General features: G+C 39.8%; 3 protein-coding genes and 3 gene segments (V, D, J or C); 4 read left to right on the forward strand and 2 right to left on the reverse strand.

Annotated features, from left to right (window-relative positions):
* The first annotated feature begins 1,098 nt into the window (after nt 1-1,098).
* LOC137888003 (Ig kappa-b4 chain C region-like) lies at nt 1,099-2,522 on the forward strand. The segment is given in 2 exon segments: nt 1,099-1,187; nt 2,010-2,522. A coding segment is annotated over 1 exon segment (261 nt).
* A 4,896-nt stretch (nt 2,523-7,418) lies between these two features.
* LOC137887977 (Ig kappa-b4 chain C region-like) lies at nt 7,419-8,490 on the forward strand. The segment is given in 2 exon segments: nt 7,419-7,428; nt 7,884-8,490. Coding segments are annotated over 2 exon segments (354 nt in total).
* A 2,815-nt stretch (nt 8,491-11,305) lies between these two features.
* On the forward strand, nt 11,306-12,737 carry LOC137887990 (Ig kappa-b4 chain C region-like). The segment is given in 2 exon segments: nt 11,306-11,405; nt 12,230-12,737. A coding segment is annotated over 1 exon segment (261 nt).
* Nucleotides 12,738-29,117: 16,380 nt separating this feature from the next.
* On the reverse strand, nt 29,118-36,880 carry LOC137887978 (chitin synthase chs-2-like). Its single transcript, XM_068731239.1, is given in 22 exon segments — nt 29,118-29,249; nt 29,675-29,762; nt 29,889-30,103; nt 30,203-30,313; nt 30,492-30,556; nt 30,677-30,711; nt 30,805-30,982; nt 31,105-31,383; nt 31,513-31,692; nt 31,826-31,994; nt 32,157-32,272; nt 32,364-32,564; nt 32,721-32,917; nt 32,967-33,079; nt 33,198-33,372; nt 33,484-33,645; nt 34,025-34,123; nt 34,316-34,505; nt 34,760-35,636; nt 35,746-35,934; nt 36,185-36,320; nt 36,855-36,880. Coding segments are annotated over 22 exon segments (3,933 nt in total).
* A 16,681-nt stretch (nt 36,881-53,561) lies between these two features.
* On the reverse strand, nt 53,562-59,856 carry slc39a7 (solute carrier family 39 member 7). The gene is made up of 8 exons (XM_068731232.1): nt 59,649-59,856; nt 57,847-58,367; nt 56,983-57,151; nt 56,615-56,695; nt 56,309-56,437; nt 56,046-56,153; nt 54,363-54,559; nt 53,562-53,903 (listed from the first exon to the last, which is right to left on the reverse strand). Exons 2-8 carry the CDS (start codon nt 58,357-58,359, stop codon nt 53,649-53,651), a joined length of 1,452 nt encoding a protein of 483 aa, XP_068587333.1. The 5' UTR covers nt 58,360-58,367; nt 59,649-59,856; the 3' UTR covers nt 53,562-53,648.
* A 1,125-nt stretch (nt 59,857-60,981) lies between these two features.
* LOC137887966 (major histocompatibility complex class I-related gene protein-like) lies at nt 60,982-66,530 on the forward strand. Of its 2 annotated transcripts, XM_068731233.1 has the most exons (6): nt 60,982-61,094; nt 62,279-62,545; nt 62,789-63,067; nt 64,123-64,425; nt 64,550-64,660; nt 64,865-66,530. In XM_068731233.1, the coding sequence occupies exons 1-6, from the start codon at nt 61,046-61,048 to the stop codon at nt 64,888-64,890; spliced, it is 1,035 nt and encodes a 344-aa protein (XP_068587334.1). In that variant the 5' UTR covers nt 60,982-61,045; the 3' UTR covers nt 64,891-66,530. The 2 variants fall into 2 exon arrangements, with proteins under 2 accessions (XP_068587334.1, XP_068587335.1); XM_068731234.1 differs by lacking the exon at nt 60,982-61,094 and having other exon boundaries at nt 61,111-62,545.
* The last annotated feature ends 5,559 nt before the right edge of the window (nt 66,531-72,089 follow it).

The raw sequence follows: 72,089 nt of genomic DNA on the forward strand, positions 1-72,089 counted from the left end.
TGATAACTCTGACAGTAGTAAACTGCTGCATCTTCAGTCTGAACTCCACTGATGGTCAGAGTGAAGTCAGAGTTTGATCCACTGCCTGTAAAACGATCTGGAATCCCTGATTGTCGAGAAGTTGCTCTATAGATAAGAAGTTTAGGAGTTTCTCCATCTCTCTGTTGGTACCAGGCTAAAAAGTCTGAGTTATAAACATCCTGACTGGTCCTACATGTGATGGAGACGGAGCCTCCCAGAGCAGAGCTCACTGCTCCAGGCTGAGTCACTGTGACCTGGCCTCTGGACTCTGAGGACACAGAGACAAAAACATAAAGCAGCGTCACGGTTTAGTCGGCTTCATTTCAGAGGGACGGATGTTCACAGAGGAGAGGAGTTTGATTCTCTGGACTTTACCTGTGAAGCAGCAGCAGAGGAGAGTCCAGATGAGGACGGAGATCAAAGTCATGTTTTTGATGAGGACGATTTCTGTGTCTTCTGTTGTGATGAAGGACACCTGTCAGTCATCCAGTGTTCAACTCTCAGGACTATAAACTCTCCCAGAGCACTGGAGCATGGTGCTGCTGATGCAAAGTGGCTCTCTATGGAAATGCTCTGACTGACTCCAACAGGGACTTGGATTACTGTGATGATGCTGTTTATCAATGGATCCATCACTTTATCAGAGTATTGATCAGGAATGTGTCAGTGCTCATTTATAAGAGTCTTTGGTTTGATGGAAAAACTGAAATCAAGAATATTTTCTGGATTTTCCCCGAATTCACTACAACATCAACCAACATCACTGTTGTACAAGCTTAAACAAAGCTATTATTTGTAATTTTCCATAATCTACAATATGTATTTATGATAATTATCTACATTTAGCAATATTTATTGAAGAGTTTTTTTTTACGAATATCTTATATCAATTTGTTTTACAAAGAGACAAGTAAATATTGCCCATAGATGTTCAACATTTCACAAATAAGTTGTTAAATACATATGTATCATTTGTGAATCAGTTTTAAAGTATTTTAACCAGTTATTACATAAACTGGGTAAACTGTGAATGTGTTTGTTGAGTTTGTTTGTGTCAAAGTCAGAGAGCCGTGTCTCTCTACAGTGAGAGGTTTTTGTACGGCGGCTCAATGACTTTGTATCACTGTGGTGGACTTTTGGTGGAGGAACCAGACTGAACGTTAACTGTAAGTACCATTGACTCCCTTAATAACCTACATTATACATGTATTCTGTTTGAATGTCATAGCTGTAGAGCTTACTATTATATTTTCTCTGATATTCAACATTTTATATACTTGTAACAATTATCTGGTCTTCAGTGTTGATAGCTTGATGGAAATCCACTCCAATGAATAATCTTGTTGCACAGAACATTTTACTTTAAGTTTATACATTATTCAAATTAATTCGTAACTACTCTACATTAGTTTTCATAAAGAAAATATTTTAATTTTTAAATTAAATGTTTGATATTACGGCTAAAGAATGACTTTTTATTCATTTATTTTTGTTCAGTGTTTAATGTGGTTATGATTCCATTTTGCTCTCAAACTGATGATTTTAAAGTTAATAAACATGTCGTATGAGTTTGAAAAAGTATTTCAGTAGTTAAGAATAGTAGGAATGTGTCAGTAATGAATCCCGACTGTTCAGTGATGATTCCTGCTTACATGATGTGAACAAACACATATCATCATCTATGAGGTTTTGAATTAAAACAAAAAATACTTAAAATAGTTAAAACAATACAAGGTTCATAATCTTCATATGTACTATCGCTGTAATATTTTGAATTTCCAAAGTTTAGTTAAAGAAGGTCTGTTTAGATGTTTTATCTTCAGTACTGAAACCTGTCTGTTGTCATGGTTCAGCAGTGATGCTTGTCTGTTGCTGTGGTTACTGAGCTCAGAGAGGGAAGTGAAACGTTTGAGATCAGTTTGATTCAATCTGAGGAAGACCAACAGAAGTAGTAGCCTCATATGAACTTCATGAATCTCTCTCTGCAGTGGGTCGAGTCGTCCCCACCCTGACGGTGCTGCCCCCCTCCAGTGAGGAGCTGCAGCAGGGGAAGGCCACGCTCATGTGCCTGGCCAACAAGGGCTTCCCCTCAGACTGGAGTCTGGCCTGGAAGGTGGACGACAGCAGCAGCAGCAGCAGCAGCTGGGAGGAGAGCAGGAGCCCCGGGGTGCTGGAGAAGGACGGCCGCTACAGCTGGAGCAGCACCCTGAGGCTCCCTGCAGACCAGTGGAGGAAGGTGGGCTCTGTGACCTGTGAGGCCACCCAGGGCTCCCAGACTCCTCTCTCAGAGACACTGAGGAGAGACCAGTGTTCCCAGTCCTGACCTGACTCACTGGGACTCTGCTACTGGTTTCACTCTGATACTCTCAGTCTGTACTCTGAAACTCTCTCTGGTTCTCTTTCTCTTATGACATGTTTAAACATTAACTTCTTCTTGCTTGTGTTGATGGTTTCCACATTTTAAAACAATAAAGAATTCATCATGTGTATTATAAAAGTGACGTGTCTTTTGACTTCCTTTCTTTGACATTTATTATACAATACAAGCATTAGTCAGATTTAATGTACACAAGTCACAAAAAGTAAAAAGTCATTTCATACTACGTTCTTTTTTAATGGTTTTAAGTTTGTAGATATTCCTTCAATGTTCCAGTTTTATCTATAATACTTAAATGTTTTAACAATATACATGGTCAGAACATTTAAATGGTGAATCATAAAGCTCTCTGTTATCACTTATGTTTACCTTTGAAGAAGATAGATAAGATATGTTCAAGTGATGTCAAATTGTACAAATCATTTTCAGCATTAGATATAAAACGTAGGGTATCATCTGCATGAGGTTATATATCTTGAATGTAATTTGAGATTTTCTACAAAATAATATTTAAATGAGACATTACAACTCCACCAAAATATTTGACACAAAAGAGGGTATAATAATGTCTCTGTCTCTTCCCCTCTGACTGTTGAATTAATATATGATTATTTTTAACTTCCTGTAGTAAAACTGATATTATATTAAAATACATTATATTTATTGTTCAAATCAGCTGTGTCCATGTTTAATACAATAGTATAACTGTTGTAATATGTGTTTGTCATCATTACAACAGTGGATGTATTTAATTAAAAGAGACTGACTTTGATTTAGCTTCAGATCTCTAGGATTTTATCATTTCAGATGATGATTTTAGAAAGAAATAATTCTCAATGACCTACTCTGAACTGAATTGTTCTGTGTTATATAGTTTATAAACATTGTCTAAATACCTACAAAACACTCAAAATGTATGATTATACTAAAATGTATAAATAGTTCTATGAAATGTATAACACTACAAAAAAAAAGTTTTGTTAAGAACTGTAATTTCCTGTTTTTCTGTTCTGAGTTTGAAGCTTCTGACATTTTCCAAAGCAAAAGTAGAAAGTTAACTTTGCATTTGATGAAAGATTTTTACTAAATGTATTGATTATTTGTTTTAACGATTTGATCACTTCGATGATAATGTTGTAAAAGCTGTAATTATATGATTGTGGTTGATACTTTGAGCAAACTTATATTCACTCTCAAACCACTTAAAGAAATACTCCTAAAACTTTATTTAACAGATATATGCTCAAAGTGTTGTTTTGATCTTACAAAAGGTATATTTATCAAATATCTAGTATTTAAACTTCTATGCAGCTGTTGAGTCAGATCAGTTCCTCTTCAGCTGAGGAGGTTTTTGTATGACGGTGTATCACTGTGTGAACGGGAAGCTGCTACACTGCTGACAATAATAATCTCCTGAATCTTCAGCCTGAACTCCACTGATGGTCAAAGTGTAGTCAGATCCGGATCCACTTCCACTGAAACGATTTGAAATCCCTGACTGGAGATTTGTAGCGTGATAAATCAAAAGTTTGGGAGATTCTCCTGATTTCTGAAGGTACCAGTTAAGGCAGTTACCAACACTTGAACTGGATTTACATCTGATGGAGACAGTCTGTCCTGGAACAACAGACTGAGATCCAGGAGACTGAGTCACGATGATTTCTCCTGATGAATCTGGAAAACATGAAAAAGAGCAGAAGGGTTATTGAGACAAATCCAGTTTGGAGAAAGATGATCAACATCCAAACAGAAGAGTCTCATTTCTTCAACATGGAGAACAGATGGAAGAAGGTAAATGCTGCTTGTTTCACTGTTTCTCCATCACAGCAGAACATCATTGTGGTGAAGCAAAGTTTTCAGAAGAGAGTCTCACCCTGAACAAGGAGCCCCAGGGTGGTCAGCAGTAGAGTCAGTGACATCATCATCGTGCTGCCGGCGTGTCAGTGTCTCTGAAAGGCCTGGACAGCCACTGATCAACACTGGCCTCTTAACGGCTGGGAGCAGAGAGGCAGGACACATATGCAAACACTCAGAGTCAGTGAAGTGTAGCTGTCCTCAACACATCATCATGTTTCCTCCTCACTGCTGACAGCTTTGATCTACACATTTACATATTTACATGTGGAGGACATTGAATGGTCTGGTAGTGAACTGATCCAGTTATGACTGATATCAATATTAATGTGGGTTTGACATGTTTATGTGTTTGTAATGATGAGATTTCACCAAGTAAAGCTGTGATGAGGCTTTAAGGAAGGCTGAGGTTGATGACCTCAGATAGTTTGTTTGAGAAACTACAGAAGAAGTTTTGGACGTGTGGACAGAAACAGAAAACATGGAAGTCATCTTCAGTTCTAGACGGTGGACCGAAGGCTCCTCTCTGCTTTAAGTTTTTAAATGACCCATTCTACGTCCTAATAAAGCCTTAGTCTATTTTTTGGTAATTTTAATAACGTTAAAAACAACAAAATGATTGATTCAGCATCTAGAGCTGTCCCGTGATCTTCCTGAGCAGACTGACAATTAAAAATGATTTGATCAAACCAGATCTTCCAACACATTTTATTGGACTTCATGGAATAATTTAATATCAAACATGAATATAGTTTACTTTATCAATGGAGATCAATCTCCAACACAAAGAACACGTTCAGCACCGTCTATTTCAGTTGGACAGATTTGTTTCACTCAAGTTCATGTAGATGTGAGTTCTCTGAAGATCTTCATGCTGCACTTTAACAACTTCTCGTCCACATTGACTGAAAAGTTGAGGTTGAAAGTCGAAGCTTTACAATTAAAACTATTTCACCACAAGGTCCATTCAGTAGTTTTCCTGTTGGGAATTTGAAAATCTACATTTCAATGACAACTGGGCGACTCCATCTGCTGAGGATGTGACTGAAGGCTCAACAACAGTTAGTGGATGAACATTGAGAAGAGATTGTTTTGATGTTTTCAAGGTGAAGAATTAACTTTTAATCTCAATGTATTTGTTGGGTTTTTGAGTTGCATGTAAGGGAAAATGTGTTTTTGCATATGCTTTATGTACATCCAGATAAGAAGATAATATTAATGTTTTCATGTTGGCTTTTCTTGATTCTTTGGTGAATCAGATAAGAACATGTGACTATAACAGGATATGAATGGATGGTGAAAAGCTGTGGTGGAACGAGTAATTTGATAAACACCAAGATGATTTTTTTGTTATTGAACTTCTTGTGATAAATGTTCCTTCATGGTTACAGCAACAATAGTGAAATATCTAATCCTCTTCATGAAAGTGTGTGTGTGTGTGTGTGTGTGTGTGTGTGTGTGTGTGTGTGTGTGTGTGTGTGTGTGTGTGTGTGTGTGTGTCTTCAGTGAAGTGTATCAGTCTCTGCAGTAGCTTCCAGCTGCAGCAGTCAGTTCAGAATCTGTTCAGTTTGACTGAGGGAGGTTTTTGTACGACGCTTTTTCACTGTGTGAACACATACTGACTGTTGATGTAATGATAACTCTGACAGTAGTAAACTGCTGCATCTTCAGTCTGAACTCCACTGATGGTCAGAGTGAAGTCAGAGTTTGATCCACTGCCTGTAAAACGATCTGGAATCCCTGATTGTCGAGAAGTTGCTCTATAGATAAGAAGTTTAGGAGTTTCTCCATCTCTCTGTTGGTACCAGGCTAAAAAGTCTGAGTTATAAACATCCTGACTGGTCCTACATGTGATGGAGACGGAGCCTCCCAGAGCAGAGCTCACTGCTCCAGGCTGAGTCACTGTGACCTGGCCTCTGGACTCTGAGGACACAGAGACAAAAACATAAAGCAGCGTCACGGTTTAGTCGGCTTCATTTCAGAGGGACGGATGTTCACAGAGGAGAGGAGTTTGATTCTCTGGACTTTACCTGTGAAGCAGCAGCAGAGGAGAGTCCAGATGAGGACGGAGATCAAAGTCATGTTTTTGATGAGGACGATTTCTGTGTCTTCTGTTGTGATGAAGGACAGCTGTCAGTCATCCAGTGTTCAACTCTCAGGACTATAAACTCTCCCAGAGCACTGGAGCATGGTGCTGCTGATGCAAAGTGGCTCTCTATGGAAATGCTCTGACTGACTCCAACAGGGACTTGGATTACTGTGATGATGCTGTTTATCAATGGATCCATCACTTTATCAGAGTATTGATCAGGAATGTGTCAGTGCTCATTTATTAGAGTCTTTGGTTTGAATTTGATGGAAAAACTGAAATCCAGAATATTTTTTAGATTTTCCCCAAATTCACTACCACATCAACCATCATCACTGTTGTACAAACTTAAACAAAGTTATAATTTGTCATTTGCCATTATCTAAAATAAAATGTATTTATGATAATTATTTACATTTCGCAGTATTTATTGAAGAGTTTTTCTTTACGAATATCTTATATCAATTTGTTTTACAAAGAGACAAGTAAATATTGCCCATAGATGTTCAACATTTCACAAATAAGTTGTTAAATATGTATCCTTTGTGAATCAGTTTTAAACATTTTAACCAGTTATTACATAAACTGGGTAAACTGTGAATGTGTTTGTTGAGTTTGTTTGTGTCAAAGTCAGAGAGCCGTGTCTCTCTACAGTGAGAGGTTTTTGTACGGCGGCTCAATGACTTTGTATCACTGTGGTGGACTTTTGGTGGAGGAACCAGACTGGATGTTGGAAGTAAGTTTTTGCACAAATATACTAAATTAATTATTCTAAAGTAATGTTTTAAATGTAGTTTTTGATGTTTGAAAAAGATGAATATATCTTGTTTTAATCGTTCACTTTTAGTATTCATGTTTTTATTTCTCCTCCTTTTTCATGGAGACTAACTCAGAGCAGCTTTACTAAACATGTATTTTCTCATTCCTCTCCAACTGAAACTCAAACAGCTTGAAATGTAAAAAAGATAAAACTTCTACAAATGTTTTAACAGTTTGGGTCCATTTCGACCTCAATTAAAACTGTTTTAAAACAAATTCTGAATCAGAATGAGTAAAATAGAAATTAACAGAGTGAAGATGAAGATAGGTATTTGAAAATGTGTAAAACCTCTTCATTGTGTCAAATATTGTTTTAAAAATTTAAAATCTTTGAACAGTTTTTAATGATGACTGACATCCACATGAAGAACGTTTGATTGTAGTCACTTCATTTTCTGTACTTGTAAATGTTTCCACTAAATATTTTAAAGTAATGTTTAGTTAATGTTTTTGATGATAATGTTTTGATATTTGTCCACATATTGATATTTTATCTCCAGTGTAGTTTGATATATTTCAGCTCATTCTGTATGATGATTCTCTCTGTGCTGATATGCATGAGAGGCTTCTTAAAGGAAGTGAAACAATGTGTGAGTGAGTGACTGGTGGAGCAGAAAGAACATCTGACAGAAACTCCTTAAAGGAGAAAATCAACTCTCTCACAGTAAAGGTGTCCAAGTGTCTGGTGTTTGATTGACAGCTGTGTGGTCCCTGTCCTCTAAGCTGATTGGTGTCTCCTAGGTGATGTCCGTCCCACCCTGACGGTGCTGCCCCCGTCCAGTGAGGAGCTGCAGCAGGGGAAGGCCACGCTCATGTGCCTGGCCAACAAGGGCTTCCCCTCAGACTGGAGTCTGGCCTGGAAGGTGGACGACAGCAGCAGCAGCAGCTGGGAGGAGAGCAGGAGCCCCGGGGTGCTGGAGAAGGACGGCCGCTACAGCTGGAGCAGCACCCTGAGGCTCCCTGCAGACCAGTGGAGGAAGGTGGGCTCTGTGACCTGTGAGGCCACCCAGGGCTCCCAGAATCCTCTCTCAGAGACACTGAGGAGAGACCAGTGTTCCCAGTCCTGACCTGACTCACTGGACTCTGATACTGGTTTCACTCTGATACTCTCAGTCTGTACTCTGTAACTCTTTATGTCTGTTTATCTTTTTCTTTCACTGTCTGTCCCAGACATGTACATGTTTCATTCATACAGTTTTGATGCTAATTTTGATTAATCCAACAAAATAAATAACTTTTCATCAAATTCAATGTCATGATGTATGTTATTGTAAAATAAACTGATGTTTCTTTCTTAATAATTCCAATACATCTAGAAATAATTAACTCATCTGAGTCTTGGGGTTTTATTATTGCTTATGAATGTCTAAAGAAATAACATAAAATTAATAAATGTTTTTTTTGATAGTTTTCATGTTTTGAAAAATGACGAGATAATCACGACTATCAGTTAATGTCACCCAGACATGATAGAAGTAAATTCATCCTTTATTCTAGATTCCTTCAAACTTTTGTGACGTCAGAATCTGCTTCATTACACTGATTGCCAATTCATATTTTTATAACAAAGCTGATCATTAAAATATTTCAAGAAGAATCGGATATACTGTATTTATATCAGATATAGTGTGTCATTGGTAGAAACACAGTTTTAGAAGTGTTGCAAGTATGAAGTATCTGAATGAATTACAAAGTCTGAGAAGTTTAAATTAAATCTGAGTAATAAAGTAGGATATCTTCAACATATTATGTCATTATAGTATCAGTATCAGCAGTGTGATCAAAATATAAAATAACTTAAGCGTTTCACCATGAACACAGGATTATTGAATACACACAATGTATTGAGGTTCGTTGGAAACTGTTTAACTTGAATATCAACCAAATTTTAAATTAAATTTGAATCACTTGAAGAATAACTGTCAAAAACACATGGAAGTAAATATTGTTTTTCAGAGGCAAATATTTAGTGTTCATGTTACTTTTAATAACTTCTCTATTTTCCAACTCATCTTTGATGAGACTTTAAATATATTATTATTATTATTATTAATAGATTAATTCCCGATTTCAACAAGATTACCATTATCATTTACTGTAGTATAAATATTATATCCTGACATGTAACTATTAAAACGATTTCATTTCAGTCAAATGTAAAGTGTCTGTATTTCTGTACAGCTGTTGATTCAGATCAGTTCCTCTCCTGCTGAGAAGGTTTTTGAACGACGGTGTATCACTGTGTGAACGGCCAGCTGTGGCCACTCTGTGAACAATAATAATCTCCTGCATCTTCAGTCTGAACTCCACTGATGGTCAAAGTAAAGTCAATTCCAGATCTACTTCCCACGAAACGATCTGAAACTCCAGACTGACGAGTTGTAGCGTATGAAATCATAAGTCTGGGAGATTCTGCATGTTTTTGAAGGTACCAGTGAAGGTAGCTTCCCATATCTGAACTGGCTTTACATCTGATGGAGACAGTCTGTCCTGGAACAACAGACTGAGATCCAGGAGACTGAGTCAGGATGATTTCTCCTGATGAATCTGGAAAACATGAAAAAGAGCAGAACTGTTGAATCGTGTTATTTGGGTTTTATGTTTTTCTACCTGCTTTGTTGTCATGTAAATATATGTGACTGGTTCTTGTCACTTGGTTCTTCTCATTGTGTTAATTACATTGATTTTGACTATATACATTGCCCGTTAATAACAAAGCATCCCGTCATGCTGGAGTCATAATGAGGTTAGTTGGAAGTGGTTCAAATGTAGCAGGAGAGCATTGAAGGCCCAGGTATAAAATACACGGCCCTCCACTGGGTACTTCCCAGAAAATTAATATAAGTCAATGTATTGTTGTGAGAAGTCATAACATCTTGAATGTGTGTGTGTGTGTGTGTGTGTGTGTGTGTGTGTCTTCAGTGAAGTGTATCAGTCTCTGCAGTAGCTTCCAGCTGCAGCAGTCAGTTCAGTTTCTGTTCTGTTTGACTGAGGGAGGTTTTTGTACGACGCTTTTTCACTGTGTGAACACAAGCTGACTGTTGATGTAATGATAACTCTGACAGTAGTAAACTGCTGCATCTTCAGTCTGGACTCCACTGATGGTCAGAGTGAAGTCAGAGTTTGATCCACTGCCTGTAAAACGATCTGGAATCCCTGATTGTCGAGTGCTAGCATAGTAAATGAGCAGTTTAGGAGTTTCTCCATCTCTCTGTTGGTACCAGGCTAAGCAGTGATTTGAGCTATAAACACGAACATCCTGACTGGTCCTACATGTGATGGAGACGGAGCCTCCCAGAGCAGAGCTCACTGCTCCAGGCTGAGTCACTGTGACCTGTCCTCTGGACTCTGAGGACACAGAGACAAAAACATAAAGCAGAGTCACGGTTTAGTCGGCTTCATTTCAGAGGGACGGATGTTCACAGAGGAGAGGAGTTTGATTCTCTGGACTTTACCTGTGAAGCAGCAGCAGAGGAGAGTCCAGATGAGGACGGAGATCAAAGTCATGTTTTTGATGAGGACGATTTCTGTGTCTTCTGTTGTGATGAAGGACAGCTGTCAGTCATCCAGTGTTCAACTCTCAGGACTATAAACTCTCCCAGAGCACTGGAGCATGGTGCTGCTGATGCAAAGTGGCTCTCTATGGAAATGCTCTGACTGACTCCAACAGGGACTTGGATTACTGTGATGATGCTGTTTATCAATGGATCCATCATTTTATCAGAGTATTGATCAGGAATGTGTCAGTGCTCATTTATTAGAGACTTTGGTTTGATGGAAAAACTGATATCCAGAATATTTTCTGGATTTTCCCCGAATTCACTACAACATCAACCAACATCACTGTTGTACAAGCTTAAACAAAGCTATTATTTGTAATTTTCCATAATCTACAATATGTATTGATGATAATTATCTACATTTAGCAATATTTATTGAAGAGGTTTTTTTTACGAATATCTTATATCAATTTGTTTTACAAAGAGACAAGTAAATATTGCCCATAGATGTTCAACATTTCACAAATAAGTTGTTAAATACATATGTATCCTTTGTGAATTAGTTTTAAACATTTTAACCAGTTATTACATAAACTGGGTAAACTGTGAATGTGTTTGTTGAGTTTGTTTGTGTCAAAGTCAGAGAGCCGTGTCTCTCTACAGTGAGAGGTTTTTGTACGGCGGCTCAATGACTTTGTATCACTGTGGTACACGTTCGGTGGAGGAACCAGACTGAACGTTAACTGTAAGTACAATTGACTCGCTTAATAACCTACATTATACATATATTCTGATTGAATGTCATAGCTGTAGAGCTTACTGTAATATTTCTCTGATATTCAACATTGTATATACTTGTAAAAATTCTTGAAGTCTTCAGTGTTGATAGGTTGATAAAATTCCACTCCAATGAATAATCTTGTTGCACAGAACATTTTACTTTAAGTTTATACATTATTCAAATTAATTCGTAACTACTCTACATTCATTTTCATGAAGAAAATATTTTCATTTTTAAGTAAAACATTTGATATTACGGCTAAAGAATGACTTTTTACTCATTTATTTTTGTTCAGTGTTTAATGTGGTTGTGATTAAATTTTCCTCTCAGACTGATGCTTTTAAAGCTAATAAACATGTCGTATGAGTTTAAAAAAGTATTTCAGTAGTTAAGAATAGTAGGAATGTGTCAGTAATGAACCCCGACTGTTCAGTGATGATTCCTGCTTACATGATGTGAACAAACACATATCATCATCTATGAGGTTTTGAATTAAAACAAGAAATACTTAAAATAGTTAAAACAATACAAGCTTCATAATCTTCATATGTACTATCGCTGTAATATTTTGAATTTCCAAAGTTTAGTTAAAGAAGGTCAGTTTAGATGTTTTATCTTCAGTACTGAAACCTGTCTGTTGTCATGGTTCAGCAGTGATGCTTGTCTGTTGCTGCGGTTACTGAGCTCAGAGAGAGAAGAGAAACGTTTGAGATCAGTTTGATTCAATCTGAGGAAGACCAACAGAAGTAGTAGCCTCATATGAACTTCATGAATCTCTCTCTCTGCAGTGGGTCGAGTCGTCCCCACCCTGACGGTGCTGCCCCCCTCCAGTGAGGAGCTGCAGCAGGGGAAGGCCACGCTCATGTGCCTGGCCAACAAGGGCTTCCCCTCAGACTGGAGTCTGGCCTGGAAGGTGGACGACAGCAGCAGCAGCAGCAGCAGCTGGGAGGAGAGCAGGAGCCCCGGGGTGCTGGAGAAGGACGGCCGCTACAGCTGGAGCAGCACCCTGAGGCTCCCTGCAGACCAGTGGAGGAAGGTGGGCTCTGTGACCTGTGAGGCTACCCAGGGCTCCCAGAATCCGCTCTCAGAGACACTGAGGAGAGACCAGTGTTCCCAGTCCTGACCTGACTCACTGGACTCTGATACTGGTTTCACTTTGATACTCTCAGTCTGTACTCTGTCACTCTCTCTGGTTCTCTTTCTCTTATGACATGTTTAAACATTAACTTCTTCTTGCTTGTGTTGATGGTTTCCACATTTTAAAACAATAAAGAATTCATCATGTGTATTATAAAAGTGATGTGTCTTTTGACTTCCTTTCTTTGACATTTATTATACAATACAAGCATTAGTCAGATTTAATGCACACAAGTCACAAAAAGTAAAAAGTAATTTCATACTAGGTTCTTTTTTAATGGTTTTAAGTTTGTAGATATTCCTTCAATGTTCCAGTTTTATCTATATTACTTAAATGTTTTAACAATATACATGTTCAGAACATTTAAATGGTGAATCATAAAGCTCTCTGTTATCACTTATGTTTACCTTTGAAGAAGATAGATAAGATATGTTCAAGTGATGTCAAATTGTACAAATCATTTTCAGCATTAGATATAAAAAGTAGGGTATCATCTGCATGAGGTTATATATCTTGAATGTAATTTGAGATTTTCTACAAAATAATATTTAAATGAAACATTACAACTCCACCAAAATATTTGACACAAAAGAGGGTATAATAATGTCTCTGTCTCTTCCCCTCTGACTGTTGAATTAATATATGATTATTTTTAACTTCCTGTAGTAAAACTGATATTATATTAAAATACATTATATTTATTGTTCAAATCAGCTGTGTCCATGTTTAATACAATAGTATAACTGTTGTAATATGTGTTTGTCATCATTACAACATTGGATGTATTTAATCAAAAGAGACTGACTTTGATTTAGCTTCAGATCTCTAGGATTTTATCATTTCAGGTGATGATTTTAGAAAGAAATAATTCTCAATGACCTACTCTGAAGTGAATTGTTCTGTGTTATATAGTTTATAAACATTGTCTAAATACCTACAAAACACTCAAAATGTATGATTATACTAAAATGTATAAATAGTTCTATGAAATGTATAACACTACAAAAAAAAAAAGTTTTGTTAAGAACTGTAATTTCCTGTTTTTCTGTTCTGAGTTTGAAGCTTCTGACATTTTCCAAAGCAAAAGTAGAAAGTTAACTTTGCATTTGATGAAAGATTTTTACTAAATGTATTGATTATTTGTTTTAACGATTTGATCACTTAGATGATAATGTTGTAAAAGCTGTAATTATATGATTGTGGTTGATACTTTGAGCAAACTTATATTCACTCTCAAACCACTGAAAGAAATACTCCTAAAACTTTATTTAACAGATATATGCTCAAAGTGTTGTTTTGATCTTACAAAAGGTATATTTATCAAATATCTAGTATTTAAACTTCTATGCAGCTGTTGAGTCAGATCAGTTCCTCTTCAGCTGAGGAGGTTTTTGTATGACGGTGTATCACTGTGTGAACGGGAAGCTGCTACACTGCTGACAATAATAATCTCCTGAATCTTCAGCCTGAACTCCACTGATGGTCAAAGTGTAGTCAGATCCGGATCCACTTCCACTGAAACGATTTGAAATCCCTGACTGGAGATTTGTAGCGTGATAAATCAAAAGTTTGGGAGACTCTTCAGATTTCTGAAGGTACCAGTTAAGGCAGTTACCAACACTTGAACTGGATTTACATCTGATGGAGACAGTCTGTCCTGGAACAACAGACTGAGATCCAGGAGACTGAGTCAGGATGATTTCTCCTGATGAATCTGGAAAACATGAAAAAGAGCAGAAGGGTTATTGAGACAAATCCAGTTTGGAGAAAGATGATCAACATCCAAACAGAAGAGTCTCATTTCTTCAACATGGAGAACAGATGGAAGAAGGTAAATGCTGCTTGTTTCACTGTTTCTCCATCACAGCAGAACATCATTGTGGTGAAGCAAAGTTTTCAGAAGAGAGTCTCACCCTGAACAAGGAGCCCCAGGGTGGTCAGCAGTAGAGTCAGTGACATCATCATTGTGCTGCCGGCGTGTCAGTGTCTCTGAAAGGCCTGGACAGCCACTGATCAACACTGGCCTCTTAACGGCTGGGAGCAGAGAGGCAGGACACATATGCAAACACTCAGAGTCAGTGAAGTGTAGCTGTCCTCAACACATCATCATGTTTCCTCCTCACTGCTGACAGCTTTGATCTACACATTCACATATTTACATGTGGAGGACATTGAATGGTCTGGTAGTGAACTGATCCAGTTATGACTGATATCAATATTAATGTGGGTTTGACATGTTTATGTGTTTGTAATGATGAGATTTCACCAAGTAAAGCTGTGATGAGGCTTTAAGGAAGGCTGAGGTTGATGACCTCAGATAGTTTGTTTGAGAAACTACAGAAGAAGTTTTGGATGTGTGGACAGAACCAGAAACATAGAAGTCATCTTCAGTTCCTATTACTTTAAGTTTTTAAATGATTCATCCTCAGCGATAGACGTCCGGTTAAAGCCGTACATGATTGGTTGGTAAATTCAATGACTTTGAAAACAACAATCTGATTGGTTCAGCAACTAGAGGTACAACTTAATTACAAACTTTCTAAATGATATGATCAAACCAGATCTGCCAACACATTTCATTGGACTTCATGGGATAATTTAATATCAAACATGAATATAGTTTACTCTATCAATGGAGATCAGTCTCCAACACTAAAAACACCTTCTGTCCACCATCTATTCCATTTGGACAGATTTGTTTCACTCAAGTTCATGTAGATGTGAGTTCTCTGAAGATCTTCATGCTGCACTTTAACAACTTCTCGTCCACATTGACTGAAAAGTTGACGTTGAAAGTTAAAGCTTTATAATTAAAATTATTTCACCACAAGGTCCATTCAGTAGTTTTCCTTTTGGGAATTTGAAAATCTACATTTCAATGACAACTGGGCGACTCCATCTGCTGAGGATGTGACTGAAGGCTCAACAACAGTTAGTGGATGGATGTTGAAAAGAGATTGTTTTTTTACTCTATATACATTCAGGTATAGGAAGAAAATAGTAATGTTTTCAGTTTGGCTTTTCTTGATTATTTGATAAATAAGATTAGATCATGAGACTATAACAAGATATGAATGGATGGTGAAAAGCTGTGGTGGAACGGGTAATTTGATTAACACCAAGATAATTTTTTGTCATTGAACTTCTTGTGATAAATGTTCATTCGTGATTACAGCAACAATTGTGAAAAACTCAACCCTCTTGATGAAAATGTACATTGTGTGTGTGTGTGTGTGTCTGTGTGTCTTCAGTGAAGTGTATCAGTCTCTGCAGTAGCTTCCAGCTGCAGCAGTCAGTTCAGTTTCTGTTCAGTCTGACTGAGGGAGGTTTTTGTACGACGCTTTTTCACTGTGTGAACACAGCCTGACTGTTGATCTCATGATAACTCTGACAGTAGTAAACTCCTGCATCTTCAGCCTGGACTCCACTGATGGTCAGAGTGAAGTCAGAGTTTGATCCACTGCCTGTAAAACGATCTGGAATCCCTGATGCTCTATAAGAAGCACTAGTAATTAGTAGTTTAGGAGTTGTTCCATCTCTCTGTTGGTACCAGGCTAAACGGTGATATGAGCTATAAACATAAACATCCTGACTGGTCCTACATGTGATGGAGACGGAGCCTCCCAGAGCAGAGCTCACTGCTCCAGACTGAGTCACTGTGACCTGGCCTCTGGACTCTGAGGACACAGAGACAAAAACATAAAGCAGAGTCACGGTTTAGTCGGCTTCATTTCAGAGGGACGGATGTTCACAGAGGAGAGGAGTTTGATTCTCTGGACTTTACCTGTGAAGCAGCAGCAGAGGAGAGTCCAGATGAGGACGGAGATCAAAGTCATGTTTTTGATGAGGACGATTTCTGTGTCTTCTGTTGTGATGAAGGACAGCTGTCAGTCATCCAGTGTTCAACTCTCAGGACTATAAACTCTCCCAGAGCACTGGAGCATGGTGCTGCTGATGCAAAGTGGCTCTCTATGGAAATGCTCTGACTGACTCCAACAGGGAGTCAGTCCCTTGGAGTCAGCACTCTGTGCTGATATGCATGAGAGGCTTCTTAAAGGGAAGTGAAACAATGTGTGAGTGAGTGACTGGTGGAGCAGAAAGAACATCTGACAGAAACTCCTTAACCCTTGTGTTGTCTTAACTTTCTGTATACACTACTCGCCCTAAGGGTAAAAAATTACCCCCCTAAAATGAAGCAGTGTGATTGCATTTTAAACCCCAAATCTATTTTGCATGAAGAAACAACCTGTCATTCATCACAAACTTTGTGAATATCTAGGTGTTTCCTCTTCACAGGGCAGAAAGACTGTGTTTAATCAGTGGAATCCTCTTCTCCCAGACCTCTCTTATGGCCGCAAGTTTGTCTGTCACAGACCTTGCAGGTCTTGACTCACGATTATTATTATCGTTCATGAGAAAGTATGAAAGACTTTCAGTGGCATTGTTGCACGGAAAATCACCCCTCCACTCTCTGCATCACAAATGCACCTATACACACCTGCTAAGATTAGCAGCCTGATGTAGGTACGCAGGTCAATGTATGGCTGGTGTGATGAACATGCTGAGTGTTGAGACGATATCCTGGGCAACTGCATGTCTTGTGGGCCCTGGGGTCATCCTTATGACATGTTGTGCTGCCATCCTGCCCTGGTTGTCATTTGGTGACCAGAACCATGTTATTTTTCTGTTCTTTGACAAAAATGTCTCTCTTTCAAATTGGGCGATTTCTTCTTCATCTGAAGATGATTCATCATGCTCTGGGTCATATTCTTCCCCATCTTCTTCTTCAGATACCTCTTCCAGTTCTAAATCACCGTCCTCTTGTTCCTCCTGGACATCTGAATAAATCAGATCTAGGACCTGCTGGGCAGTGAAACGTGGACTCATGGCTACAGTAAAGAGAATAATGGGGGTACTGTCATCTGCAGCACCTTCATAGCATCTGACTGCATTCCCCGTTAGTAAACAATGCATTCAAGAAATGATTATTCTCTCTGATCTTGTTTGTATTTTGTCTGCGAACTTCAGTCAGGTGTGGGGTTGTGGAGGGGAGATTCGCGAGAACGTTTTTGTTCAATCAGTAGCACACGTAATCTCAATTCATTGTATTATGTATGTATGTGTGTGTGTGTGTGTGTGTGTGTGTGTGTGTGTGTGTGTGTGTGTGTGTGTGTGTGTGTGTGTGTGCTTGTGTGTATGGTGTGTTTTTATGGTTTCTGTAGTATGAAAATTATTTTACAACTGCCGGGTCAAAAATGATTTTTGAGATGAGAAAAATCATGGAACTATCAGAATACATGTTACTGGTTCACATAAGATAAGGATGGAACACAGCAGAACTTGGAAAACTCAAAAGCTCGATCTTGAAAAACAGCACTTTTAGGGTATTGTTTTTTGGAAAGTATGGGTATCCAAGACTTTTAATATGCTGGGCTCTTAGAACAACTGATATAGGCTCTATATACACAGCTATACATAGATACAGTGAAACATTTATGAAATATAGAGCATTTCAAATTAGAAAACTGATCAAATACTCCAATATTTGAATAAAAAAGTATTTTTAAAATTCAAAAACACTCTATATCACTTCTATGTATCACTCATGATGTTCATTGAATCAATAGACCGAAGATTGGACCTTTTTTGAGTGTTTTAAGCTCTTTCTATGCCCTTTTTAGTTATTTAGTTTAAGGTCAAATCCTGCTTCAGACTCTCTGTTCAGGGCTGTATCTCAGCCCCCCCTTCTCCGATTTTCACCATTGAGACATCCTTCGAACCGTAGGAGCCAATAGAATTGCCTGGAATTGAAAGCTAGATGATTGACAGCACTATTAGCCAATAAAGCTCAAAAAGGTCCAGCTCTGAAATCTGATTTGCTGAGCTTCCAACCCTCCCAAGAATCCGAGGAGTGTCGGAGAGACACGAATCGAACGGATTCACACGGAGCACCAGCAGCTGGACAAACATGAAGTGGAAGTACGGAGATATTCCATTTTTTCGCTGAGATTCGACCAAAAGTAAGTACAATATTCGATGAAAGCTGTGTGACTTTTTGTGTTCGAAGCTGAATATCTCTGCGATGGTTTACCGGGGAGAGAAATGGAAACTATGTCCGTAATCTCCGTCAGGCGCTCGTGCTTTTTCATGCTGCATGTTCGTAGGTAGCACGTTGCTAACGGAGTGTAGCAGCCTTTTTCTCCGGTCTGTCCCAGTCATATCGAGTATGATTTATGATATTTTGTTATTTGTTTGCTTGGCTGATGGGAGATGTGTTTGTCTCATGTAGAAGTGACCTAGTTCATGTTGTTCCCAGGACGCTGAGGTTTCTGCAGAACTATAACATCACTATATTCGTTCTTCGTGGGTTCTCTGCCAGTTACTTTTAACACAAAACTCTCTAAGTTTTGATGTACTCTGCGTCCAAATGGGGGACCTACGGGTGTATCTGTTAAAGCAGAAAATCAACATCACTGTGTTCCCAGTCCTGACCTGACTCACTGGGACTCTGCTACTGGTTTCACTCTGATACTGGTCTCAGTCTGTACTCTGTAACTCTTCCCTTCTGTCTCTTTATGTCAGGAGAACAATTTATTTTTTAACGTGAAATTGCATTTTTCCATGCAGTAATGTTTAATTCCTCAGTATACTTAAATAATAAAGATGTTATCATCAAACAAGTTGTGTCCAAGCATGTTATTGCAAGTATGCTACACGTATTACAAGAATGCCTGCTGTCTCCTGCTGCTGTCTTGAGTGATCACAGAAGATCCATTAAATGTAGTAAGAGTTTGTCTCAGGGTAAACTAAGAAGACCTCTATCATGGTAGCTGACTATTTTAGAAAGTAATGATAGACTCCTGTAATGAACATACATCTTTTCAGATAATATAGTATTCCTATAGTATGTCTGTGTGTTCTGGAACTTTAATTTTGTTCAGACAAATTTGAACTTTGACTTGACGGAGGAAATATTGGTCATTTCTCAAATTTTTTCTCAGGTTAGCATTCTGTCACATTGTCCTCTAATTTGCAAGTAACTTATGTCTTGAGCTCCTCTGGCAAAAAAAGAAGCCTGAAGATTTGGAAAGATGGCCTTTTAAGGACAGACCACAGGAAGTGGAAGAAGCCAAGAGGGAGATGGAAATAGGGGACTTGAGTTCAGATTCTTCAAAGAAAATCGTTTTTCTTCGGATTGGTGATCATTGGTTGGGAGCTTATTCTTTCTTTATAGATGGTTTTATTATGTATACAAATTGTATTTGTTTGGTTCAGTTGTGTTTGGTTAAAGCTTTTGTTCTTTTTGCTTTGATGGCCTTCTTGTGTCACGAAGTGAGCTCTTGATGAGGACTCGGATGCAGAGTAGAGTTTCAGCTGACGATCTTTTTATTTCCAACAAAAAATGCACAGGGAAATCCCTGGAAACAAAAAACGCTCTTAGCGAGGAAAGAAGAAAATAACAAATAAGAAAATAACAAAGAAGAACTAAAAACGCTCTGGCGAGGAAAGAAGAAAATAACAAAGTAGAACTAAAAATGCTCTGATTTAACTCAAGGAGCTGCAAAGTCAAAACGGCAAAAGCCAAACCAAAAATCACTTCTTGAGGAAGGTATTAAACTACAAATAAAAAAGGCTCTGATTTAACTCGAAGAGCTGAATGGTCGAAACGGCAAAATGCAAAACAAAATCTCTCTTACCGAGGAAACAAGAAAGAAGAAACAAGAAACAAGAACGGGACAGACAAAACTATGACTTGGACTGATAATAGCATGAGGCGGGTGTGCAAGACGAAAGGACATGACACACTGGCACAGGACAAGGGGAGACGCAGACTATAAGTACACATGAGGGAAGTGGGGGAACAGGTGGACACAATCAGGAATCATGGAAGACAAAAAGACTGGTGACACATGAGGAAGGGCACCTGAAACGAGAGGAGAGTTAATTTCCAAAATAAAACAGGAAGTCACAAAACAAACGTGGAGACAGGACAAAAACCCAGCTTGACATACAGGTGTGACATCTTGACTTTGAGCCTTAATTTTTGCAGCTGCTTTCTCTATTCCCTGATGAGTTGTTAGTTATATTTTCCATGTGTTCATTTTGCAACTTTATTGAAGCAATGCTTCTTGTTTTGTTTTTTAGACCTTTTTCCTTTTTTGCTTTTTCCCTGACAACTGTTGGCTGTTGTGGGATCGTTCAATTAATGTCATTAGTGTATTTCTTTTCCTTCAACGACCACATGTAAAAGTCTGAACACACATACTCACAAACACACACACACACACACACACACACACACACACACACACACACACATACATACACTATATGTACTGTATGTTGAAGATATGTGGAGCTTAAATAAAACATGGACACACAAGCTCACATATCTGCATGCCACTAGAGAGCAGCAACAGCACATCACAGAAATAATGTGTGTCACATTATTTCTATTTAATAACATTTAATGTCACTTTGTTGCCATTATTTCTCTATGTGATACACCCAATGTCATTCCTTCTTGGTACCCCAGTTTGCTTAAATTTGGACAACAGATCAACACGCTTAAAAAGTAAGAATGGGAATTGGGAATGAGACCATGTTGAAGGTGCACACGAGGCCCAGGTGTGTCCTGCGATGCTTATTATACGCAAATCAGGTATGCAGCTCTGGAGAGGGAAAACACACAACAGCAAAGCCACCAAACAGAAGGGCTGAGAAATCTGTCCAGCAGATCCCGTAGAAAATACAGTCATCAACCGCCTTAAAATGAAGGTTATAATCTGCAACATTTTTTAAGTTTTATAACTTAGTTTGGGAACAATGACCAAACACATCTCATTTCCTCCGAACAAAGTATTTAAGCACAACTGACCCATTGACTTCCTCTTTGACTCAGCTTCAACATGACGTGCGACATACGAGCAAAAACCTAAACCGCTTACCTTGTACAATGGACCATTAGCTCTTACTCAACCCTTCCGATAACAACCTGTTCGAAGATGACCAGCTATATCCTGAAGTCCCAGAGCTTCCTCCTTCTCCCACCATGCTTCCAAACATCCACGACCACGTCACCCTCGACGAAGCACGCAAACGGAGCTACAACTGTGGCACCAGTCTCCTTTTGGAATGGCATCTCCTTCTTTCATAACGACCATATCACCAAGCCAGAAGACATCCATCTTATTCAAAGATGCAGCCCCCTCCCTCAGCTTCGGCGGCAGCAAGTGGTTCTCAGCCGAAAGTCCGGCGGAATTCTCATCCCTCACGGCTTCTTCCAAAGACCATCGCAATCTATTCAGACAACAGAACCGTTGTAGACATCCTTAACAAAGGACGGCATTATTTTCTCGATATAATGCAGTTCATGCGGGGGATCACTTTGGTTTCCTCCCACATCCCAGGTCATTGCCGACTAAATTTCCCATTTCTCGTACAAGAAATTCAGACAATTGGCACCAGCCTTCAACCCTCTGTCAACTCCGGTCTCACTGTTTTCAGACACTATCTTCAACCGACCCCGACTATATCATTAAGGTTCTGGTCTTCCCCCGCATACATTTCTATCTTTTAGAAACCTTCCAACCAGCAAGAAAAGATTCATGCAGATAATCTTATACGTCTACGTGCAAAGGCCGCTGTCAGTCTATCTTTCATGTTTTTTATCCCAGCTAAGGTGGGAAATTAAAATATAAATAGGGTCAATGCCTTCCCTAAATTTTTTTTATTATTTCCCACATTTGCAATCAAACATTTCATCTTTCTGGTGGAAAAGGCCAGAGTCTTATGCAACCTTATATTTAATTGTTCAACTGTTGAATGTTGAATCAGTGGCACACCACAAGATGGCATTGATGAACTAACACACTGATCTCCTCAGCAGGGAACAGGCGGTCTGATTTGGCTCAAAAAGAGAACATGTCTGCAGGTGATTATTACAGTGTGTGATGTTGCCATAAAGATATGATTTGTGTGTTTCAAATACATTGGTTCAATTACATTTTTTCATTATTGTCATTGAACTGGAAATAATAATTTTTGTGTTAAGTCTCTTTCTAGTTGTGTGTTATGTGTTGTTCTGCCTGTCATTGTACTGCATGTTCTGTCTGCTTGCACATCATGTAGAACATCAAAAAAGTGTGGGCATGACAGTCAGAGACTGTTGTGATTTATGTTTTTATAAGATACAATCACGCAAAACAAAGTTTGTCCTTTTGAAAAGTAACGTTCAGACACAGATGGTTCAGGCAGCAAGTAGATGAATTTGGTCACTGAGAAGTCTGCCCTCATAAGCTTAGTGTGCATGACATTGAGCTTCTAAAACTGGGGTGGCCAAACTATGGCCTGTGGGCCAAATGCGGCCCACTGCCCGTTTTTAAAAGACCAGCGGTGAGTTTTTTTTTAAACAAAGAAGAATATGGCTTAAGCATGTTTCTAATAGATTACACTGTATGTGCATTGACAATATTTAACACTATATAAACACCAATAAACAACTGTAATGTAAAACGTTAAGCTGTAAAGCTGTAAAAAACATTTATTTCCCATGGCTTATGTGGTTTTCTGGACCAGAAACATTTCCTTGCAGTGTAAATGGTTGGAAACTACATTTCTTATTATTGTTTGGCCTGTGACTCATCATATTTCTCTGTATGTGGCCCACAATCAAAAAATGTGGCCACTACTGTTTTAAATATAGTGCTATGCTGAGTACTACCCTTATGAATCAGTTAACTGACACTCTCAACTGCTTGTTTAGTGGGAAGATGATAATTAAATTGAAGCATTTGTTTTCTGTTCTTAGAATAACAGGCAGGGCCGATCTACAGGTTTTGTTTTAGGTCATCTTCAGATTATAATCTGCATGAGACTCACTTACAGTATGTCTTAATAGCCATCACCTTTACAGAGTTTGCTGATTGTTCCTGTCACTACTTTTATAATGCTGCTATATAAAAGTCATTTCAAACCATGTAATTACTCCGCACAAACTGTCATTCCTTTCCTTTGGAGATGCATCAGGAAAAGACATTTTTGTTGTTGCAATATTGACAGAGTTCAAGAGGTGCATCTGGATTTACAATGATCAACCCATCTCCACCTCGCTCCTCTGCAAACATTAGAAACACAATTAAGTAGGAAACATCAAACCACTTATCACCTTAAACCTATAATTGTTTTTCTTTGGCACCAATGGAGGAAGTGTAACAAGCTGTAAACCCAATAAGGACATTGTCACCTAATAAAGTTGATTCATTTTTGGTCTCTACCAACTACTGAGGGACATATCTGTCTCTTCACCATGTTCAGCGGTTAGTTGCTAGCTTTGTCTGCATCATATTTGGTCTACAAACAGGTTTATCTGAGTTGTTTTTGCAAAAATTATGCTGATGACAAATTTAAAGTTTGTGGCCAGTAAAACAAAACAAAAGATGCTAAAACACTTTGTAGAGCAGCTGAAGGGAACCGCAGGGATGAATGATAATTGCGTTTTGTTTCATGGCCCAATCTCCGCATTCACGGATTCACAGACCTTAATAAAGGCATGTCCTCTACAAAGTCCATGAGGGCTTCGGGCTTTCCCACTGTCAAATTGTCCAGTGCTTGAGGGTTCTATTGCAGATATTTTGGCCCAATCTCAATGTCCCCTCTAAGGCCTTAAAACCTGAACCCTCAGGGGCCTAACCGACGTCACCTGTTAAATCGTGACTGTAAGTGGCTGCAAGGGCTTTAAATGGTCAGTAGGAATGGGACGGCACTTTGCTGGGGTTACTAGTGGAGGCGTTAAATAGAGAAGAGGATGTCACATGGGTGTCATGCCATTATTATAATATGATGACGATGATTATTGATCAAAGGATTGATTTACACTCATTTGATGCGTTACTCACCAGACAATTAGTCTACTACAGCAGCCTATCACATGGTTGAGATCATCTGTATTAAATTTGCCTTTTACATTTTTTGGCCAACAAGAGGTTTTATGACACATGAAGCCTCCAGAAATGAACTTATTTGCTGGAAAGCTTTAATGTTTCATGAAACTTCATCTCACCGTTACTGGTTAGCAGTTGCACTTAGGTTTGAGTTTCAGTCTTTATTGATTACATTTCAAGCTCCTTTACTGAGTTTACTGACAGTCTCTCTTCTCCAGCCACATCTCTAATTCCCCTTCATTGCCATTTTCCATTCATCCACCAGATTTTCTACTTTCCCCCCCAACACCTGTCCTCCCCATCTATCTGCACACCTGCATCTCATTTCCTCATCACCCCCTCAGTTCATACCGGCCCAGAATAATATGAAAGAAGATAATTCCCTGCAGCTATGTGTGTATAACAATAATGTTAAGTTGAGTCTGATGAAAAATGATTTTGGAGAACAGAACCATTTTGGAAACATTACTATGGTGGTTGTGGTTTTTCTTTACAAACTACAACAAGCTGATAAACCACACCAGGTAAGCTAAGGACGAACTGAATCCTTTTGATCTATACCTTCAGGAGATAATTTACTCAACTGAAAGGTTATGTCAATGGAGCATTTCCAGAATGTGGGTGTAGCTGCATTAAGGTCTTTATTAAAGGTTCCCGCCATTCCAGTGTTTGCCTCTGCAGCATCCCACACCCTCATACAACATACCCCCAATCTTACATTCAGATGATATGTACACACCCACAGGTTCAGGTTGTGTTGTGTGTCTTGATAAGTAGATTGCAAGTTAAAAAATCATGTCTTTCTGGCCTATGAATGGTGACCATACCCATTCGTGACATAACCAGCCCGTTTTCAATCCCAAGACGTCAAATACTGATGCTTTGTCCCGCCCCTTGACATCTGATACCGACGCACAAGTTGGTCACAGAGCCGAATTAAGATGTTCTTCTGCACATACTCATAAAGTTGGGAGCATCATTATTATTATGGGGATATTGGTCAAAATACACTACCCCCGAAACCTATAGGTTATGGTAGCATAAATCTTCAGAACTCCGGCACCGCAGGACACACACACTAGACGTTGATGCTGTTGAGCTTCTTGTCACCGCTCACACACACACGGTGTTATGCTGCCGTTGTTTGGTTCAGTGTGAGAAAGCAAAGCTGGCGTAATGGCGGATCTTCTTTAGGGCGCTATTGTGGAACCTCTGTGTAACACTGGTTATTGTGACCAGCTGTTGAGACCATGATTTATTATTGCTCATCACTTAACAATTGGAGTTTAATGTTTGGTATAAATGTTCGGTAAACTCAAAAACTATTATAATCAACAACTATAAGTTTGGACTTTACAGTTTGTTAAGCCCTCTGAGGCAAATTTGGCATTTGTGATTACAAAATAAACTTAATTTAATTAAATTGACTTGAACTTGCTGGAGTCTCAAGTCAGTCTTGTAAATTCATTCTTAATGGTACACAATCTTTCTCAGATGTCCAGTTGTCATGGAATTGTAGATGTTCATATTTTCCATTCTTGTGAGAACTTTACAAGGTTCACTTATTTATCATTTCCAACAAGTTGTAGCCACGTCAAGCTACACGCGCATATAACATATATGCAGATATTTAAATTATAATTTAGATTAAATTTAAAAAAAATTGGATTGAAATGAAAACTAAATTTACAGTTACTTATACAAATCCCTACAAACATATATTTAGAGACTTGTCACATACTAACGCATTGTCTGACCTCTTGGCGTTTTAATTGGACAAACAGAGTGATGAGAGGCGGGCCCTTCCAGAATCTTGCTTTTGGTCATTTATTACATCACCAGCATGTGGCCGATTGGAGTCTTGAGAGGCTTGAGAGATGTTAGTCATGGAAAAAGAAATCACATGATCAATCCAAACCACAAACTCTGACTTTAGGTTCATGTATGAGGATTTGAAAAACAAACAGACTAAACCGGTTTCCAGGCTTCTCTGGAAGTTACAAAGTTGTTATATAACCAAATCTGAAAGGTCATGGGCTAGTCCGTACTTAATAATAGGTCATTATTCAATAATAGGCTGCATGTATAGAAACAAGTTTAATTTATTAAGGACTCCTCCAGACCAACAATCCAACCAAAAGTACATAGTTGTAAATGCTGTGTTGTTAATAAAGGTGTTTTGGTGAAACTGCATCTGAGTTCTTTTTTCTTCAAAAATATAAAAAGGCAAAGCCTGGGGAGGATCATAACCTGACAAGCCTTCTCATAAAAAGCTTGGAGTTAATCTAAAAAGCACAATACATGATGTTGTTAATCATTCCTAACAACGGTCTATTAACCATTAACCAACACCAGTACCATATGTATTTCTATTTATGTATAAGTACATTGTGAGAGATGAAAAAAAAAAGGTCAAAGTCACATTCCTTGTGTGTGCACGCATACTTAGCCAAATAAAGCTGAATCTGTTCATAAAGCCCTTAGTTAGTACTTTTTAACTTTTTAACCCTTTATAAAGTATGCCTTGAGAAAGTGCCACTGTGAAGAGATCAACACTCCACCAACACATATATAAATATATATATATATGAATATATGTGTGTGTATATACAACACCTGTAGTATATATATATATATACATATTAAAATTAAGGCACAATAAGAAGGATTTTCCGATAAATATGAAATGTATAGACAAAATTCATTTCTTTAAATCATCACTTATGACCATAGACTGTAAGAAGTGGACGGAATCACGGTGACGTCCGTCTTTGTCCCTCATTGGTTTGTGCACTGCCGCTTTGCACTGAAGACAGGTATTCAGTGTTTTGGTCGTCACCATCTTGGATTACGTCTGTCACGATCTACTATGGTCAGTAGTAACTGACCATATTGCGACCACAAGCAAGTGACGTAGTGACGCTGTATACGGCTCTGGTAGCGACCTGTCAATCACAGGATATCCTGCTTTATGGTCTATTCGAATCTAAATGGGACCATAATTTACAAAATTAACATCATGCTGTGTTAAAGAATAATTGAAACTTGTTTACAATATGTACTGAGGTAATAAATCAAGTGAGAAGTAGAGTAATTTACTCAGCCTTCTATACAATCAGACTTCTTTTTGCAACCAGAGGAGTCGCCCCTTGAGACCCCCTGAAAGCTTCCAAAGCAACATTTTGGGGGGGTCTCTGGAAAAGTGTCTTTTAAAATCCTATTATGTCATATCACTTTTTGTTATTCCAATTGCAAAACATTTATTTACAAATATGAATACAGAAAAATATAGTTGTGGGGTTTCTTCTTACATTGCCATTGAATACCTAGGTGTTGTTCCATGGCTAGCACTGTTGCAAATAATTTGCATGAGAAGAAGCCGAGCTTTAAGGGCTCTGTGGTCCATCCTTTTTTCAGGTAAGATGGAATATTTTGCCATCTCTCGCCTTTGTTAAATATAATAGGACCTGCTGTGTACGAGTGGAAAAGTTGTCAGCAACACACGAGTGTATGAGGTTCGAATGTGAGCGTGTCTTTGAATGTCGTGCTTGAAAACCGCAACAGACAAAACCCACTAATGGTTTAATTAAAATATTTCAGATTTTCCATTAGGGCCATACATGCTCACACAAGTACACTCGGGTGTGTGAGGCATTGTAATTATATGTGTTCTTCTGATCATGACTACACGTCTTTTTCCAGGCGTAGTCATACACAGTAATGCAGTTCAGGAGCTACACCTGTACTTGCAGGTGTTTTTCAATAAAAACAGTATCTTTCGATAAAGAACGATTAAAGATAATATTCAGCCTGAGGCAGCGGGACAAGGGGATGTGGAAACATAACACATTTTATGTTATCAACTACAGTCATTCCAGTCAAGTGTGAAGCCGCTCAATAGACAACAAATAGGAGTGTGTTTGTTGTATTTCTTTATACTCAGATTAGCTTCATTCTCGTGTATATAGTGTTCTCAGTTGTGAAACAGAAATATATCAAATATGAAACAAAATTAATTACAGTTACTTTTGCACAAACAGTATTTAATCTCTGTGTAGCACATAGCCAAAAATAATATAAAACTTTTTCACAGTGTGCTTTATCAAGAAAAAAGAACAAATAAAAGCAGAACAGTCTCTAGCAGACTTTTCATTGCATGAAAAGGTATAATTACAGATCATAAATCATGGATACTCACGTTTTTTTACCATTTAAAAAAACTTCTTCATTCTTTTGTCTAAACTTCGTTCATTCCACTTCACATTAGTGTTTTAAACACAGAGGCAGCAAACTCGACGGAAACTAAGATATACAGTACATCAAAACAATACAGTTCCTTCATAAATGGCCATAATAATGTGACATTTAATGACCTGGTGCTTTCGTTTGCACACAACACACATACTCACAAACACAATTTTGTATACTATTTCATCAAGAACATTCATCATTTGTTTTCTGCAAAGCACTTTCTGACAAACTGGTTCAATAAAATGTAATTTTAGGAATAAATTATATATATATAAAGACATTTTTGGTGAAATCTCACATACAGTGGATAATGTAAAGTGCTCAAAAGTGCCACAGAATCTATGTTTACACCATAGTCCCATTACCACCGTCAAAGAACTCATCGTCACTTTCAAATTCAGAGTCCACAGTGATGGTGTCGGAGATGGTGTCGGAGATGGTGTCGGCGATTGAGTCGGAGATGGAGTTAGATTTGGCCTGGGTGGAGATGAAAGAAACATTAGCTCAATTAAATTGCACCACACCTGGGACACTTCTGGCAGGTGAATAAGCTTTGTGTTCTAGTTCAGGACAGTTGCAGGATTTAGCAGGAAGGTGTGGTTGGACTTATGTCAGTACAGTCAGTTTCTGGTTGCGTCCTTAATTAAAGAAAATTACTTGTAGGACAATGAAATGTTCTTTTCTGTTAGCTGTTTACGTAGCGATCCTCCTCATGTTGTCCTTTGTCATGATTAATATCTATTTTAAGAATACAAAAGAATGCTAAGGATACAAATGAGTGCCATTTAGTACTTTGTACATTTGCAATAAAGAAAGAACACATAATGATTAACAGTATTACTGTACAGAGTAAAAGAGGCAACACAAAGCAGTAGTTAAAGTAAAACTTTAGTTGTAAATACCTTTTTGCCTTCCAGGTATATTGGTTCAGGCTTTCGCTCTTTGGGCTCTGTGTCCAAAAAGGCCACATAATGGATCAGAGTGTAGATTCTGGATGACAGAACAAGAAAGAATTTTGACTGAGAAAAAAAAGATTGACTGGCCTACATGTGAACATCATTATTACAAATAAAACCTTGTTGATGAAAAACAAAGTAATTTCGTGCAAGTGGTCACCTGTGATTGAACATCGTAAGGAACTGGATCACAACCGATGTCGCAAATCCAAAAATGAACATGAAGGCAATGGGATCAATTAGTACATAATCCCCGCTGTCCTCAAGTTCGAGGTTGAACTTGGGGATCCTGATGGAGAAGGAGCCCCCGAAGAGCTGCAGGGTAAACGTCGCCACCAGCCACAGGGCATTCAAGATGAAGAAGGCAAAGTTGATCTGTGTGTAAAAGACAAAGATAAGATTCATTTAACATAAATTGCACGGTGGTTTCCTGTTACTGTTGATGTGTACTGTAATTCAGCTCCCCACACCTACCTTGTTCCTCAGCTCTCGCAGGTCATTGCTAATCTTTTTCTGTGCCTCCTTGTCGTCTTGCAGAGGTTCCAGGTACTTCCTCTGAAGCTCCATAAAGAAGTCCTCCTCCTCCTGCAGAGAAACCCTTTCAATCAATTATTCTGTTATTTGTGCATATTTAGATGCAGCGCTTAACGAGAACTTAAGAGTTTTCACCTGCATTATGAAACAGAATATGGTGAGCATCATTGTGACAGTGTGATTCAGTGGCAGTTGATCACGCTGACCTGATAAAACGAGACATACACACCTTGCTGAGCGAGTCCTCCTGCAGCTGCATGTCAGTGGACATATTCTGTAGTTGTGTGACAAAACCTGGACAGAACAGAGGGTCAGACAGGAGGGTATTAGAGAGCATTACATTTTCAACAGAGCTGGAATCTTTGCAAAAAAATATCACGATTGATTGATTATTGCAAAATGATTTAAACTTACATTGGATGGGTGAGTCAAAAAAAACCTCTGCTTGCCTGTAACACAATCATAAAATGTATTAGTAGCATCTCACACTTTGTGACACTAGGACATTACATTTCAATCAATGTTCCACCTTTAGGACTTACGTCTGTTCCTCTGGGATCCTTTCGTCCCCCACATTCGTGTTTTGGGGCTGGAGTTCAGGCTGTTGGGACTCTGTGATCAGGATCTCCTGGTTGACAGGGAGCTGCACTCCTCCAGCTCTCTGGTTGTTTTTTTTGCAACACTTGCACCACGAGAAGAACCGTTGGAAGGTGCTTTTGGCTGCAAGGGTGAAGATCAGCTTAAGTTCGGTCAGCACAAACAATAATACTGGTCTAGTGTTGCACTGTGAGTGACTTGACAGTAAACTCTTTTTTATTTTTTGGTTTCAACCTGGTATCTACCTCTCTGGGTTGTTGTTTGCTTGGCAACGGGATCTGGTGTTGCAGCACCGGAGGTAGGTTTTGACTCCCGTGTACCCCAGGACACATTGTTCATGTTGACCATGGTGTAGATGGTGAGCAGGAGGTAGGCGCTGGGGATGCAGAGGATGTAGAGAAAGCCGTGGAACACCAGTTGGACTTCCTGAGGATGCATTATCGCTGTGATGATGTAAATCAAGGCCATGGAGATGACAAAAATGCTGCTGGGTGTCAGGATGGTTTGGTCCTTCACCATAGACCCTGAAGAAAGATAAGGGCATGTTGAGTTAAAGCAGCTTTAAGCAGCTCTTCTAACAAATAATATACAAAGTCCAAATAAAGTCGCTGCACGTGTTTTTATAAAGTTATACCTGTTTGAATAGTACTTACCGATAATGGACATCATAACCACCAACATGAGGAATGCGTATATGATACTCAAGATCCCAGCAATAGTTATCTGAGTGTCCGATTTGAGTTTAAAGCAAAGAGCCAGGTAGATGACGGGGGGTACCACAGCCAGGACCAGCGCAACGTTGGCATCTATTGTTAAGACGAATGTCAAACTACCTGGAGACCACAAAAAGAAGCACATACAGATTTAAATTTTTGCATTTATTTGAACAAAAATTAAACATTCTTTAAAAAAAAAAAAATCGGTTGATCTGAAAAGAAATTGTGTCTACAAACACAAAACACCAACCTGCAATCAACAGGCAGATTGTGGCAGGGGCCAGAATGGCTGAGGTGATGGCGAAGAGCTGGTAGAACATGAACAGTTTGGACATGGACGAGTTTCTCTTGGAAACTATGCTGGTGGAGCCTAGCAGATCCACCACGTTGGCCAATGTGGACGGTCCCCATCGCCGACGCTGAAGTTGGCAAATAATCATCAGCATGACTCGTGTGATTTTTGGTTTAATGACAACTTTTAACCAACAGGATTGATATTCATAGATGCTTCGGATAGACAGTTACTGAGTATCTGAGTTTGTCAAATCTTGGAACAGTTCCTATCAGCTACCAGCACTCACCTGGTTGTAAAGTTCTTTGAAGTCCTCAGGTGCATTGGTGTAAGCATCAGCTGCTGCGTTGTACTCCACCCTCCATCCCTGCTTCAGCAGCAGAGTACACAGCCAGCGATCCTCACCTGCAGCGAACAAAAAATGCATTCATATGTGAGAGGAGGAGACCGATTGATTGAGTGAGAGACAGAAAGTCCTATCAAACAACATCCTCACCTTGGTCATACTGGATGTAGTGGCTCGCCTCTGCGGACTTAGTGGAGTATCGCTTCATCACGTTGTCGTCCATCAGCGCCTCTGCTCTGAACAGACTAAAGCAACCGGGGCTGCAAAGCACACAGCCGATCACGTGCTCCGCTGTTTTCTGCAGCCAATGACTGACAGCATATTCAAACTTCTGGAACCACACTGCGGGACCTGTAATTGAAATACAGAGGTTCACAACCCTTTCAGCTTCAGTGGTGGATCTTAGAGCTCTTTGTTGATATGATTGGACAGTTGTTTAAAGTTGTGTTTGGTTGGTTTTTTCCTGCCTTCTCCTAGTTTGTTTTAATTATTGTACAATGTGCACACCTGATCCGGTGGGGTGAATCCTGCCACACGCTGCCCCGACACGTGGGTACATTTTTAAACGGTCGATGAGCAGCATCACAGCAGCCGGCTGGAAGTCTGTGTCACCATCTAAAGCCAGGATGTAGGTGTTGTGCTTCTCAATCTGGAGGAACAGGCACAGTTTGTTTTGATTTACATTTAGGATTAATTTAGAAATACTGTGGATGCCTGTTGGAGCTCATGAAAAAAAATCTGCAAAAGTTTTACTCTCATCTTACCAGAAGCTCCGCTGTCAGCTCAGCCTCGTCCTCTCCCTTCTTCAAGCGTGCGTAATATTTGGTCATTAGCTTCCAGCCCAGAAGATAGTAAAGGTACATCACCTGGTAAATAAGAACAAACAAAAAAAATGTTCAAGTGTTCAACCGTTGTTGAGCGTGAACGTGACCAAACGTGAGCTGTAATGGTACGTATGTAAATGTATAGACATTATTTTCCTACCTGAGACCATCTTTTCTTGTGGCGGATAAGATCTCTGTCCTTGAAGTGAACTATGATAACATTCCCATGAGGCATGGTGACCACCAGACGACCTCCGTACGGCGTCTTCATGATCTTCTGCTCAGGGATCTGCTGATTCTTTATGAAGAACGTGTCATTGATCTTTGTGAAGATGCTGATGATGCCGAATGAGAGAACATTGATAGTAAATTGTACTGGACCATTTTTTTATACTTAACACTAAAATGCAGAGTAACTGTAGGCCATCTCTAAACATGGTTCTTACCCATAAACTTCTGTGAGGATTTTCACGAGGTTCTCTGCATATTTGTTGAGGTGATTCCCCTGACTCCCTTCAACATGTTTGAATGCGTCGTCAAAGTAGATATGTGATTCAAAGGTGACATCGTTGAACTTTGGGTCTGTCTTTGGCCTGTACTTGTCCAGTCTGCAGTGTTCAGAGAAACAAAAATAGGAACTGTGAAGAAATCCACTGTGATAAAGTAGTGATGTGGTTAAGAATACTGAGAACTGTCTGCGCTAAGGACACAAACTCTTAGGGAAATAGAATCCAGCAATACATTGAGCAACTAGGTTTGTCTTCCCACGTCATGTAGCATTTCCTCAACTGAAATGCGAGACTAAAATTATCTTTGTAGTTAAAATATTGAAGGTCAAAGCAAGAAAGCAAGAAACTGGATTATTGCCTTCTCTAGCAGACCCTATGTTCACAACATCCTTAGATCCAAACAATTAATTCACATCAGGGAATCAAAAGAGATAGAGTTAGAGGAATGGAAAGATGATCAATGATAAAAAAAGCTCACCTGAATATGGAGATGATGATGTTCATCATCTCATCGTGGGTTTCGTGCCACATAGTCGCGCACAGATACAGCATATCAGGTTTACCGGATGACCCTTTACTAAACATTACAAGATTTGCAAATATGAGAAACATCATTTTGTTTGGAGAAGAGACAATGTAACTCTAACTTGAAAGCATAAACTAACCAACCTAAAATTGCAGCCCAATTCCAAACACTCCTCGAAGAATCAACAACCATGCATTAGATGATTCTTGTTCGGACCAAAAATGGAGGACTACTCCTACACACACTTACTTTTTCCTCCTGTTTTTCTTCTGGATGTCGAATCGGGTGTTGAGGAGTAGGGACTGCTCGATAAAGGCACCCTCAAACAGCCTCCTGACGAACAGGTCTTGGGTCCTCTGGATACGAGACACGTTGAGGTACCACAGATGGAGGGTGGCCAACACAAGACCGAGCCACCAAGACACTGCTGAACCTGGAGGAATATTAACAAACACATTTGATGAAAATTCCACCTTTGGATACTGAAAAATACCTTGATCTCTACCATATGATGATGGGTTTTTTTTGTGTATCCAGAAAAATACAGCACTAAATAACAAAATGGCCATGCAAGTTTAACTGGTAATACTTCTTGTCGAATACGTCATGGACCCAAGGACCTACAATAACCCTATTTTTGAGTATTATATGTGCCAAAATTAATTGTACCAGGATTTATATTCTTACCTGTCAGTAAGCCAATATCAGTTATCTTGGACATGTCCAGGAAGCACAGAGTGTGTGTAACATCCAAAACCAGATGTGGGAACACGCTGCCGTTCAGGCTTTGGCTTCTTCCATCGACAACTTCATTGCAGTAGCCTGTGAAGTTGACCGCAGTCCCATTCAGACTTATTTTGTAGTCTTGATAGTAAACAATAACCGGGACAATAAAGAGAACCATGACGGCCAGAGAGGCCAGGTACAAAGGCAAAATGAAGCATCGTCGCAGGGCGTGCATCTTGCAGGCTACCAGTGAAAACCAGTGGCAGAGTGCGGAGGAGATCAGCTGGACCCCGATGATGATGGCTATAATTTTTGTCTCACGGCTCGGGATGGAGGTCACGATGTCCCAGTCCAGTTTGGCCAGAGGGACGTAGGCTCCGAGCACACCGGCGGTCACCGCAATCCTGAGCATGCTGGAGAGGATGTGCAGAATGTTCTGGCACGTTTTCACGTCTTTACACAGTGCTTTGACAAAGACGGAGCTGTTATTCTCACTGATCAGTCTGAAGTAGTTCTCCCACCAGTTAAAAGACATCAAGAAGGACCCACCAACAGCCAGACCCACCCAAATGATCATCTTGATATCAGTGGGATCCTTCATGATGTATAAGAAGAGGAACAGGACGTAACCGAGCAAAATGAGGAGGAAGGCGGTGATGGACGGCACCAGGAAGCGGTTCCTTTCTTTGCCGGTGCACTGGGTGATCACCTGCAGGAGCGCAGAGAGGACGGCTACACTGTTCAGTATCGTCACGTTGGTCACGATGTCCAAGTGCGGCATTGCCACGATGGTGAGAATCGCTGCACCCACAGCCACCAGGAACTCAAAGAACAGAACCTGAAGAAAAAGAAGTTCATGAAATTAAACAACACGGTAAAGAAGAGCCAGGTTACTTGCTGGGCTCTGCTTTTGGCATCAGTCAATGTCCTGTTGACTCTAGTCTTACAATGGCTATCGTCAACTTCCTTGGCAGCTTTGATGTTTTGTAGCATGCCTTCCAGATGCTTTTGAGAAATAGCAAGACGCTGGAACTTATGAGGGCACAGCCGATACAAAGCAGAGCGACGGGTCTCATCTCATCTGGGAGGGTTTTTGTGAGTTCGTTGGACAAGGTGATGAGAAGGAGGAATGAAACCTGGAACAGAGTTTTAAAAAAAAGTGATTATCATTTAATTATTTAATATTATATTATATTAGTTAATACTGTGATATGAGCTGCTCCATATACAATGCATCTGTCTTACTTAATGTAATCCTTATGATTTCACTTATTACAACTAAATTAAATCTATATTCCCACAGCTCTTTCTGTCAACTTGCTCTTCAATATGCATCACACATTCAAATTCATGTATATATAACAAAATGTATGAATAATAGCAAACCTTGCTACAAAGGGCCAATCCAAACACAAACACAGCTACGACACACAGGGTGATGATCTTTAGTAGTTTGATCATCTTCCATGGCGTGTGTTCATCTTCAACGGCGGGGACCTCTCGGCAGGTATCCCACGGCTTCCTAAAGAAAGACACCAAGGATAGATAGATGGGTGGATAGATAGATGTAACAAATGTGTAAAACACACTATAGTTGTAAGCAGATATAAGAAACAAATCATTAATAAAATAGGATATAACACAGCTGTAATTCTTTATAATTTATTGATTATATGTGTATATACTGCTTGATAAATAGGGAAAACTGATGACTCAAAAAATATTTTCACATTTCTGCTTAAATAATTTATTTATTTAACAGGGACCGTGCACATTAATCAGCATTTCAGTTTCCATCTCAATGTCAATGTGCCAGAGTTAGCTAGAAAGCAAATTTTCGTCTGTAATCCCTGGACCGCAGGTTATTACAATTTAGTGGCCCAATATAAGAGCATAATTAACTCACCTTGCTTACATGAAAAGATAACTAACTGCAACTACAAGAAAATACAAGCTTAGAAAAAAAGGCTTATTTTCACATTATTTATAATTGACTGAAATATAAATAAGTTACATATTAAATAAAATCTAAATAAATAATAATGTGTGTACTTACGAGGGCATATCTTTGAAATCCGCCATCCTTCCTTCCTTCTGTGTTGGTGTTGTAAATGAAGACTGTCTGGTTGAGTGTCAGTATTTAAATGCAGCACTCTTGTTTCATAAATGAGAGGGCGGAGCCAAATGACATTTTCTACAGGTGACCTCAGCAGAGCTACAAGCTGTGATACAATTAACATTCCAATCATAAAGTATTAGTATTAGTACAAGAATAGCAAAGTAAATGGCTGACTCTCGTACAGCAGTCATGTAGTTTCTGTATCTCCTGTGTGTTCAGAGCAGAGGTGGAATAAGTACTCAGATATTATGTTTAAGTAAAAGTAGAAATACCACAGTGTTCCGACACTATATTCTGTTACAAGTACAAGTTGAATGTTTTGCTCAAGTAACAGTGTTAGCGTCATAATTTACTTTAAGTATCAAAAGCAGAATGTCCCTTTCAGAAAATAATGTATGTTAAATTTAATATATTTATATTGAATTATACTTATTGATGCATTTTGGTGCACATCAGGTCAATGTTTTATGCTGGTAAAGGTTTACTTTGTCTGATGAGTGGCTTGAATTGCCATTTGCAGTACAATAATCATTCGTAAAGGAACGTACCCAGCTGGGAACACAATAGAAAAAGTCCAACCTCTGCTGCACGGCAGTGTTCATGACTGAAGTCTAAAGTCATGGGTGGGAAAAGCCACACTTGTGATTTGTTGTCGTCTTACCAATTTTGAGACTTAAAATACAAGCTCTGTTCTGATGTGGGTAAAATGTTCATGAAGTGTCAAAAAGAGAGAGAGTGCATCCTCTGGGGAGCATGACAGCCTAAAGACATTCGATTGTAATATCTGTTGTCAACATATTGAAGTTTAGCTAGTTAAATTAATTTCATGTTTGGAGTTTGTATTTGGATTTAAAAAAAAGAGGGAGTATGAATGTAAATTTCTTAAAAAAAAAAAAAAAATTGTAGGTAAGGTTAGTGATTTGTTTCTTATCTACCGCACTTCAGCGGAAGTGTGACACGCCGCGTCCATATATATTTACAATCATCAGGGGCACAAGAATAAAGCACAGTGGGACTCTGTAGCTGCTGCTGCCAAATCAAATGTCCTTTTTACAACTACAAATACCTGCCTGTCATAACTTCAATCACAAAAGGTACATAGCTGTAATAAATCTTACTCTGCCAGCAGGGTGGTTTCACAAAGATTCCCTCTAACAAACATCAGAAAGACATCTAGTTTATCAGTTGCACAAAGCTCTCTACTACCTGATGATGTTAAATAAAAAAATATATTTATTTTTTTTTGTGTAAAGTAATGCCTATTTTTTTCAAACTAACATGGCAGACCATCCACTTGACCTACTCGGCACCATTACTTTCAATAGAAAACTGAAAGAAGACATTTTAAAGGGGAATTCCAGCAATGGGTGTAACAGTAGAACAGTAAATAAAGAACTGCATTGTACACAAACACACATCGCACGAGGACTTTCAGTAAAAGATAAAAGAAAAAGATATAAAAGATTACATAATAAGAAAGTGGAGGGTTAGAAAGAACCAAAAGAGGGTTATAGTCTAAACATGTCAGGTGTGTCAGTTTCAAAAGGTCAGGTGACATAACCACAAAGGCAAAGTCTTCAGTTTTAAGCCTGGTGCAAGGAGCAATCAACAACCCTTGGACAGAAAAACTACGTATTCTCATTCAACGGTTCATAAGATAAAACAGCTCTAGCAAAGCGCTAGAGAGCATGAAAATCCATTGTTAATTTCATGTTTGGAGTTTACTGATAAACTAGATGTCTTTCTGAAGTTTGTTAGAGGGAATCTTTGTGAAACCACTCTGCTGACAGAGTGAAATTCTGCACAGTAAGATGTATTACAGCTGTGTATTTGTGATTGCAGTTGTGACAGGCAGGTATTTGTAGTTGTAAAAATAAGCTGCGGAGTATGTTATCTTACAAAAAAATACCACTAATTTTTTGTGCATTTATACCAAGCAACTCGTTACATGCATGCAATTTTTTCAAAACAAACTTCCGTCTTCATAGTAAACAACTCTTAAGTTTACGGAAAAACGTACTTGGTTAGGTTTAGGGGAAAAAAAAACTGCTTAGTTTTAGGAAAAGATTGTGAAACGACAGTGCATTATTTTTCATAGGCATAGAAATGCTGGATGAGAACAACCTGTGGAGAAACCTCAGAGATAGAAGGTTGGCTGTATAGCTCAGGTAGATGACCATGCCAGTGTAAAAACAAAATAAAAAAAATCACATGAATCCTGTGGTCTAAAGGCATGCAGATATCTTAAACCATCCAGGGATGTTGTGCCTCAACAAGCAGATCGGGAGGAAACAATATCTTTGATGACTGAAGATGTATTGGACCAACAGTAAACATAATATTCAAAATATTAAAGGGATAACATTTTTAAAAGATCTAAAACCATAAAAACTGTAAAAAAAAATAATAAAAAAACATTGTTAGCAAACACTTTATTAGTCAGGTTCTAAAAGATCGAAACCAAAAGCATGAATCTGCAGGATCTGACAATGTTGGGTGGGTGATAAGGTCGGGCTCACACTCGGTGTTCCAGTTCAGCCCAAAGGTGTTGGACGGGGTTGAGGTCAGGGCTCCATGCAGGCCAGTCAAGTTCTTCAACACCACACTTGGAAATTAATTTCTGTAGGGAGCCGACTTCATGCACAGGGACATGAACTTGCTTTTACCAAACTGTTGAAAGCACGCCGTTGTCTAAAATTGTATGCTGTAAAATTTCCCTTAATCAGAGCAAAGAGACCCCAAATATGAGAAACAGTCCCGACCAAAAGAGCACAAAAGTGAATGGGGCTATCAAGTAGTATAAAACTAAATTTGGGTAACACTTTATAATAACTACACACTATGAATAATTTATAAAGCATTTTTCTTACATTAACACTTATTAGTATACAATTTATAACAGTTATAAATGTTTTATTCTTGATTAATAAGCTTGTCTATTATGTGTTTGGTGATTATGTTTTCATACTCTATAAATGATGGATTCCCCATTTGTAAATGAAGTATCATATATATTACAAACCAATTATTAAGGAGTTGTAGATGATTAATAACATCCTTTATAAAGTGTTAGTAAATGATTAAGAACTTACTTATTTACATGTACATTATTCATGCATTTATATATATATATATATATATATATATATATATATATATAATGATTTAGATATGCACTAATGGTTAGGGACTATGTTAATATATGCTTTATAAATGCGTATTAATACTGCAATTCATGATTAATTCAGGTAGTTACTAGTCATTTATTAAGTATTTTGTGTGACCTCATCTAAAGTGAGGACTATCTATGCCTTACAAAACATTTATAAATGACATTGAAAGGCCATCAGTGCCTCAAAACCCACAAAAGTCTGTTATCTTCTCAACAGAAAAGACAAAAAGACAAAACACAAAGTGATCTGGAACATATCAATATTTATTACAGGATGAAAACAATGTACTCGTATTAATACAAACCTCTCAGCCATTCATTCATGTAAAAAAAACAAATAAACAGATTATCCTTCAGGAGAACATGGCTGGATATGAAACATTCACATTCACTCTACTCATATGAACAGATAAATAGTCATCTAACATTTTTTTTCAAGAAGGCAGATTCACTTAAAGGCCACCAATGTTACACATGGGGATCACTTTACTTGCCCAAGGAACTCCAGCATACTCTGCTTGTGAAAACAGTTGTGTAATGTCTCTTGTGGCTGTGTAGGAGCTTTGGAGAAATAATAAGAATTCAACTCTTTAATTTAAAAAATCTTTCATTACAAACTGAAAGTGTGGTGATTAAAAGAAGTTGGTAGTGTGGTAGTAGGGAAGGTTTAATGAAGCTATCATAGCAGACTGTCAGATCCAGTGTTTTTGATCTTGAAGCATGAAAATCGAACTTTTTCTAATATCAAAATGTTTTGTTTTTTAATGATCTGTTTCTAGTTTTGAGGGTTCCCAAACGTTATAGCTGCATATAGATCATAGAGAAGTTGCTTTTCAATAAACTGCAACCTTTTAAAAAAAAATGAATCAGCAACAGACAGCCAACATACTGTTCAAGGTTAGCTAGACTGTCTTGCTGAATTTATTTTTGATTTTTTTACTTCCTGTATAAAGGTTTCTAAAATAGGAATTTGCAGGGGGAGAAGTCTTTCAGATTGTTTTGAAAGAAAATTGACATTTAAGATGTGACATACAATAATTTACTTCCATCGTCTTTTTCCTTGTAGGTTTTCTTCCTCATGACTCTGAAGTGAAATCACTCACATGTCTCTTTCATTCTTCCTCTAAAGGTGGGACTGGTACAACCCACATTCCAGAAGTCTAAATGAGCTTATTGAAGTAAACTGACCTGACGTTTGATGACAGTCACTTAATAAATTATCTTACTCTCCTCTTTTGGCACGTCAATGCAAAGTCTGCTTCTCCTTTAAAGGAAGTTCACACCTGCAGCTGTAAGACATCTGAAAAAGAAAAACGTGGAAATAAAGTACATTGCACCGGTAGCACCTCAGTCGATAAAAGAAAAACTTTTGATTTGAAAAAAGGATGAAAAGAAATGTTCCTGTCAGATAATCTTTTTTGGAGAATATGTTATTGGCTTTAATATCATCCTTCTACATTTATATATTTGGGCTTCATGGTAATAATGCTAGTAATAATAATTCACCAATATGCTTTTTATATAAGGGGATTCATTGGCAAAAAAGGCCCAGCAGAGGAGGAACTCCCTGTAACAGCATGCTCAAGAATTTCAACCTGTTGATCCAGTTCTACACAGCTGTCATGCGATCTGCTTTTTTTTTCACATCCACCACCGGCTGCTTTAGATTGCCCACCAAACAGGACAAGAACAGACAGGACTGCAGAAAAAAAAAATCATTAGTGCCAACCTGCCCTCCATTCAGGACTTATACACCTCCACAGTTCGCCTGATATCAGACAGAATAGTCAACTTGTTACACACATCTTCAGTCTGACATTGACACCACTCTAATCCATTCCCATGGGGGTCCACTGGTGGGATGGGCGGATTCAAAAAGGTCAGGACCCAGGCAACTCCACAGTCAGGAAATAGGCAGGAAATATCCCTGCGGACCCTTCACACCCTGGACACAACCTAACGTCTCCCCTCTGGTCGGCGGCCTGGTTTTTTGTGTCACCACCGTAATGTCATGACTGTGCAAGATGTGCAGTCACGAAACTTTACGTGTGGAGATCTAATCTAAAAGAGGACAGAGTTAAAAGATGGGTGTGGTCCGAGCAAGGGCGAGTAAGTCACCGATCTAATTTTTCACCTACTTGTACGTACATAATAGTTTGACGTTTCTTTTTATCTGTTTTTGCTCAGCTTTGTTGTCCTCGTTTGTAATCTAGGAATAATTTACTTGGGAAATATGCAGTGTCATTTTAATTGACTAATTTAAGGAAAATAAATAGATATAACTAAAAATCAAAACACAAAACTTTTGACTTAACTGAACACCACTGTTTGCATCCTGTTGCATACCAACTGCAATTTTTTTTTTAACCTTGCCCATCTGACCAAGTGGTTTTAGCTGCCGATACTCAACCAAACCTTAAGATAAGTAAGTACAGAAGTACGAGGACTTGATACAAAAACAATCTAGAGTGAATAAAAGCACCAGTCAACCAGTTTATTTTGTATTATTATTGTATATTATTTAAGTACAGTATCATAATTCAAAAAGGGCTTGTGGACAAAAAGCAATCAATTACACATCCTTGTGCTGTAGACTTTTTTTTTTTGCAGTGCTGGGGTTTCCTTCATACATTTCATGGAAATATTAACACACTGCTCCAATCCAACTGCTGTCAAACCACCGTCAGACTGTCAAACCCAGTTTCTGACGTCTGTATTGTATACAGGTACAATCACAGCACTATAATCAGTGGGCAAACGTTGGCAAAGACTCATTTAGACTGATTCATTACATCTCTATTTCATCTCAATTACATGATTCATCTAATGTGACATTATAGTTTTAATTATGTTTATGTTTATGTAAAGGGTGAAGTCAGGACACTGATATGCATCAGTAACTCTTAGAAACACGTAGGTTCTCTATGTAAAAGGGAGTGGACATGTGAACTGGACTATTTATAACCTTGTTTGAGTAAATTGCATATATTGTTATTGTTTTGTTTTAGCTTCTGCTATCTAAAATTAAATCTGTCTTGTATGTTTGTACTTCAGTAAAAAGCACAGAACTCCTTTGACTTTCATTGGTTCTTTTATGTCTGGATTTTTTTTTAAAGTTTGTTTTCATGGCAGCTCTTATCTAATGAATCTCAACTAAAAACATTTCAAAAGACAGCTTATCAGCGACGCCTTTAATGTCGTCACATTGTTTTCAAATTGTCCTTTAAGACATTAGTATAAAACATATTTAATTTAAGTTGATTTAAGTGGAAACATTACAGGAACTAATATAATTTTTTCAAGCACTGGTCAATTTTTGATTGTTGTCTATTTTGCTTTCATAACACGTCTTCTTTCAGGCTAGTGGTGTTCCCCTTTTGAGTCCAAGGGATGAAGGGAGAAACAATATACAAATTCCAAGGGAAAGAGAGTCATAAGCAACAGATGACTTAACAAAAATTATTTTATTACAATAAACGCTGCTACACCAAAACACACACAGCTTGTGGGCCACCACTTGGATCACCGGCAGCAGGGTAGGCGGGGTAGCCTGGGTTGTCCGTGTGGATCTCCTTTTAACCAGCGTGGCACTAATCTGTGATTGAGCACAGCCGCGTTCAATCACCCGCTGCAGCTGGCAGCCAGGGAAAGGGCGGCACCCGAGAGGACACTGAGGGTGGGCAGAGGGAGAGCACAAACACAAACAGGACACGTAACACGTGGAAAGAAAACATTAAAAATACACATTTAAGTGTTTATTTTACTACCTTGTCTATTTGCGCCAGTAGATTTCTCCTAAATATACCAAAAATATGTTTTGATCCGATATGTCTTCAATATGCCTGTAATTTAACTAAACATCTTTTTAAAGCATGTTTTCCCTAAATTAGTTTTTTTCTCAGACTCTGATCCAGAAATCTCCACTTCAGTAGCTCTTACCTACACCAAACGTTACACTTTCATTCCTCTCTATATCCTGAAGGTTTCTACAGAGGGCTTTGTTCATAAATCATTCAGAGCCTGATTTATACAACATTTTATCACTAAAAACATGGCATGTCTCCGCTTAAATATGAACATAATATTTGTATATAAAAGAAAGTTTTAAGAAGTGATTTAAAATACAACAATGATGTCTGATCCCAATAGGATCATTTAAATCACACAACCTTTAAAACGTGTCTTTTAATTACGCAGCACAAATGTAACAATCTGATTTGCATACTCACTGTGACTCAGCAGAGTTGTTTCTGCGTGCGATACTTTCTGCAGTACATATTTTACTAATAACATGACATTGTTTTTATTTTCTTATCGTCAGTCCTCAATAGTTACAAAGCATGTGAGTCATCTTTAATTGCTTACCATTGAAATGCTTCTCTCAGGTTAAACTCCTTAATAACTATAAAATATTTCCCAATTTAATCTAAAAATGCCTGGAGGCTTAATTTATTTTTGGCTTTGAATGAATTGTATTTTAATATAAAACTAACTGGGAACATTAAAGTAAAGCATTTTCACTTTGTTTGAATTTGTCTGTTTACACTGACACGAGATGATTGTCCGTATATTTTCTACCACAGACATGCTCTATTCATTACATTACAGTCATTTAGCAGACGCTTTTATCCAAAGCAAATTACAATTGAGTAGCTATCTATTCACCTACGGGAGCAATTTTGGGGTTAAGTGTCTTGCTCAAGGACACATTGACATGAGACTAGTGGAGCAGGAGCCGGGGATCGAACCTCTGACCCTCTGATTAAAAGGCGGCCCTGCTTTCCAATTAGCCACGGTCACCCAGCCATAGCTGTTTATTTGTTTAATCTGGATTTAGTTTGGTTAAATATCACGTTTGTTTTATTCGATGGACTTTTGGGATTTGATAGGCCTTTTTCAAAAGGAGACATTTTGACTAGTCACTGTAGGAAAAACTGAAAACAATCAAATTCAATTTAAATTCAATTCAATTTATTTAGTATAGCCCAAAACCACAAATCACAAATTTGCCTCAGAGAGCTTTACAATCTGTACACATGCGACATCTTCTGTCCCAGGACCATCGCATCGGAAAAGGAAAAAGTCCCTCAGAAAACCCCTTTAGCAGGGAGGAAAAAAAGAGGAAGAAACCTTAGGGAGAGCAACGGAGGAGGGATCCCTCTCCCAGGATGAACAGAAGAGCAATAGATGTCATGTGTACAGAATGAACAACATAACAGAGTTACAACACATCCAATGCATATGACAGAAATTATTATAAGTATAATAATGATGGAAACGTTACAATTACTAATAACAGCAGAAGTGAATATAGTAGAATCGTAATGATAACAAAAGCAGTAATGGCATCGGCAATAGCAAGCAATGCGACTACTAATAATGATATTAGCAGTGGGAGTCAGCAGGGCCAAGGCAGGAGGCAGGACCAGGGTCCAGATATAACCATGATCCATGGAAACCTGTGAGGAGAGAAAGCACAAAGACTCCGGGGAAGAAGCAAAGTCAGTAATGTGTGTTATTGGTATCAGTAATAGAAATAGTAATGTGACTAATAATAAAAAAGAAATTACATATATATATATATATATATATATATATATATATATATATACATCAAAATCCCTCTTTGACACCACTCTCAAGTGAGTAAGGAAGTGACTTCTTGAATTTAAACACAAGAAGTCACAAAACAAATTTCAGTTGAGACTATGACACCACTCTCCTGTGGACAAGAAAAACTTAAATATAAAACTATTTTTAGTTTTAAGTATTTCTTGAGAATATTAACACAAGAGAGACCTTCTTCCAAGGCTTGTCTTCAGAGGAAGAAAAACACAATCATTAATTTTTAAACAATTAAAAAATATCAACATAACAAAATAAATTTTTTACAGAGACCTTTGAAAGCGTGCAGGTGCCTTAATAGTTACAAAAGAAAGTTAAAAAGCGACATAGTTCAAATAAACAGGCCAACTATGAAACCACTCTCCTGTGGACAAGAAAAACTTCAAAAAACGCTTTAGTCAGGTGAAGTTGTGGCCTTCCTTGAGGAAATTCACACAAGCGAGACCTTCCAAGGCTCGTCTTCAGTTGAAGAAAAACACATAATCATTACTGTTTAAACAATGAAAAAAATACAAAATAACAAAAGAATATTTTTTTAAATTGTTTAAAAAGTAATGATTCCATCAAAATCCTTCTTTCGACACCACCCTCAAGTACTTCAAAAATACTTTTGTAATTCAAAATTTAAACACGAGAGAGACCTTTGAAAACTTGCAGGTGCTCTAATAGTCACAAAACAAATTTCATCTGAGAAACTGTGAAAATAACAGGCCGATTATGACACCACTCTCCTGTGGACAAGAAAAACTTTAAAAAAAAGAATTTTAGTCAGGTTAAATTGGAGTATTTCTTGAGAAGATTATCACAAGAGAGACCTTCTTCCAAGGCTTGTCTTCAGAGGAAGAAAAACACATAATCATTACTTATTAAACAATTAAAAAATACAAAATAACACAAAATATTTGTTTAAATTGTTTGAAAAGTAATGATTACATAAAAATCCCTCTTTCGACACCACTCTCAAGTGAGCATGGAAGTACTCCATTTAAAAAAATTCTAACTTAAAATGTACACACAAGAGAGACCTTTGAAAATGTGCAGGTACCTTAATAGTTGTAAAAGAAAGTTCAAAAGCGACATAGTTCAAATAACAAGCCGATTATGACACCACTCTTTGTGGACAAGAAAAACTTCTACTAAAACCTTTAAGTTTATACTTAACAGTGTATTAATCTTGCTGACTCTGAATTAAGCTTTGTTGGTTGGTGTGTGGCACTGCATGTGGAGACAAAATTGCAAGGTAAAGTGAGGATTCAAGGATCATTTATTGTCATTATGCAACACAGGGATGCACAACGAAATTCAGTTGTAGCCCATTTGTAAAACAACAAACACATGACAAACAAAACAGAAACAGTAAAAAATTGAAATTGCATCATCAGGAATGTAAACAGTTGCAACAAAAACAGGTCTCTGGGTAGATAAAATGTCCGACATTAAATATTCAACATGAGGAAAAACATTGCCCATCAACTTTGACTGTGTTTGAGCACCAAGCATCACGATGTAAACACAGAGTCCACTTCCTCTCGTCCCACCGGAGTCCTGCTCTCTGTCCTGCTGTCTGAGAGAGCAGTATGATTAATATTAGCAGAGTCAGCTAATCTTAACCGTACACACCAGGCTGATGAGATACTCAGTAGTGGTATACTATGAGGTTTCTGCTGCAGGGAATACAGACACAGATGAACCTTTCTTTTTATAGTATGCAAATTTACAATATACATATGAATGTCCATATCCTATTTCTGTGTATTACAGTATTGCACAGTGTTGACTTTTCCCAGTAAACTTTAGACTACTGCTAAAATTGAAAAAAGAATAGCATTCAGCAAGTCAACACCAAAAGTAGAACAAAACAGAGATTTGTATGTAAGAAACATTTCCAGGGTTGACTACCAGGAGGAAAAACATCCAAAAATGTTCACTGGTACGGCTAGGTAGATACAGCCTGACCCTAATTTAAGTTCAGTTTTGAGTTCCATTCAGGAACAATGGAAATTTCTTGTCTGCAAAATATTTAAATGAAAAGGCCTCATATGACACCACTCTGCAGGAGCAAATAATGACATCCAGCTGTCTCCTGGGTGAAAGTCCTGTGTTTGTTTGACTTGTTCATCCACCCAGACCTCCTTTCTTCATGGACTTTGTTGCTCTTTGTACTGCGTTACCTTAGAGGAAGACCTGCAGCGGCAGTTGGCTGTTGACACGAGCTGTTGACACGAGCCAAGTGACTTGAGAGAGTGGAGATAAGTAAAATGCTATGTAAGACATTTTATATGCAAATGCTATCTTTCATGAACTGAAAACACACTGTGAAATATGTATTATGTATTGTATTTAAAAAAACAAAAGCAACCCACGACACATTGTAACTGCAGTTTGCGTTGAATGACAAAGCATATTTGCATACACGCAGTTGGAAAAAAACTGAAAAAAACGTTTTTTTGTCGTGGATTACGTTTGGTTTCGACTTTTCACAAATAACTTTCAAATAAGTCCGCAATAAATCTGTGTCGAAAGTAGGTCAGAGATGGGCCACAAAACACAGGTGTTTCACCTGTGAGACTGCTAACCTGTGTTAAAGAAGTACTTTTATTGTCTAAACTTAACCAAGTAGTAGTTATGTTGCCTAAACATAACCAAGTACTACTGTTGTGTTTTTGTTTTGTTTAAATTTTGTTGTCATTTTTTAAAGCCAAACCATGAGGTGTTTTACTAAACCTAACAAAGTATTTTTTTGTTTGTTTGTTCATTAACTATACTAATTATTCAATTCAAGTAAATTGTATTTCAGACACATGGGTCCATATAAAAAAATGTGTAATTTAAATGTAATAATAACAGAATGACAATATAATTTTAGAAGACGTGCCAAAAGAAGAGAGTGTCAAGAGGAAGATAATTCACATCGTGAGGTATCTGTCAATTAAGTCTTCAGTACATATTTGGGCGTGTCAGTGGAACAATCATGCCTGACCTGACCTTTGGTGACAGTGACTGTCACCAAAGGTCAGGTCAGTTTATTTCAATAAACTCATTTAGACTTCTGGAATGTGGGTTGTACCAGTCCCACCTTTAGAGGAAGAATGAATGAGGAAAGACATGTGAGTGATTTCACTTCAGAGTCACGAGGAAGAAAATTGTTCAACGCGTTTCAAATCACAGACTTAAATGACATATAACTCTTGTGACTCAGATGTAGCATGACGGAGAGGAAGTCTTTTAGGAAGACGGTCATATGTCATTCAGAGCCTCAGTTATACAACATTTTATCACTAAAAACATGTCATGTATTAAGTTAACATATTTGTATATAAAAGAAACTTTTAAGATGGGATTTAAAATACAACAATGATGTCTGGTCCCACTAATCATTTCAATCACACCTTTAAAACGTGTCTTTTAATTACGCAGCACAAATGTAACAATCTGATTTGCATAATTGCTGTGACTCAGCAGAGTTGTTTCTGCGTGCGATACTTTCTGCAGTACATTTTGTACTAAAAACATGACATTGTTTTTATTTCTTTGATGTCAGTCCTCAATAGCTACAAATCATGTGAGTCAGCACTGAGCAGCGTCCGCTAGTGTTCATCCAAAATGCTTCATCTCTTGTGAGCGATGGCGTTACTTTTCAGACATGACCAGAACAATAAGACAGCAGTTGTGCTTTTATGGTCTGTATATGTTACTTATGGAGCCTGCAGTATCTCAGGCAGGCACAGGAGTCATAGTCACATCTTCAATAGGGGGGAGGGGGGGGGGTCCACATCAACATTTGGTGCTCATTCAGTCGGCATATAACGCTGAACTCTGCATCCTCTCTGCTGCACAGAAATGGAAGTCCCTCCTCCTCCTCTGTTAGCGTTTAGTTGTACTGATACGTGGATTTCACATGTTTAATATGTGTTCGTCCTCGACGGTTTGTGTCAAGCTCAGGTTTTCTCCAGAGCATCACACGAGCAGAGCAACACCGCCAAACTAAAATACAGGTTTCAGCGATGCACGGTTAAAACCGTGAGGTATCACGGTTTTCAGAAGTCACATCCAGGAATTCTTTTCCGGCTGCACAAAAAGACAAAAGAAACATCCACACACTGCTGTCCTGGTCTCTGTTTACTACATGTAGAATAATTATTCTACTAATCGTTCATCTGTGCCCAAATGAGCCTTTGTAGCGTCTGGTATGCCTCTGTCCAGCCCAGTATTGTGGCCGGTCATTAATTGTGACGGTACGGACGATAACAAGGCCAATTGAAAGTCAATTAGGATCCTTTAATGTGGTGGACACACGGATCAAACGCATTCACGTCACCAATGGTCAGAGTTGGAGACGTGGAATTTAAATATCGACGTGTCAAACAAACTCAGGACTTTTGATTGACTGGTGTTCAACCCGGCGTGCCCCAAAGTGTTCTTGTGTGGTTTGTGTAATTTGTTTTGTTGCCTACATTTAATTTACCTTTTGTAACATAATTTCATTGCCTCAGGGCAACATTGTGCAGTTAGACCACGTACTGTATGTTCCAGCAATATCCTGTTTTAGTGTGGAGATGATAATTATGATCATAGTCATTGTTTTTACTTTACTATCTGATAGTTACAGAAATAGACAGAGGAACATATTATGAGAGCGAGGAACATGATCAGGCAGGTCGTTTGAGAGACAATTAGGTCAGTCAGCAGAGTAACGTGTGTGTGCATGTGTGTGTGTGTGTGTTTGTGTAGCTGTGTTTGTTTGCATGTCAGCAGACAAAAAAGGTAAATGACATTCAAATTTGTGCTTCCTGCTTCCTTATAAGAGAATTATTGTCTGTTGAATGACACCGAGTCTGTGGATGAATGAATGAATGACAATGCTTACCCAGAACGTCAGGGTCTTTTCTCTCACACACACACACACACACACACACACACACACACACACACACACACACACACGCGGCTGCTGGTTTACATGTTGATATTGTCACAAAACGGGCCGCACGGCCATGACAAACGAGTGGGACGCACAACCAAGCATATTAACAAATGATTTATTAAATAAAAGGCAACATGAGAGGCAAGCTCAAGCTGTGAAGAACCTTCACACTTGATAGTATTCCAAGGAAAGCATTTTGGAGGGTGGAGTGACTGTCCACGTACCCTCTGCAGGCATGACGCTTATCGTTGTACAAGCTGCACACCCTCCCACTGTGCTTCATATCTGCTCAGCTTCCTTCACCAGAAAATCCCTCTGTGAGGCTGTGAGGCTGTGAGGCTGTGTTGTCTCCAAAGCCCAAAACAAAGTGCTATAAGGGAGACAATAAAGGCTAATATTTTCTTATCCTATACATTTAGCTATCAATTTGAATCATTTAATTAATCATTTTAGCTATTTCAACCGTTTTACCGACGGTTTGCCCACACAATGAGCTGAACCCCTTTAGGTAGCATGTTGTATTTCATGTTTTATAACGTCTGTGAAAGGTGCCGTTTGAATAAACTTTGCTAGTTTTAGCTAGCAAGTGGTTATTCCTCACTTTTAGCTCCCTATTTCAACCATTTATGCATTATTTTGTAGCTCCAATGCAGGATGTGTTTTGTTTTTTAGATCACAACATAATTTTTGTTGTTGCAAATAAGTCACTCCACTATTTTTCCACTAGCATTTTCCACTGTAAAAGTGCCGCTGACCTCAGGGCTCACGAGATTATTATTGAGGTTAGATTTAAGGAAACTCAAAAGCACAACATATAATTTGACTTTTTAATTAATACTGGAGACTTTTGCAATCTAAAATATTCCAATGATTCTCTGACGAGGTTTAATTGACCTGCTCATAATTATTAATTGTGGCCATGTTATTACCCTGTGGAGTCACAGGAGGATTATCTAGGTGCGGATGGAGAATAGCCAAATACTTTTCTTTTGTTAGACTTGACAGTTTGATTTGCCAAGAGGAGAAATCATTATTTGTGATTATTTGTGATTCACTCTGCCTTTTGATGTGGTGACGAACAAAACCAGGTTTGGCTTTACGCCCAACTCTTATTAACTTTGAATGTTCAAAGCTACTTTTCTTTCTAACTAGAGCATCGACGCCCATCGATGCCTCTGGAAATATCTTATTTTGAAAACATTATCGAAGCAAGCAACGGCTTTATTTATTTATGACAAATATGATGAACATGTCTACACAAATGAGCTGCACATTCTACTCAACACTTCTTTTAAAACTTTGTAGAAAGTTGCAGGTGAAAAGCTGTGAAAACTGTTAGTAGCAGAGAGCAACATGACTTTCATGCTGTTGGGTGTGATAATTGGCATGGGTGTGATAATTGGCGTGGGTGTGATAATTGATCGGCACGGCAGGTATGTTTTTTTCATATTTCTACAGTATGACAAATAGTTCAGAAGTAATACGGTGTTACTGTAGTTCAGCTTTCTGAGGCTACATCCACAAAAAACGATCTCCGTCCACACGGCGTTTCAGCCATCGTTTCCGAAGTGATCGCCGTCCACACCACACGCCTGGAAACGAATATCACGTGACTCTTCACGTACACTGGGCATGCGCCGATGTAAACAGGAAGTAGATTGTCGTATTTTGTAACTAAGCAACCAGAGTAATAAAGTAGTCTTTAATGATCGTAAGTATGTGTTTGATACTTAAGATCTTCTCTCAAATCTTCCTCTATAAACTCAAACAGATACAGTTCGTGGAAAGTTTTATAAGTTTTATTTTTCAGACTTAACGTTAGTTACAGCGCTGCGGGTCTCTCTCTCTCTCTCTCTCTCTCTCTCTCTCTCTCTCTCTCTCTCTCACCGCTCGCTACAATAACAGCTGTTTCTTCCGCATACATGCAGACTTTAACTGGACAACAGCTGCTAGTAAAGACAACAAGGTCAGCAACGCCTGTAATCAGTAGCAAAACATATGCGTTTCCAAACGAAAACGGAGTAGTGTGGATGTACTCTGAGACGGCATCTTGCTCCCTCTTGTGGTCAAGTCTGGTAACAGCAGCTACAATCATGTTTGTTTCAGCTCAAGTTTCATCCGTTAAATGCAACCATGTTGAGACCTGCTATCACAGTGAATTACATTTCTAAGTATGAGTCTCTAATGCGAGAACATGCTGAAAAGTAATCAATGAAAATTAAACTTTATTGTTCATCATTTTATACCTTTTCTTTGTGAGTTGTGTTATTTTGTAGGCATGTTTAAGGTTGAAACAACTTTTCTTTTCATAAAGACTTTAATGATTTGAGAGTACATGTGTGGGAGCCACAACACAGACTTTTATTTTGTGGAATGTAAAAATATTAACATTCAATTTCACATACAACTGAGCAGGTCAGAACATTGCTTTATCTGCTCTTTCACTGACCCACCTCTGAAATGTACATTTAAAAGATCAACCATCTGCAAAACTATAAAAAAAAAAAAAAAAAAAAAAAAAAGATGTCTGGAAGATGAACATATTCAAGCCACTTTTGGAGGAAAACCAGCCGTCAGTTTAACGCTGCAGTAAAAGTGTAGCTGAATGATCCGTGTGGTGAAAGCGGTGAGTGAATTGGGGGGGAACAGAAAGATGGACGCCCTCGGTGAACAACGCAGCAGTCCTCAGAAAACGTTTCCATCAGGTTCGTTTCTTTCCAGCTCAGTTTCTCCCGCTGAGACGTTTTTTTTTTTTTTTTTTTTAAAGAAGCCGAAAAAGAACCATCAATATAAAATCAGGGATGTGCCCACGACCTGCTAAAAACACAAGACGACAAAAAAAATAATTATCCATTCGCTGTCAGTAGGTGGCGTTTGTCCCAAAACAGAATTAATACAAAAACTAAAGAAAACACACCCCTGGCAAATAATAATCCACTTGAAAGCGACTTAACACCAGCATTTATTTTCAACCGTTTTTGACCCTTTTCTCCGTCCTCTCCGCCGCGTCTCACTCGTACTCTGCGATCAGCACCATCATGCCGACTCCGAACAGCAGGGCCAGGATCTCCATCAAGGACTGGCCGAAACTGGAGCGGCCCGCCAGCAGTTCTGGGAGCACGGTCACCGTCGCGATGTAAACGAACCCGCCGGCCGTGAACGGCAGGATCCAGGCGGTCGCGGCGGCGCCGACGCCCTCGGCCAACAGGGAGCAAGCTGTGCCGGCCAGAGCTCCCAGAGCCGTCAGCAGCTGTAGACACATGGCCTGATGGGAAAGAGGAAGAGGGTTGCTACGGCGAAAAAAAAAAGATGCCTTTTGCTCTCTTAACCACACAATTTATGGCATTTTGTTGAAGTTAAATTTAAACATTTATTTGCAAATAAATCTGCATAAAAAAGGTGAAAAACTACATCCTGAAATTACACCCTAATTTGGTTAAGGGAGCTGAAAATCCTAAAATTTGCTCCTCCTCACACTTGATGTTTTGACACTTAATTGTGCCCTATAATGGACGGACACCATAGAGACAAATCTGACCACAATCCTGCACAGCAGGGTTTCCCACAGAGTTTTAAAGTGGGGCAGGGGGGGGGGTTCACACAGCAAAGTGAATTTATTTTAAGTTTTATTTTAAAGTTTTTGTTTTTAATTTTAAATTAAAAAACCTGCTGACTGTCTGCGATGGAGTCTTTGTTACAAACTGCAGCTGGAGTAGTCGGCTACCTTTTTTTTGGTGCAGCCAGACTGGACGAGGATGGCGAAGTCTCCGATCTCGTGCGGGACCTCGTGCAGCAGGATGGTGACGGTGGTGACGGCGCCGACCGTCGGACCAACCAGGAAGGAGGCTCCGATGGCCAGGCCGTCGGTAAAGTTGTGCGTGAAGTCGGCCGCCAGGTTCAGGTACCCCGACACCTTGATGTCTGCGTTAAGAGACGTGAACGGAGAATAAATGAGGTTCATGTTGATTTCAGCGAGCCTCTATTGAAGACACTGGACCAGGGAGCACTTCTGAGGTAAGAGGATCAGTTGCTTCTGTTAGACTGAAGTCACAATGTTTGGATGACGCACATTTCCACAACACCAGCAGCACATTCCTGCGCTGACGTGACTGAGTGAAGCCAAAAGATCACATTTCCGACACAGAAAGCGACGAAATAATTTTTTTTTCTTTCCCTACAAACAAATAAAGGACTTGATCAAAGAAAAGCTTCAATAAATGATTGATAGTTTCATAAGCCTAGAACATGTTTGCAGCGCAAGAGAACTAGTGAGCATAATTTTAAAAAAAACAACATAACACACAGAGGGGATTTTTAAATTTAGATTTCAGAAACTAGTAAAAAGTTCTGTCTGTACGTTGGATACTTCTAGTTTAATTTGATTGTAGGAAAGTTTTAGGAAGGCAGGAGTGAATCGTTTAAAATGTAGGCAGACAAACGCAGATACAAAAACAGTGATTTACTCATAAAATGATTGAAAAGTAAAAAGTTTTAATTTGTAATAAATAAGTTGCGTCCGTCATGTCTACAACAGTTAAACTATATTTACAAAACACTGATGTTCAGTGGAGGAGCATGATATTTGTACAATAAAAGTTTAATTTTTGATTTTGTCAGGCCAGGGGCCGGACTAGGTTACAGTATAAATAAAACAATATTATATTATTTATTGAGTTTACAAAGGCTGGTATTGTTTTCACATTGTGAGTCTCTCTGTGTGTCTCTGTGGGGAGACGTGTGTTCCTGGAGACGCCCATTAAAGCAGAAGTTTTGCCAGGTGTTTGTCTTTCAGCCTGTCTGGTGACAGAATGTTCACGGTCACAGCTTCACAAAAGTTCAAGAGGCAGTGACGAGTTAAAGTAAACACAAAGGCAGGGTCTGCAGACGGGTGTGGTGTGTGTGTTGTCGTCGTCCCCCCCCCCCCTACACACTTAACATGCCTGGTTTAATAATAGAAACAATATCTGTTACGTCATACAAGACAGGAGTTTCAACACTGATTTCTATATAAATTATGATCCCTTACTTTACTAGGTTAAAATGTTTCCATACTTCCACACTGTCATTAAAATGCTGGTGAATTTATAGTTATATGTGAACTAGACATTGAAAAAGTATTTTCATTCAAATTCAGTTTTAATATGAACATCTACATCTTTTAACCCGTTTATGATCTCAACACAAACAGCTCTACAAGAACTTTTGACTTACTTAAATGCAAAATAAAACACAATGTGATCATGTATCTGTCTTCTGTTCTAACTAGAAAATGTCAAATATCCTTGTGTTTTAATTAAAGTTGTAAATATCTTTCATGTCACCACACTGCAGGTCAGTAACTGACCAGCAGATGGAGCTACTTTGTTCTCAATCACAGGCTTTTAAAAAGAATCAGTATATTGTTCACCTGTGCTCTTCGTCTCCTCTTTCTTTGACGCCGTCTTGTCTTTGCTTGCTTTCTCTCCTTTCTTCTTCTTCTCTTCTTCTCCATCACTGTCCTTTTCCTTGGGAGCATCTGAAAAATGATTTAATGATGATTTAAAAACAAAAAAAAGGTAATTTGGCTAACACACACTTGAGCAAAAATAATACAAATGTACCCAGTATTCTTGATTTTAAATTTCATCAAATCAAGAATACTATTTGTTTTTGCAGTATTTTATGTATTACCATGCGAGTGTCCGTGGGAATGTCCGTGTCCTCCCTTCAGCGCTCGCACAAACTTCTCCACTACCAGGAAGGCGATGATCCCACCGAGAACCCACAGACCCACTGACATCATGTGACCGTGGGCAGCTCCTGTGCAGGTAGAGGAAATCATCATTATTATTATTATTATTAATAATATTACAGCATACAGCTGAAAATTGTAGATACATGGTATTTTTTTTAGGGGGTAAACTTCTCTGGTTGACTTTTGCACCCGATATCAAGCACCAACTGATGAAAACTAAAGAAAGGGGTGTTACTGCGTACCGTGGGAGTGACCGTGGTCATGTGACTCCTCAGTTGCGTGCGAGTGAGCGTGATCTTCTTCTCCATGGTGAGAGTGAGGCTCTGTGCACAACAAACACGACATTAAACTCACACAGATAAACCGAAGATCCTGAAACAGAGTCTGTGTTTTTGATGAGCGCATGTGAATAATGAAGAGAGTGAAACGGGTGAATATACAGCGTTTGATTCAAGAGGGGACTACTTTCTTATGGACTGATGATTGATCTCATATTTAGGCATTTTACATCATAAATGCACCTTAAAGAGTTTGTTTCAAGATAACCTGCAAAAGGTGAAGAAAATAGAAACTCATCAACACAAACAGATTAAATGAGAGACAAACCCACCCAAAGCGTGTGGTATGAGGTGGAGGAAGGCGTCGCCCAGCAGTCCGCCTGAGGCGAAGCTGAGCAGCACCTTGAGCAGGTTCTGGTGCTGGTCGCTGTTGGACTGAACCGGGATCAGGAACAGGATGAGGAAAGGAGCGGCACTGATGAGCAGGGTCGCTCCGATGGCCTGCGGACAGGAATGGAGGGAGGGTTACTTTTTCTTTCACACAACACGAGGGTAAAAACCATGTATGAGGACCTGAGAATTAAGATTACGATATTGTTATTGATCAGTAAAAATGACTCTAGAAATGATTATATGGACAGTTTGCTCCAGAGAGGCTTACCGAGGAGAATAAAACTGATGATGACGTCTGATTTACCTCCTGATAATAGAGTTGAATCAACAATCGATGTGTGCAGAATTACTGTATATTCTATTGTAAAGTGTTCAGGTGGACAAATTAACATGAACACTTACAACCGAATGCAATAACGAAAGAGCACTACGAACTACGGCCATTTAAACATCAATCTCACTTATTGAAAGTACCGTGAAACCCTTTGAAGAAATAGTTTGACATTTACGGGGAATAAAAAGCTTATTGCCGAGAGTCGGAGGAGAAGTCCGATACCGCTATTATATCTACTAGTTAAATGAGAACAGGAGGTGGTGGTGGGTTTGGTTTGGAAACGGTGAGCCTCGGTTATGTGCCCGACCATTTCATGGCCAGAAGCGGCGACTTCCTGTCGAGTCTTAACGGGCCGCTGTGACCGCGTTATAAACCTTCTCATCAAACTCTCAGCTAGAAGGTAAATAAGCAAACAATTACACATTTCAGACAGACGACCCAATGTTCCCATTCTAACCCGTGACCACACCTGTGTCCAGAGCTCCACCATGTCCCTCTTCTCTCCTTCTGCCTCCCTCTTCACCCTCTCCCCTCCGTGGGAGTGTGCGTGTCCACTCTCCTCCTTGTGCACCCGAACAACATCCTCCTGATGAGCGTGCCCGTGATCATGAGAGTGAGCGTGCCCGTGATCGTGGGCGTGCCCGTGATCGTGCCCATGAGCGTGCCCGTGATCGTGCCCGTGAGCGTGCCCGTGATCGTGCCCGTGATCGTGCCCGTGATCGTGCCCGTGATCGTGCCCGTGATCGTGCCCGTGGTACTCCTCTTCGTGTGGAGGGACGTTGGCCTCGGCGCTCCACTTGCTCGCGCCGTGGAACATCCTCACGTCTTCCTGGGGATCGTCTTCTCCGTGGGAGTGGCCGTGGTGATGGTGGCCGTGGGAGTGGGCGTGGCCGTGGTCCCCATGGGCGCTGGCTGAATGGCCGGCTAACAGGAGCACTGCAGACGTGGCCAGCGTCAGTGCCAGCAGACGTACACAGCCCATATTATCCCCTTTGACAAAGAGAGAAACAGTGAAGAAGACATCAATATAAATACTCACAGGTGGCTCCGTTTACACCGATAATATACTATTCACGTATGTTCTGTCTGCTTGATTGTAAACATTATTTTGTTCATGCAAATAAACCAAGAGCTTCACTTTAATGGGGGATTTAAAAATGAAATTGCAATAAAAAGTAACCATGACTTTGCCTCTAACTGGTCTCATGTCTATATCTGCACACATCAGACGATTAAGGAGGAATACACCGTCTATTTAATGACGTATGTTACTTGTTTCACATTTACAGTAGCTACATAACACTACGTATGTGGTCAAATGAGTTCCAGATTACCACCAAATCTGGTTTAAGTGACCCAATACCGCGCTTCCTCAGTGAGAACGGGGTGTGTTATGTTGAGCTATCCTTCCTTCATCAGATCAGCCTGTTTGTATGATAGTGCCAACATGGCAGGTATTCAAAGTGCCCAAGAATTTGGCCACTGCAGTGACTCCAGATGGGGATGCATTTTGCTGCATCATGGTCGGTGGTGGAAGAAGTACTCGGATCATTTACAAGTAAAAGTAGCAAATATCTCAGTGAAAAGAAGTACGAGTATTGACATTAAAATATACTGAAAATACTTCCCATTTGCATACTTATATACATGTTATTATATCAATGGATTGATGCATTATGTGTACATCACTTTAATGTTGCAGGTGGTAAAGGTGGCTCATTTAAATTGATAATAATACATCATTATGATGAGTGCAGAAATAAAAGGGACAGTTCACCCCAAACCCATGTTTAACTTTTTATATGTAGTTCTTTTAGTCGTGGTTTAAGCACCAGAAGTCGAGTGCCATACACTACAATATTTAAAAAAAACTCAGAAACCATCCCTAAAACAATCTAGATTATGAACTAACACTGCAAGGAAAGGTAGTCACGTGGATCTTTGATTTAGGGATGAACTCTTCCTGAAACTGTAACGACACGTTTCTTCATTTATCAACCATCCTCTCCAGCTTTGGTCTGAACTCGTGTGCTTATTTGACTGGCAGCTTCGTGCATCGGACGTGGGGATAATCTGTTGGCTTTAATCTCACAGTAAACAGTGAAAGCCAAACAATAAACACGCATCCTCACACAAGTTGTAGAAGAAAGCCTGCTAGCTTCACAAGCTAGCTAACTTAGCTAACAACCAACTTGCTAACGTGTTGCTGCAGCAGCACAGACAACAATAACTGCGACACACAATGCAAAGACACAAACAAGTCGTTCTTACCGGATTGTGTCGGATATCTTTCTGTCCTGCGTGCAGTATGTTTGATAAACCGCTGATACTTGTGTCTACGTTGATGCTACTGGTAAGACGTGGCATTTACTCAAGTAAACTCATCGAAATCTCGCGAGAACACAATACGCACTCCCATGTGTGCCTCTGTTCTGTGCTCCCTTGTTGTCTCTAGATGTGTTTTAAGACGATTATCATATGATTTGAAGGTGTTTTCTAATATTCATATGAATAACAATGTACTTAAATACTGGTAAAATGGCTTTGTGATGACAAAAGAGGTCTCGCCGGAAATATCGCGAGATTTGACTCAACACAATCACTTCAGGCTGCTGGAGGCAGCAGCAGTGGCATCCTGGAGGAGAACAGGATGTAGGTCCGTTTGTCTGAGACGTTAACAACAGCATTGCAATACATTATATTTTTTTATGAATATGTTTGCAGTGCTGGAATATAACTCAGTAGTAGTAGTAGTTACGGATACTCAAGTACTGTAGGTCCTACTTAAGTAGTATTTGAGGTTGCCTACTTGAGTATTTCCATGTTATGCTACTTTACTCTTCTACTCCACTAGATTTCAGTGGTAAATACTGAAATACTGTTTACTTCACTATGTGTTTGACAGTTGTAGTTACTTTGCAGATTACGGTTATTACAAAATATAAATCAACTTATTATGATGTGTTATTGCAGGATAAGCTTCCCAGCAGTATAAAGTAGTTTAACTCCATCTTTACCAGCTGCAACATTAAAGAGATAAATCAATTCATTCATAATTAAAATACAGTAATATAATATATGATTCTAAAATAGATCATTCTGCATAGAGTATTTTTACGTTTGGTACTTCATACTACATATTGTGATGCTAATACTTTTGTACTTTTACTAAAGAAATATTTGAATTGCAGAACTTTTTACTTGTAACAGTATTTACACACTGTGGTAATTGTACATTCACTTTAGTACAATATATGTACTTCTTCCATCGCTGTATATTTGTAGAAATATGTAGAAACATCAGAATAAAAGTATTGTAAAAATATTTTTTAGTCAATAGCTGCATCATGAATGGAAAGTTATTTTTGTTGTACTTGTGTACCTGTCTATACAGTGGAGGACTGTACGCTAACTAAACAATTTAATTCAAACACATAGGCCTCATACAAAGCTGAGGTACTTGTACTACTTGAGTATTACCATGTGGAAATATAAAGTTGCATATACTTCTACTCCACTAAATTTAAGAGGGAGGTATCGTACTTCTTATTTGCTATGTTATGACACTGATAGACACGCCACGCCCTACACTGCGCATGACCGATATCACAGGTGAACGTTCATTTCCTGACTCTCCCTTAAGCTTGAGGTTTACTTTTCATAACAATATGAAAACGTTATTTATGTTGCTCCTCTTCTGTCATGTTTCATCTACAGGTAAGATCACACTGTGACTCTCACCGTTACGCTGTTTCCTGTTATTATTGTCGCTGTAAAACTCGTTGAGGTCACTTTTTATAGTGCGACATTAGGAGCGCTAGTTTCACTTTCACTCCGTCACACTGTGTTTACAATAATTCCGTTATTCAAACGTGTCCATTTGACACTGATTTAACATGATCAGCCTATGTATTGTTCTCATGTAGGGTTACTACATGACTCATATACTGCAGTCATGCTTTACTGTAGGAAAGTAAAAGTTGGTCATAACCTCTGTGTGAAGTAATGTCCGTATCTTTAGGGAGGATAGAGGCTATCCCCTTATAATATTGTTTGTAAATCAAATTATATATGACAACTATTGCAAGACATTGACGAGCTAATAATAATAATTCCCTAAAGTACACAATTGCAAATGAACAAATATCTGCTGTAAGAAGGCCAAAGTTACATCATTTCAAATAAGGATACAGTAAAAATATATATTATTATTGTACACTGTGAGGAATTTTATATATATTGAGTGTCTGTGAGAGGGGTTTCAGGAATGTGAGAAGGTGTGAGCCAGCAGGGGAAGGATACATGTTAGCTGGTTGAGGTGTCTGCCCAGAACAATGGGTCATAGGCCAAGGGGGAGCTTATTGGATTTCAGCCAATTGTGGAGCTTATCGATTGGCTGAGGAATGTAACTTTGGGGGGACAAGGGAACTGTAAATCCCAGGGGAGATTCAGACCTCCTCCTGACCATGGGGTAGACATACGTGTCTTTTGCGTGGTCCGGACGGGGCCTCACTTTCATGAAATTGATATGTTTGTTTTGTTATTAATAGTGTATTCGGCTTGTAACTGTTTTGTTTCTGTACTTATTAAATATGTTTTGATTTGATTTTAACTCGAACCAGCTGATTTTTTGCCACTGCTGCTGCGTAGGAGACATGCGGCCTTCCTTTGTCTAAGAGAGTTGAGACCCTAACAACACTGGCCATCTACATGACTCGTTGCTCAATGCACAAAGTCACAACATAACATTAGTAACAGGAGTGGGTCTATAACATATTCTTTATGTAGCTCCTTGTGATTTAACATATTTTTAAATTCTATTATTTTATTTTAATTGACAACCATTAATATCCATAATTTATATAAAAATGAAGTTCCAATAAACCTTCCTTGTCCTGCAGTGAAACACTCCCTGAAATATTTCCTGACTGCAACTTCTGGAGTCTCAAATCTTCCAGAGTTTGTAGGTCTAGCGATGGTCAATGAAGTCCAGGTGGGCTACTGTGACAGCAACATCAAGACCACGGAGCCCAAACAGGACTGGTTGAGAGATTTTATGAACGATAACCCACAACTCAGGGAGTGGTATGTTCAGATGTGTTTTAGCAGCCAGCAGGTCTTCAGGGCCAACATTGACGGATTGAAGCAGCGCTTAAACCACACTGAAGGTAGGCCTGTTTATGTTCATGTTTAACTTTTGGCTGGTGAGATGTAGCTTCCTGTATGAACACATAATGGTGCTTTTTGATGAAGAGAATATGGACTTTCACTCTGTTTTCCAGCAGATGTTGAGTGGCTTCCACAGAGCCAATAATTGGTGGATCAGCGTGTCTCTGTGGTGAGGATGTGATATTATGTGTTAATAATCATCTGTGGTGCGATGTCACTTTCTCCCTCTCTACCTCTCTCAGGTGCCCACATTTTACAGAGCATGGACGGCTGTGAGTGGGATGATGAGACTGGAGAGGTTTTTGGTTTTAATCAGTATGGTTATGATGGAGAAGACTTCATTGCGTTGGACCTGCAGACGCTGACGTGGACTGCACCAAGACAGCAGGCGTTCACCACCAAACTTAGATGGGATGCTGACAAAGACACATCAGAATACAGTGAATATTACTACCTCCATGAATGTCCTGACTGGCTGAAGAAGTATCTGCACTATGGGAGGAGCTTTCTGCAGAGAACAGGTAGATTCACGTGACCTGATGCTTTTTATTCCACTTTTAATTAATTACTTTATTCACTTAAAGCTCATTAAAGTTCCTCACAGTGACTTTAAGTGAGATCATTCACATCTGCATCTGCTACATGAACACATTTAACTCCCAGGACTTCATGTTGGAATGTTAATATTAAGATAAATAATAATCAGGGCTGGGACCAATATTTATTGATGATTACTGATACTCAGGAATATCAATGAATTGATTCTTGATTTAATGATGAATGATCCTTCAATTAAAATTTTGTCCATAAAAAACATGGTTTTTAAACAGTAACATTTTCACTAATTTAGATTGTCATGGAAAGTTTCTCTGTAAATCGGGAGAAGAGTAGCCTTTTTCTTTAATAGCTGATACGTAAGTTTCGGGTTCACAGCAAGGACACACAGTTATTAATGCATATTTTACCATTACAAGATATCTTTACATTTAATAAAAAACATATGTTAAGCGTATAAAATACAATGCATTGTAACGATTAATGGCTTTGGTTTAGATTCATCACAAACAGTTCTGTCTCGGTGAGAGAGACAAAGACAAAGAGACATGTCCTGTCTAAACCTCTCAAATAATTTAATTTAAATATAAACCCTTAAAATACAACAAATTAAAATGAAATGCTTTTGGACTTCAAACTATTATACATTATTTCACAAATAAGCACAGATTACCAAAACATTCTCAATAATTAATAGAGATTTGTGTAGCAGAACTTTATTTTTATTTAACATTTACAACTCACAACCCCAAGACAATATGTTGTTGTTTTACATTTGTTGCCGTTGTTTAATATTAAATATACAGATAATGTAGTGCAGTGCCTCACTAGTACTAATTCGGTAAGTGTAATATTATCATGAATAAGACTCCCCCTGGTGGTGCAAGACTGCATGATATGCTGTTTAATAAATCACATGATATGTGTACTAACCAGAGTAAGAAAGTAACGTGCATCAATATTTACTGATGGTATTAAAGAGATTTTGAATTTTCTTGTCTGTTTGTTTTTAAATCCCTAGAACTTCCCTCAGTGTCTCTCCTCCAGAAGACTCCCTCCTCCCCAGTCAGCTGCCACGCTACAGGTTTCTACCCTGACAGAGCCATGATGTACTGGAGGAAAGATGGAGAGGAGCATCATGAGGACGTGGACCACGGAGAGATCCTCCCCAACCACGATGGATCCTTCCAGATCAGTGTCGACCTGAACCTTTCATCAGTCGCACCTGAAGACTGGAGGAGGTACGACTGTGTGTTTCATCTCTCTGGTGTGGAGGACCACATCGTCACCAAACTGGATAAAGCACAGATCAGGACCAACTGGGGTAAGACTGAGATCAGATGTGATGGAAATTATTTCTATGATTACAGTGTACTCATCACAGTCATCATAAACTAGACATATTCCATACTGTGGTAGAGACAACATGTAAATGTTTTGTGTTTCAGTTTCTCAGTCAGAGTTTCCTGCTGGTGGTGTTACTGGAGTTGTTGTAGCACTGCTGCTGCTTCTGGTACTCTGCATCACTGGACTCTTCATCTGGAGGAGGAACAATAATGGTGAGTGAAGTCATTTTTACTCCACTGTTGGATTCAACACAGTAGAAGACGTACTGGGTATACTGTATAAGAGCTGCTCTCCCACATTTACAGTCAAAGCAGAAATCAGTGAAATTAATACAAAACATGCAAAAGTGTTTTGTTGCTTTCTTAACATTCTGTATTTTCTTTAACATTTGATATTGTAATGTCTCTTTATTTCAGGATTCAGACCTGCAAACACAGAGTGAAATGTCCATAGTTGTCGTGGCAAATTCTGCAGCATCAAACAGGTCTTCAATCAGACTGATGAACCAATAGTTGGCTCACCTTTCTTCCGTTCTGACCTGTGACAGACCGGATGATGGATGGTTCCTCTTCTATCGATGGTCCTTGAGGTCGCCAAGCAGACAATATTTTGGAGGGTTTGGGGATATTTGAATATTTGAAGACCACCCTTACTTTTGCAAGGCATAGTTAATTTTTTCCTGTCAGCTGCCTTTTCCAACATGAGAGAGGATATAATGGCGGGCGTCTTTGGTGCTTGGTGGAGCGCCCTTTTGCTGTTGTGGTCTGGTGCGGGTGTGGCCGGGCGCCGGGTTTTGACGGCATTCCTGGGGGTCTTAGCCCATTAGCCCCGAGGTGGGCAGAGATTCCTCGGGGGCGCTGTCGGGGCCTGGTGTCTGGCTGCGCGTCGCATTTGCATCGGGTTGTGGCAGTGGAGGGCTGCTCTGCCTGGTATTGGAGGTGCTTGTCATTGGGTGGGTTGAGTGGTTTTTGGACTGTGGTGTTCATTGGTGGTGGCATTTTGTGTTGGATTTGGGGAGACCACTTGTGGCATTGGTTGTGTTGAGCTATTTGGGTTGTCCTTGTTTGGGTTGTTTATTGCGGCTGGACCTGGGGATGAACCTGATTTGCCGTGGGGGTTGAAGTATTTTGAGTGCAACTGTATATGTGTATATGTATGTATGTGTACATATGTAGGTATGTGTGTGTGTGTATATATTTATTTTTTTATTTATTATTCTTCTATTTTTATTATTTGTATCTTTTATTATTTAATTTTATTTATTTCGAAGTTTATTTTCAACATATCCAACTGTCTCACTGAGCTTTTGATTATTGCCTTGTTTTTGCTGCTTTGTCTGTCAAAGCACTTTGAGAACTCTGTTTTTAAAGGTGCTATGTAAATTAAGTAAAAAAAAAACATAAAAGCAGTTTTTTACCGTTGATGCCAGCAAATCACCCAAACAAACAGCGGAGGAAGGCTTCGGCAGACTACGTTGGATGCAGCATGTGGGAGAAGTATAGATTAACAAAAGCAAGACAAGCTAACAAATGCTACAGCGAAGTGGATAGCTACAAACTGCAGGCCGACTAGTGTTGTGGAAGATGCCGGTCTGAGGAACGTTCGTAGGATCAATGAATGACGGCACGTATGAGCCTCCCTCAAGACGCACCATCACAAGAAGAATACACGAGTTGTATGAAAAGGAGAGGACTACAAAAGCGATGGCGTTACAATGTGCACCAGCTGTTGCTCTCACTGGAGACTACTGGACATCGCTGGGTAACCATAATTACCTCGGAGTTACGGTGCATTATATTGATGAACAGTGGAAGCTGCATTCACATGCTCTGACTGTCATGAAAACAGAAGACAGACATTTTGATGAAAGTAAGCGGAACATTTTATTCATGTTGCACAGCAGTGGAACGTTTCAAATAAAGTCACACACTGAGCACAGATAGTGAAGAAATATAACTGCTACTGTGTAAAGGGAATACTACTGTTAAAAAGCACCGTATGTTTAAAGTCTTTGCAAACCAAATGTTATTGCACTTTTGTTCATATAGCAGTACTTTTAAAATAAAAGTGCGCAACACACTACTTTTGAATTCATTATTGAATTTTGCGCATAACAATGTGATTAATTGCGAATAAAAATTGGAATCGTTGCCCAGCACTAAAATAAAGTTATTATTATTATTATTATTATTATTATTCAATATGTTCCTTCATTGTCTGTCATCTTCCTGTGTTGGAGCACTCCTATGAAGTTAATGGGAACTCTTCTATGAAGTCCTCCAAGTGCTTTGAGGTTGGATGCTTTCCAGATGCCCTCTCCTTTTTCTGGTTCAGTTTTTTGACACTGTTTACATGAACGGTCGTCAGCTGTACGGGTTTGCCAGTGAGGTTTATTCTTCTCCCGAGGAAAGGTTTCCTTGGTTTGTTGCACTGATTAACTCTTGACAAAGTAACAGTCAAACCAGGTTTCTTGTTCATTTGTCAGTGTGAAGCTGTCCTGTATTTAACTTTGACTTTGTTGGATTGGAATTCCTCCCTTCCACTGATTTTCTCTCAATCCAATTAGGTAGGTGTAACAAGCTTCTGTTACCACCGTGGGTTTCCCTCAGCACAATGATGCCAGCACACTCAAAATAGAGTTTCTCAACGTTTTTATTTCACCCCTGTCCAAGCTGACCTCAGCGGTGAGCTCTCCTGCCGTGCCTCCGAGTGCATCCGCCGTCTATGCTTGTCCGCCTGGTTTCATCTTGGTCCTCCATCACTGCCGATGTTTGTATAGGAGAGAGACACAATCAAAGATTGATTTCAGCAGAGGCTAATTAAGCCTCTTCCCGGCACCATTTCCTGAACCACTCCTCCACTCTGTCACCTCTGCAGCTGAGCCCGACCACACCCCGCCACCACATACCCCCACCGCCCGACTTAGGCCAGGGAGCCATCTGGCCTAACCTACTCCCCCACCCCCCTGAGAGCGGGAGAGGAAGTTGGCCATGGTCATCTGCGCCCCCAGCCTGAGGACCACTTTGAAATTAAAAAGCTGTAACGCCACCGAGTGATCCGTTGGTATCTTTCATGCGATGGAGCCACTGGAGCAAGGCATGGTCCAAACAGAGGGTGAATGAGCGTCACAGTAGGTAGTAGCGCAAGGAGTCGACCGCCCACCGGATGGCCAGGATCTCCTTCTTTACCGTGCTGTACCTGGCCTCCCTCTCAAACAGCTTCCGGCTGATATACAGAACAGGGCGTTCAACCTCCTGTATCTGCTTGGACAAAATGGCCCCCAGCCCTCTGTTCGATGCTTTTTTAGTCTTGGGCCGCGGGCAGGCTGCGATAGCAGCAGTCTTGTCCACCTGCGGGCGCACCTGCCCACCGCCCAAGTGGTACCCCAGATACCTTACCTCCCTCCGTCCAACTGCACACTTCTCTGGGTTGGCGGTGAGCCTAGCCTGCCTCAGGGACTCCAGCACCGCCCCCACCCGCTGCACATGCTCCGCCCAGGTGGTGCTGTGGATGATCACATCATCCAAGTAGGCGGCAGCATATGCAGCATGTGGACGCAGCACCCGGTCCATGAGGTCAGCAAAACTGCTCTTGCAACTGGGCAACGTCTGTTCTCTGGGTCCCGGAGAGATGGGCTTCACAAAGGAGCGAGGTCGGATTGGTGGATTTTGGAACCTCAGGCCCCAGCTCCTCTCTCTCAGATACCGCGGACCCCAGAGAAACAAACTCAGCCTCTCTCCATGCTTTTAGGAGATTGAGGGAGTAGATCTGTGTAGCTCCGCCCCTGTCAGAATGCACAACCTTGTAGTCGACATCCCCCACTCCCCGTGTGACCACAAAGGGCCCTTGCCACTTGGCGAGGAGTTTAGAGCTGGAAGAAGGAAGCAATACAAGCACCTTTTCACCTGGTGTATATTGTCTCGGCTTGGCCCCTCTGTTGTAGAGCTGTTGTTGACGTTCCTGGGCCTGGAGCAGATTCTCACGTGACATCTGACTCAGTGTGTGGAGTTTTGCTCGCAGGTCCAGGACGTATTGAATTTCACTTTTACTGGTGCTCGAACCTTCCTCCCAGTTTTCTTTAATCAGGTCGAGCACCCCCCGTGGTTTCCTGCCAAACAGCAGTTCAAAGTGAGAAAATCCTCTGGAGGCATGGGGGACCAAACAACAGAGAATCAAGCCATTTATCCCAATTGCATTCATCTTTGTGAATAAATTTACGGATCATGGACTTCAAAGTCTTATTCAGATGCTCTACCAGCCCGTCGGTCTGTGGGTGGTACACACTGGGCTGAATAGATTTAATGCCCAGTAATCCGTAAAGTTCCCTCAGTGTTCATGACATGAACGAGGTGCCCTGGTCAGTCAGAATCTCTTTCGGGATTCCGACTCGGGAGATGAGCTGAAACAGAGCTTGCACAACAGTCTCTGCAGAAATGTTGCGCAATGGCACTGCCTCGGGATATCGTGTTGCGTAATCCACAACCGCAACAGCAACACTATGTTTTTTCCACATCTAATTTCTACTGACACTATGGGATAATCGTGAACACACCTAATTTTCACCCACAATGCCTCCACCAATGCCCCGGGCCGAAACAGGCTCTGGTGAATCATAGACTGTGTACAGCCAGTATCCAGACCACTGTCCCCCTGACCGCTGGGATGAACAGCCAGGTGGTCCTCTGCTAGGGTGATTGCGGTCTCCAGCGCCATAGGGCGGTGGTAGCGGACCCATGCTGATGTTCGGGCTGGCAGCCCCCCCACAAATTGCTCCAGGACCACCTTCTCTATCACTTCCTGCACCCCTCCTGGGCTCCCTGGTTGCAGACACCTGGTTGCGGCGTCGTTCAGCCGCTATGCATAAGCGAAGGGCCGGTCCTCGGGCCCCAGTCTGGCCTCGCGGAACCTCCGCCGGTGGTCCTCCGGAGTCAGGCCCAGTCGATCCACGATGGCTCCGCACCGGCGGAGCTGCAGCTGTCTGTGCTGCGAGCTGTTCGATGGCGTGGGCCTGCCTCTCTGCCTGGGCCTGGAGCGCCCCCAGGAACTGCCTGTTCGTCTCCACCTGGTCCCTCTGCATGGCCGCGATCCCACTCAGCATCTGCACCAGCACAATGGTCGGCTGTGTCGGCATGTTGCCCGCCATTCTCCATGTGCTGGCCCCATGTTGGGCGCAGTGTAACAAGCTTCTGTTACCACGCCTGCCTTGGGCGTATTTGTGATACTCCAACATCATCACAGCAACTCATTAATTCAGGAAATCTGTCAATGTCCTCGTTTGAGGGTCTCATCCTGCTGTAACTTGGCATATGTCTCTTCAATTGTTGTGTTGAAGAGCACACAGAGCTTTGTGGTGGTGTACTCACCCCTGATGGTCCAGCAATCTATTAATGCATAAGTCAGCTTTTTGATATCTTTAACAGTTTACATTTGGTGCTTTTTTCAGAACTTTTTCTACATTTTTAATGGATGTGTAATGCAAACTGCATTATACTTTGGATGGCCAGTTATGGCTGCATGTTCAAGGGGGATTTGCAAATTGTGGGTTATATTAATTCAATCACAGAGTGCACCTTTCTAGTTGTATCAACAACAACAAAAGGTTTACTTTAGTTAACATATTTATTTATCTATTAATACCATTTAGTTAAATTGTAAATACCTTCGTCCACTTTTTTCTCCCTGTTTGTGCAATAAATGTAATTTTTTATTTAGTTTGTCACTCACATGCTTTCACTACACTCCCTGTTTAATTTCAATGTGTAAACTATGCCGTATGAATTAAGTTTGATTAATTAAATAAAGATACATCTCTGACATGGTACAACTGTTATGTTGGTGTCTTTTCTATTGACTGCATCCAAAAGGTGCGCTTTAGATCAGTGCTACATTTAAAACAGCATCACCAGGTTATCCATTAATCTGAGTCTTTGCACGTTAACACCTTCAAGAAATTTGGCAAGTTTAACCATTAAATCATCATGCACGATATTTTGACAAGAAATCCAGGTGGCCTGATTTCCACTTAAAAAACAATAAATTCTGTAACCCTGACTCAAAGCTGACACTGATTATTTAACAGTCCATGAATCATTCATGTCATATGTATTGAATGTGTTGTAACTCCATTATATTCCATTCATTCTGTACACATGTCATCTATTGCACTTCTGTTCATCCTGGAAGAGGGATCCCTCCTCTGTTGTTCTCCCTAAGACAGAGGATGTCGTGCTAGTACAGATTGTAAAGCCCTCTGAGGTCAATTTGTGATTTTGGGTGATACAAAATAAATTTAATTTAACAGTATAGACAGCCCACTAAAGGGAGTAAGACAGAGACGAGCTGGGATTGTGCATTTTGCCGGCTGAAAATGGGCAAAGCAGAAGATTCTGGAGTTGAGGAGAGACCCAAATGGGACAACAAGGTTCAGTACCTATGTATGTATTGGCTTTGGACCTGTGCCAAATCTATGGAGGAGGTGAGATGCTATAACATTAGGGATCTATAGAGTCTATATAGGGGCTTGATTAATGATCAGAGGCAGGTGAGTGAACAGGTGAAGGGAGTTAGACTGATGAGGAGGGAGTGACTGACACGTAAAGTGAGGAGGGTGTGGAGCTGAACTGGGACAGAACCCCCCTCCTTTAAGGGACGGCTCCTGACGTCCCAAAACAACCACAACCAAGCCAGGTGGGCGGAGGGGGCCTAGAGAGAGAGTTAATATTCATCAGACATATCCATCCTCTCCTCATCATCGGCGGGTGAGTTGTCCTGGCCAGAAGACGGCTCTTCTTCATCCCCCCCAATGTCTGAAGCTACAGATGGAAGAGAGGGAACAGAGTCTAGCTGGGTAGCCCCAGTGGGCACATAGCCCTTGGAGGGCTGCTCAGGATAGCACCTTGGAGACGTGGAATGACGGGTGGACCCGCATGGTCCTGGGCAGCTTGAGCCTCACTGCTGCTGAATTGATGACCTTCAGGATCTCGAATGGCCCATTGAACCTAGGTGCCAACTTCTTAAACTCTACCCGCAAGGATAGGTCCCGGGTCGATAGCCACACTTTCTGGCCAACCTGGTAGATGGGGGCTTTGGAGCAGCGTCGGTTGGCCGCTGTGGAGTACCGGTGGGATGGCTTGTGCTTGTTGCAGACAGGACAAGCGTTGGCGAACTCCCGGGTGTCTTTCTCCAGAGTAGACCACCAGAACCTCTGCTGCAGAGCATCCCTGGTATGCTGGCTCCTGGGGTGGCAAGTGAGCTTGGAGCTGTGGGCCCACTGGAGGACATCGGACCTCAGGGTCTGAGGGACGAACAGGTGGTCAGGAGGGAAGGAGCTAGGACTGGGCTGGTCCTCCAGGGCGGCCTTGACTCTCTCCTCTACCTTCCAGGTGATCGAAGCAACCAAGATGGGGGCAAAAAGGATATTGTCATTGCCAGGGGTGGAATCCCCCTTATCCACAAACTGGTGGGACAGGGCGTCAGGCTTAACGTTGCGTGTACCGGGCCAGTAACAGAGGGAAACGTTGAATCGGGTAAAAAAAACAGGGACCATCTGGCTTGCCGAGAGTTCAGTCTCTTGGCGGACTGAATGTACTTGAGGTTCTTGTGATCAGTCCATACCAAAAAGGGCAGACTGGTCCCCTCAAG

The sequence above is a fragment of the Cebidichthys violaceus genome, unplaced genomic scaffold, assembly GCF_023349555.1.
Source record: "Cebidichthys violaceus isolate CVI_PGR_0920_01 unplaced genomic scaffold, fCebVio1.0.p SCAF_50, whole genome shotgun sequence".
NCBI lineage: Eukaryota > Metazoa > Chordata > Actinopteri > Perciformes > Stichaeidae > Cebidichthys > Cebidichthys violaceus.

What these genes read in the sequence shown, in the direction of transcription:
- slc39a7 (XM_068731232.1), bottom strand. Translation starts at nt 58,359, where the DNA reads ATGGGCTGTGTACGTCTGCTGGCACTGACGCTGGCCACGTCTGCAGTG. An exon ending in TGGTGGAGCTCTGGACACAG is followed by an intron (nt 57,152 to 57,846) that starts GTGTGGTCACGG and finishes TCCTGTCCGCAG; the next exon opens with GCCATCGGAGCGACCCTGCT. An exon ending in CTGGCTGCACCAAAAAAAAG is followed by an intron (nt 53,904 to 54,362) that starts GTAGCCGACTAC and finishes CTTTCCCATCAG; the next exon opens with GCCATGTGTCTACAGCTGCT.
- LOC137887966 (XM_068731233.1), top strand. Translation starts at nt 61,046, where the DNA reads ATGAAAACGTTATTTATGTTGCTCCTCTTCTGTCATGTTTCATCTACA. An exon ending in ACAGATCAGGACCAACTGGG is followed by an intron (nt 64,426 to 64,549) that starts GTAAGACTGAGA and finishes TTTGTGTTTCAG; the next exon opens with TTTCTCAGTCAGAGTTTCCT. An exon ending in CTGGAGGAGGAACAATAATG is followed by an intron (nt 64,661 to 64,864) that starts GTGAGTGAAGTC and finishes TCTTTATTTCAG; the next exon opens with GATTCAGACCTGCAAACACA.